Source organism: Gymnoscopelus braueri (assembly GCF_963280865.1).
Source record: "Gymnoscopelus braueri genome assembly, chromosome: 6".
Taxonomy (NCBI): domain Eukaryota; kingdom Metazoa; phylum Chordata; class Actinopteri; order Myctophiformes; family Myctophidae; genus Gymnoscopelus; species Gymnoscopelus braueri.
Window position 1 is genome coordinate 25,810,574 of NC_137607.1, and position 72,089 is coordinate 25,882,662.

The window sequence follows — 72,089 nt, forward strand, 5'->3', positions numbered from 1 at the left end:
TGAAAGAGTTTACAGAATCTTGAACGGTGGTGGACAAAGTACTCCACCCCAGTACTTGAGTCAACGTATACATACTCAAGGTCAAATTTGTACACTGGAAAGTACTGGAGTACTTGCTTTAAAAACAAAACATAAACATACTTTTTCAAAAGTAAACACTTTTAAACATAGTAAAATTAGAAAGTACATTTTCTTTTTAATATCAATGCATTGCTGTATTGAAATGTAGAAATCTTCCAAAAAAAGTAAAATATAGCAGATCTACACATCGCGTTGTGAGCTCGTAGATCGGATATTTTCACAATTTTTGAACTAGGGTGCCAGGGGTCCTTTCCTAGATATGTAGTGTAGTCAAAAGTACAACATTTGTCGTTGAAATATAGTGGAGTTAAAGTCATAAGCTTCCCAAAATAACAAATACTCAAGTAAAATGCAAATACTCCAAAAAATATACTTAAGTACAGTTGTCAAGTAAACGTAGTTACTCTCCGCCACTGGTCTTGAATTAGCACTATCATTGTTACAGTTGATTGCAAGGAACAAAGATTTACTGTATGACAAGTCTAGAATGAAGAATGAGTGGCCAAATAAGAACACCACCCTCCTGCAGTTGTAAATTCACTGCTCAAACTTTATGCTATGCTGGCCTTATTCTAAGTACAATAAAAAAATATTTTCTCATTCCTGGTTTTATGTGTCTTTTACAGTACCCTGACAGCAGAAAATGATTCCAGCAGTGTTGTGTAATGTGCTCACTGCTCATGGCTGCCTGTCATTGTCCTTGTTCACCACTAAGTTATCCAAACATAAACATGAGGGTAGCTGCACCCAGTGGTGGAAAAAGCACTTGCATTTTCTAAAAGTATCAATATTGCAATGTAGAAATACTCTGTTTCCAAGTAAAAGTCCGGTATTCAAAATGTACTTGAGTAAAAGTACAAAAGTATTGGCATCAAAATGTACTTAAAGAACCAAAAGTAAAAGAACTCATTATGCAGAATGTGCCATTTCACAAGTTTTCAAATGTATAAAATGTATCCAAATCTTTTGAAAATAGCAGATCTACAAGCTCACAACGTGTCGGGATGCGACGCATTGTGCGCTTGTAGATTGTTGTAGAAAGTCTAAGTAGGGCTGAAGTGGTTAATGTATGTTTTGTAATAATCAAAATCTACAAAGTAACTAACTAATAACAATAATTTCATATAATTATAGTGGACAAAAATTACAATATTTGCTTCTGAGATGTAGTGGAGTAGAAGTAAAAGTATTGAAAACTGGAAGCCAAGGAATAAAAACATGCCGGAAAACTAAGCCGGAATCATGGATCATTTTATTAATACACAACAGTTGTTGATAGCATAACTCACTGTATATTTGACAATTAATCATGGCCTTTAAAGCTTTCCTCTTCTACCCCGGATTTGAACCCGGTTTCCTGCGCAAGTGTTGAATTTGTTTTTACCATTGCGCTTTTAGCCTGCCTGCTTGCTCAGGGGATAAATTGAAATAAAAAGTTTGTGTCAGATCCCGTGTCTAGGTGAGACATGACCTTTGGCATGATCTAAATGTCTCAATAGAAGAGCAGGGAGACAAAATACAACCACCCCAATTGTATAAGTTATATTGTAGGCCCTATTAACATACTCTACCACACATATTGGACAACATTAAAATGTATTAATTAAAAAAAGTTCCATAGTGCTTTAACTGTATTTTGTAAGATGTGAACATTGATTACAAACATTGTAAAAATCACACTTTTATCATGAATCAATCAACAATCAATCTATATTAATTAAATAATGGTTTGATACAAAACCTCACTCCTGATCTGCAAGTTGGAGAATCTGTATGCTCATAAAATCAGGAAGAAGCAATAGATCTGTGAAAGACATACACAAAGCAATGAATGAACTAATCAGGGCACACACACACACACACACACACACACACACACACACACACACACACACACACACACACACACACACACACACACACACACACACACACACACACACACACACACACACACACACACACACACACACACACATAAAAGCCTATAATTTGATAGAGCCAGGGATGACATTAAGTTTTCACAGGGATTACACAGCAATGACTGTGTAATGTCTGTCTCATCATAGCCTAAACTGTATTTATTTCTGACATACAGTACAGATTTTTATTCATGAGACATGATTGCTAATGCATTTTCATTATATTTAATTAGCCTACATTTTTAAATGTCTGTCAATTTATTATTAATAATACTTTGTATTGAAAATCCATACATGTACTAAGCAGTGATGTAAAGTAACCAAGTAGAGCTCTATATATATTTTGGCTATTTGAAAATAGCCAATCTACAAGCTCACAACGTGTGGCATGGCCTGCAGGCATTGTGAGCTTGTAGATCTGCTATTTTCAAAAGATTTGTATACATTTTGAAAACTTGAAATGGGACATTCTGCATGATGAGTAGCCTTTTACTTTATATACTTTAAGTACATGTTGATGCAAATACTTTTGTACTTTTACTAAAGTAAATTCTGAATACCAGACTTTTACTTGTAACAGAGTATTTCTACATGGTGGTATTGAAACTTTTATTGAGGTAAAACATGTGAGTACTTATTCCTCCACCACTGGGTACTGCGGATGATTAATCCGGTCCAGAACTCCACCCCAGGTTTTACCACCACAGAGGTTATTGGTGGTGCAGCTTAAACCAGGATCTGTTGGATCCTCTCACCAGCGCAAAGCGGCGCAGTTTCTCCGTTTACACAGATTCGGTACAACAGATCCACAGTATCCACCTCCAACACTACATGCCCGGACACACTGACACAGAGCATCTAGAGATCTACGAAGTGCGGCAGCGGGAGCCTGTACCTTGTTTAGACTCATTATCACTCATATGCCATGATGTGATGAAGTGGTAGTCCTGCCAGCCTTTCAAACAGATTAGTGGATAATTACCTCGAAGCAGCAGTGTTTATATGCGTTAACACAGGACACATAAATACCACGCTGACCTTTGACTGGTGGCGAATGACAAATCAAAGGTCGGTGCTTCTCCTCCTGAGCGCGACTGGGATCCAGGTCGCATCTCTCCTGCCAGAGCACTGGTCTGCACGGCTGCAGGAATGGTAGAAAGCCTTCTGAAAGGTATGATCTGATGAATGTTTATTATAGGCTCTGTGTGACACGTTCTGCTTATCGAGACTCACTGGTGTTCTCAGAGCATCTTAGATGGAGAATGTTACATAATAATCCCTCATCATCTCAGAAACGGTCTTTCATGATGAATCTGCAGCTGTCTTCTAATATGGGGTTGTGTGATTGAGCCATAATATGATTAACTGAAATGATAGCTGTTATTATTATTTTTAATTGGGGGGGGCGGCAACTGTAATGATGTTATCGTTAATTATTCCTATCCGTGTGAGTTCTCACACTGATAGGCAACTGTTCTCGTGGGCGCTATTTAGGGCAAGGTGCTGGTGGAGGAGGGAAAGCGCAGGCATATCACGATTCACGACATCATCTTATTATAGGAGGTTTTCTCTTTTCTGTTTATATGATATGGCTAATGAGTCAGTCAGTGCTGTCTGATTATTATGATCTTATCTTACCCGAGGCCACATGCCTGTTAAGGTGACAAGCAGCTGAAACCTATTGCCTATAGATTGAAATAACCAACGAACACTGATGTGTTGGATTTCGACAGGTGTCTTTTATTTAGCCCAAGCTACTACGAGATTAGTCTAAAGGTCGAGAGGAAGACAGCAGTAGCCTACTGTAGCAGATGGCTATTCTTTTAATGCTGAGTGCGCGTTTTCGTGTCACCGGCGAAAGGCATGCTAAACGGGTCATGGTTGATGATTTCTCATTATTTTACTGTCCTGAAAACGGTTTAAGATGCTCGTTTCAATGGCTCATATGCAGCAGCAGTAGCCTACCGGCTATGCTGGTAAAAATAATAAATAATATTGACCTATGCCTATATGGCTATGTATTTGATCGGGATGGGAACTCCCTTCCATCATCATCGTTGGAGCAGCTCTGTGGCATCAGCTGACGGCGGTGTCTTCTCCCTGCCGTCCAATACCCCACTGCCACTGGCGCATCACCGCCGACGTCACGTCACATGAGCAGCTTGCTGCTGCTGCCCGACATGGTTCCATATTGCGAACATTGTCACCCTGTTAAAGCAGCTTTTTCTGCCCGTTTTTTTTACAATACGGTGGGGTTCACTTTGGATGTAAAAGTAATGATAGCAGCCTAGTAGCCTAGTCAGTCTACACAACGATTTTTAAGATATTGTAGCATACTAGAGGTTCGGGCCGCTACGCGGCCCTCACATCTAGTAGCCTAAAATATAGGCTATATATAGTATTATTATAATTATTGTGGGCATGCACATGGCTACATATTTAATGGCAAACGTGATGCAACAACAGAGGCTGCACAACAGATGAGCGCAGAGTGCGCACACTCCAAATACTTGCAGACTTTTAGTTATCTGTGGGCAAGGCGTGTGTTCCTATGAGTCAATGTCTACCTGGTCTGGTGACAGTTACAACACACACACACACACACACACACACACACACACACACACACACACACACACACACACACACACACACACACACACACACACACACACACACACACACACACACACACACACACACACTCACAACCCGACGCATGCGCAGTTTGATATCAACTGCGTATACTCCCGACCTGTGTTTTGGTCGTTGGACGGGACACCACGGTGTGTGGCCAGTATTTTTTCACTCGCACGCACATCTACGGCACGGTACGGTGCACGCACGTGCACGCCACCGCCGTGCCGCCGTACCGTACATTACACCACTCCCTGTGGGAGGCAGCAAAGTGCCCAAGGCATCAAGTGTGGCAGAAAGTACATGAAGAAGAAGGATGAAATAGTTTGCTACTGAGGCAAAATATGGGCGAAATAACGAATACAAATGTTTACTGAACAATTAAAAGTACACTGTCCAAAGGCGACGGGCATGATTAATTTTTAGGCGAAATGTGTGTAGGAAATTGGACAGGTGGTCTGCTAGAACATAGCAGAAACAAAGAGTCCTACCAGACCAACCACTACACAACTGTATAGATAGGCCTATACAAGATATAAGCATTAGCATGCTGCTTTGAAATAATAATGGTAATACAGAGCATGCCAGGCTAAGGAACAGTAAACCAAAAGAGCACACAAAAAAGTCAGTATTCATTAACCAAAATGACAAAGATCCATTGATTGCTCTACTGTATACTGCTTTTCAGGCAATCAACAGCTGCTTGTGCATTGTGTTGTCAATTGGTTTGCATAGAAAAGATTCCAGGCTCTTTTAGCTAGTGTGGGGATAGCTAATCATTAATCCAACCACCCTTTAAGATGATGGTGAATTAAATGAGTAAAACAATAAAAGCTTGTTTGATCTTTTACCAGAGAAACAATAGTTATACTCTGCTAGGAACAGAGATTTCTCTATATAGGTCAAAGTCATCTAATGAAATACGTCATTGTAAGGTTTTCAGTTTGAGTCAAAAGGTTTTTGTGAGCAGTTCGAGAATGAATTAGCCTACACATTGTAGTGGTAGCTTTAACGAAAGACTCGGAAATTAGGGTTTTATAAGGCTTGGCAGGAATTCCTATAAAACCATCACAAAGTTAAAATGTAGACCATATAAACCAGACTATTTTCAACATGCAAGACTTTCATTTCTGTTTTTGAATGTTTGTTTTTGCTCTTTTATATGGCTTGACTGAACTCATCAGGGCATCCAGCACTTGAATGAATACTATGAATACTATAGGCTAGTCTAACCATTCCCTTACATCCAGACCCCACAAAAGAGTAAGGGTAAATATATTGGATGCACCTAACAGCACAGCACAGGAAGCTGAACCCTGGAACGGCAGCACTTTGCATCCGGTTATTGCAGGGGTACCACACATCCCTTTTGGGAATCCTGTCCCACTGTGCTTTTGAGCTTTTGACTCTGCTCTGCTGAAAGGGTTTCCCAGACTCATGTCCTCAGTTAACAAACCATGCAGCGTTTCAGTTGCCAGGGGCCAAGGCCAAGGAAGGAAGCACGCCTTCACTTTTCTACTGAGGCCACACATCACGAAAAAAAAAAAAAAAAAAAAACATTAACTTAATAGGAGACTCCATATTCATTTATGTTGACATTTTAAATTGTTTTATCAAAGGTTTGGCTTGGTCTCTATGGGGGACAATGTGTGCTGTCAATTAGCCTACAGCGAGAAGGGAGAAATCATATAAAGCAAGCAGTGAAGGCTTTCTCTGATTGAGAAAGCCTAACAGCCTACTATTATGCAATGCCATTTCCAACTAAAGGCCAGTCCACAGACTCCACACCAATGCAACTCCTTGCAACATGCAACTATACTTGCAACCCTTATCCCCAATGACAGTTGCAAGGAGTTGCATTGGTGTGGAATGGCCTTAAAACAGTTCTGTTGCAAGGAGTTGCGACAGTTGCATTGGTGCGGTCTGGCCTTTAGACTCTAGTTATGTCTTTTTTGTCATAATAAAGCAAGACTGTTGGCCTAGTCTGTTAGCCTATAGTTATAATGTGAATGTTGTTAGGAAGCCACCTTACATTATTATAAAATACTACTACTTGTTATAATATATAATAACATTTTGATGTAGGTGGCCTAAATTGTTAGGTTTTTAATAAATAAATACACTTCTCAACATGTCACCTGAATGATGAGGGCGATTCTAGTCATGTAGGCTACAATCCCACCAACCATATAGGATTACCATGAAGCCAAGAGAGCTTGGGAGGGCTCAGGAAAATCCCCCCTGCCCTGTCCCACTGCTCACAAATAAAGCTGACAAATGTCATCCTCCTGATGACAACACAGCTCTGCATAGCATTAGAAAATAGTATATTTGAAAATAGCCAATCTACAAGCTCACTATGCGTCCCGAGCTTGTAGATCTGCTATTTTCAAGAACTCTTGCAATAAAATGTGGAACATTTGGAATATTTTTGAAACATTCTAAAAATAAATAGTATAGACAGTGATGGCACAAGCTGCGTCGTAGTAAAATGCGGTGCTGATGATGACAATAGCGCCTCCTCCTCCTCATCGTCCCTTCCAGACCAGGGAGGGAGAGAGAGAGAGAGAGAGAGAGAGAGAGAGAGAGAGAGAGAGAGAGAGAGAGACGGCAGAACAACCACGCTAGGCCACCCGGTGGCACACAGACATTTCCCACATTGAAAACGGGACATATTCGACGTCGTTTATTATTATAGGACATGTGGATTATTACCCATCAGTAGCTGCTGTATATTTTATTCCTTTGTCTTTAATAATTTGTCTCCTTTTGGTAATGAGCTTATTGGGAGGCTATAAGAAAAAGACGAGTTACGATGGCTATGAATCTTTGCAGTTGGTCGATAGCAGCAGCGGAGACAGCAGCTTCGGTATCGGAGGAGGAGGAGGAGGGAGAGGAGGAGGAGGAGGGAGCGGTTCTTCTCTCGGAGGAGGCTCTATAGCAGCGACTCTCGGACCGAAGGCGAGCCCGGCGCTGCGAGAGGAGCACTGCAGCACCATGGACAGCTCAGGTAAACGTGCTGCGAGAGGAGCACAGTAGGCTATATAGCTCACTAGAAGCGTGCCGAGCCGAGCCGCGCCGTGCTGTGCCATGGCGTGGTCTAGTAAAAAAGGCTGTGTGGGCTACGGGCTATTAGCCTAAATGCGGAATAAAAATGTGTGCACCAATTCATGTTCCCTGTTTGTGCTTTGTGGGTGTTTGTTTCTTGTGTGTTTCATCTAGCTCTGGACGTCCCTAGCGTTAGAAGGAGTTATCCTTCAGCCTTTGCCCGCACACCGCGGGTAGCGCAGCCTCTCGTCTGTAGTAAAAAAATAAAGAATAAATTTTTGCTACTCACCAAAACAAAGACGTTTTTAAGATGTTGAAAGCCTACTTTCTTTAGTGGGGACACTCGGAGCCCTCCACCGTACGTCTAAAATACACTTTTTGGCCAGAAAAGAAAATATTCCACCGGATGGGAAAATGTTTTAGTTACTCCACTGCGCTCCCTACAGATCTTGTCAATTGAAAAATGTCATTGACCAAATCTGTAGGGGGCGCAGTGGAGTAACCATCTTTTCCACCCTTCTGGTGGAATATTTTTATTTTCTGTCCAAAAAGTGTATTTTAGACGTGAGGTGGGGGTCTCAAAGTGTTCCCACTAAAGCAAGTAGGCTTTCAACATCTTAAAACCGTATTTGTTTTGGAGAGTAGCAAAAGTGTATTTTTTATTTTTTACTACAGACGAGAGGCTGCGCTACCGGGGAGTATGTGGGCAATGGCTGAAAGTCACATAGCGTTAAGGAGAACTCTTTCTACGCTATGGACCAGAGCTATGTTTCATCATATATTGGGGCCTGTAGTCCAGCTATGAAACGTGAATACCGTCCTATCTGTTAAACCGTGACATTTTAGCATCATTAGGGATAAGACAAGGCTACCATATGGCGAACAGATAGGCTAGGCTATGCCGTAATTTGATACAGTTACCCTATCTAACCATGCTTTGTCTCTCAATCAAGGCGTTTGCATAAATTCTAGTAAAAGCTTTCTCTCCATGTTTCTCTTTCAACACCTGAAATGATGAATGAACAGTTGTAGGCAGCTGTTTTAAATTCTATCTAACAAGCAGTCAAAAATCTTGTTTTTTTTTTACTGCTTGTTAGATAGCTTTACTGAGCCCAGTTCCAACAAATTCAAATGAAAATAGATCAGGAAAAATAATATTAGGGCTAACAGCAATAGTGCTGACATTACAGTATAGTAAACATCATTTACCAGTGCATTTATGTGGTCATGACGACTAATTGGTATATTGAGAATAGAGCAGTTATGTAGGCTATTGTACAGCCTGAGAAAACAGGGAGGGTGTAGGCTATAGCTACTATGACTGGTCCCCAGGTTTTTCTCACTTATCTGTAGAGTATGGATCCTCCCCTTGTTCACTGCAGTGATCTGAAAAGTCAGCTTGCCTCTGGGGATGGACGCAAGGCAAGAAGCAATGTCAGCTCTGGATGTCATGAGAGAGAGAGAAAGAGGGAGGGAGAGAGAGAGAGAGAGAGAGAGAGAGAGAGAGAGAGAGAGAGAGAGAGAGAGAGAGGACATACACAGTGTCAGATTGTCTGTCTGGTTAGTGGACCCCTCTGGCTAGTCTTTGCAGTAGCTTATGAGTATCTGTTTCTGTCCATGTGTGTCCCTGTGTGTCCATAGATCACAACAGGCCGGATATTGAAGTTCAAAGGTTGGGGCTTTAGAAAGAGAGTGACATTTAGACACACGGCGGTCGGCGGATGATCTCTCTGTCTGCTCGTCTATTTCTATGAGTGCCTGACTGCCTGGTTTATGTTGCTGCTGTATGCTTTCTTATCTGACAGAAGCTGTGTCAGTGCCGCCCTAGCCTGTTGTTGTTAACAGGCTTGCTACCAGAGCATGCTTACTCCCACATCCATCTGGGCACAGATATGCACTCGGCAGCCAGGCAGGCACAGAGGCATGGCTAACAGGCTGACAAGCAGACATGAGCAGGGAGTCAACAGAAAGGCAAATAGATTAGTAAAGCCATGCATGGAGATAGACAGAGAGACAAATAGATAAATCATGCAGGATGTCTCGTGGACACTGGCTTATGGCAACATCACCGCCCTCAAGCTTTTTGAACTTTTGATTGCACAACTATAGTTTATAGCACGACTTGAGTTTGTGGCACCGTAATTAGATTCACATGTAGTTTGTCACAACACAATGAACACATTATTATCATTATAATAATTATTTGCAAAGGGCAAGGTGAAAAAGATCTGTTTTGGCTGAAATATATAAAATATCTTCACCACAGCACTCTCATAGTCCAAAGTGAATTTGATGGGTATCAATCACATCGTTATTATACATATTGTCACTGTCGGGAAGAAATCTTGTATATACAAAACCATTACTTTTCAGGAAATGGAATAAAGAAAACGTATGTTCCAATGGATCCCATGTAGTTATTATTTCGTCAAGATCTTGTTAATACTTTTCATTGGATAAATATTGATACAACTCACAGACAGACTTAACCACTTTCAACCTGGTGTCCCTATTTTGATCATGTCATTATAGGAAACAAATATAGTACATACATAGTAGGTCTACTAGCTCACAATACGTCACAATGTGAGCTTATAGATTGGCTATTTTCACTGCATGATACGACATGACATAAAATAATAAAACCAAAAGATAAAATATGGACAAGGTTTCTACCCGACAGCGACAATATACAGTTCATACTTAAGTTTCGATGTAATTGGATAGAAATACTTTTATTAGCAATCACGATATCAGTCTTATTATGAATCCGGGTATTTATTCGTAATTTCAGGGTGAGTACATGGTATTTGTAATTATTCAGTATTTGTTACATGGCATTTGAACACCTGGTCTCACCGAGGCCCAGTGAGCAACATTAGAGCTCCTACCAACTATGGCCCCTCATAAGCTGATTTGTATTTAAAAACGAATTAAATTCAAGTGAATAAAACTATCTAATCATTATACTGCAGCATTTCCGTATCGACCTGGGAAACGCTTAGCTCATTGCTCCCATGGCCCACGAGTTGCGAACTTTACTATCCGTAACTTCCTACTCAAGACCAAGGGAGCTCCTCTGACTGTCCCATTAGCAATATCTGTAATAAAGCAGCTTAGAGTCTGGATTGGCGGCACAGTATAGTGTTCCTGCGCAGGACACAACAAAGCATGTATAGGAGATGGTCGTGGAGTTTTGTTTGTGTGCCTCTGTTTTCATGTCTATTTGCCGATCAGTCTGTCTGTCCATCTATGTACAGTTATGTGTAATTTTCTTTCTTCATGCCATGCATCATTTTGTATCTGTGTGTGCATCTGTACCATTCACGCACAAATCCGGATATGGAAGGTGCAAGATTGGGGCTCCATAGACACAGTCAGACCACAGTCAGACACACCATTTGATCTCTCTTAGAAAAGCCAGGACTCTCTCTTTCTCTTTCGCTTTCTCTCTCTCTCACTCTCTCTCTGGTACTCACACATCAATGCTTGAGCGATGAAAAGGGTGGGAGGTAGACGTGGGAGCCGGATGGGGGGGGGGGGGGGGGGGGGGGGAGTAGGAAGAAGGGAAGCAGAGAGGAGAGCTCTTAAGGACACATTTGTTTGTCGGGCAGCTTTCTCTGTGGATGGGACTCTTTGAAGCCGTGAGTTCCTTCATCAGACTGATCCTCTTCAACTTCCTCTACACCTGCACAAGCACAGGGGAATTGTAAGAAATGACTGACCATGTCAGTTTTTCGTCAATTTCATTTTAAACGAGCGATTCTAATTGTTCTTACGTCATGCCAGCTGATACGGTATAGATAAAGGGCTTCCCAAAGTGCAATGCTGGTGTCATGGGATTGCTATAACAAAATGACATTTATGTTTTGTATCACACAATTGAAGCATGTTATTCTTCATGTGAAGTAGTTTGGGCTACAAATAGGATAGAATATTTCTGGCTATTTGACTATGTCAGGAAGTGCTATTGTGCTCTATTTTTGTGATGTCACCATGAAATCAATCAATCAATCAATTTGTAGGCCACACTTTCCCTACATTTCAAAGAAGTTACAGGAAACTTACTTACTTACACCTATAGCCCAACTTTGGGCATAGGCCACGAACAAGTGCTCTCCAGGCATCTCGGTCCTGGGCCAGTTTCTCCAGCTGCCCCATGTGTGGCCACTGGCCAGATCTCTTCACATCTGCCATCCAGGTCACACCTGCCAGGTGTTTGTTGGTCTGCCCCTCTTCCTTCTCCCTTGTGGGTTCCAGAAGAGTGTGGCCAATCCCTCCCCATAGTCCGTGAGCCAGTAGGGTTGGTTGGTACCATCTATGGGGAGTAATGCTCATAAAGATTTTTGGCCAGTTATACTATATCTAGAGTTAGAAAACATGTGATAGCATTGCACCAGTGGTAGCTACACGTATATGTGTGTCTGCTAAATGACTGTATTGTAAAAAAATATGTAATGTGTGCTGTCTTGTATTATAACACTACCAGAAAATGAGACGGGTCAATAGCCTATATGAAAATATTATTTACTGGTTTGGGATAGTGGGGATTGTGAATGCATTTGGCACAAGGGGCAAAGTGAATGTTATTATTTTCATTGATTGAATACTTTATTAACAGTTTGCAAATAGTACAGTGGTACGGGTTAGCGATTTTGCCATGTAAACAATTGCTGGTGAAAAGCTGCTGCAAATATGTAATGGTGAAATAAATGCTATTATTACTTACACACCTACATTATATTTGATTTATTGAATTTCATAATACATTTCCTTATGCAATGCTTTCACATATTTTCTAGCACTAGGGGTGCGTGTATACCTGTATACAAAAATCACAATGAGAATGATTCGCCCGGTGTTGGCCCAAATTTGGGGTCCTGGCTTACATGAACGGGGGCTGGAACCTGCTGGATAATTTATTCTTACAATTTACTCTGTCAAGAATGAATGAATGAGTTAGCGATTTTGCCAGCCGCATAGAGGTGCTTTGCATGCAAAAAAACTGCTGGTGAAACATGCACCTGCTGCAAAGGTGATATTCATGTATCTTGTGTAATGTATAGTCACTATGTTGTCACTGCCAGTAATAGAGAACACATAGTCTGAGCTATGCCCACCATTTTTCAAAAAGAGAGGGTCAATAATAAGAGAGAATCATCAGTTTGAAGTAGAATGCTTCGGTTATAGGCTAAATTTGAAATGTGTGTTTTGGCATGGGGTTATGGATGGATTGATAACACACAAGCTACCACCGCTGCAATATTATCACATATTTTATAGCACTAGGGGTGTATGTATACCTAGATGGTAAATTTGGGGTCCTAGCTTACGGACTCCATGAACTGGGGGTGGAACCTGCATGATATTCAATTTGACCCACTTACTGTAGGTCAAAAATGTATTATTTAATGAATTAACGATTCTGCAAGCCATAGAGGTGCTTTGCATGTAAACAACTGTTGTGAAAAAAGCACCTGCTGCAAAGGTGATATTCATGTATGTAATGGTAAAGTAAAAGTTATCCTATGCCACACTACATTTTGTTTATTTAATTTCATAATACGTTTCCTTAGAATCTGGTATTAAATCTTTAGATTATTTACAGTGGAAACCTTTGTGTAAAGGCCAGTCCACTCCAATGATTTGCAACGCAACTAGTTGCAAGTGCAATACTTGCAAGTACTTGCAACCATTTCCCCAAAGGCACCGGTCTGTAACTGTCAGTCTAGACCGCTGCAATGTCTTGCAACTGGTTGCAAGTTGCGACTAGTTGCATTGGTGTGGATTGGCCTCAACAGCTTTCACGAAAACAGAAGTACACCTTGTGTAATGTATAGTCAATATATGTTGCCACTGCCAGTAATAGGTGACATTTATAGAGTTGCTAATTTTAACAACTTTTCTGAAAAACATATTGTTTGAGCTATGCCCACCATTTTCCAAAGAGAGAGGGTCAATAATAATCAGTTTGAAGTGGAATGCCTCATTCGGTTCTATCTATAATTTTGAAAAGTGTGTTTTGGTATGGGGTTATGAATGGAGTGATAATAACACACAGAAAGCTACCACCGCTGCAATGCTATCACATATTTTCTACCACTAGGGGTGTATACCTTCCCAAAAATTACTATGAGAATTATTCCCCGCAGATGGTACCCATGGCCCAATTGTGGGGCTGGCTCACAGACTACCAGCGTCTTTGGAGGATTTCTTTCTCTACAGGGTGTTGTCTTGTTCGCTGCCACAGTTCCAGGTTACTGATTGTGTTTGGCCAGCGAATTCGGAGGATTCTTCTAAGGCAGGTGTTGTTGAATGCCTGGATTCTTTTCATAGTGTTAACAGTTGTTCTCCAGGTTTCTGCTCCATACAATAGAACAGGCGTCACCATGGAATTAAAGATCCTGATCTTGGTGTTTATGGGACGATCTAAGGATCCCCAGAAAATGTTCAGCTGATGGAAAGCTGCTCTTGCCTTGCCAATCCGAACTTTCACGTCGGCATCGGTCCCACCCAGTTTATCGACAATACTGCCCAGATAGGTGAAGCTTTCCACCTCCTCTAGTGCTTCACCTTCTAGTGTGATGGGGGTAACACTGTCTGTGTTTATTTTGAGGACCTTTCTCTTTCGTCTGTGAACGGCGACAGTGGCGTAACGCAGAATCGCGGGGCCTCGCGCGCGTGCATGTACGAAAAATTTCGGGTCTAATTCGGGTCTAATTTGGTCTAATTCGGGTCTAATTCGGTTCTATTTGACCAATATAATTCAACTTTTTTAATGTTTTTGCTGAAAAAATATTTGTATCAGCGCAGGCGGGGCCCCCCCTGCTGGTGGCCCCCCCCGCACCGCATCACTTGCTACCCCTCCGTTACGCCACTGAATGGCGAGGCCAAGGCGTGTTGAGTTAGCTGAGACTATGTTGGTTTCCTCTTGCATTTGTCGTTGGGTGTGGGATAGAAGGGCCAAGGTGTCCACTGAATGCCATTCCTTTTCTGTGCTGTAGATGTCTTCAGTTACAGGAAAAGTAGGGAATTAAGTGACTTAGCAAAACGTGTTCTGTCTGTTTCTTCTAACATGCTACAGCTACATTGTATTTACAATACCGTTTCAAGTGTAGCAGAAGTCCGTAAACACATGAACAAATGCCCCCAAACAGACCAGATGAACACAAAGCATCTGCATTTATGAGATGTTGTGAAAACCTCAGAGGGTTTTTTATCAACTCACTTGTGCATATACAGTAGCTTCTACTGATAGGCCTACTGCTACATGTTGAAAGCTGTACTTTGAAATGGAAAATAGAGACATTCTTTGTAAGCTCGGTTTAATTGGCGAACTGTGATCGCCATGGGCAAACACTTATTTGATTTTTGTACATTCTTTTGGATCATTTGTAGAACGATTTCACATGGTCATAACTGAAAGCAAGCTTTGATATCTGGAAAAATGCCTATCTATCACAGATACTGGACCTGTGCATCTGGAAATGAAAGTACTAAGGAGTTAGGAGTCTAGGAAATGAAATTCATAAAATGATGGTCATCTTAAATTCTCTGTTCTGTGGGAAAGACAGAAGTGGGGAAGGAAGAGTGAGCCAGTCTTGCTGATATCAGCAGCCCTGGTGTGTTTTCTCTTTGTATGATTGCTAAAGATAGTAAGACACACTGTCAATGATTTCAGTAGCTAGAAGCCACCATGTAAAAATCTTCAAGAGATGCTTAGTTTTGCTTGCTGACATAGATTCCACCAGAGAGAGAGGGAGAGAGAAATATAAATACAGTGGAACGGACACATATATCAGTCCATCACTCCATTTCTGGATTACTGGTTACCGGTAAAACACAAAAAAGGAGTCACTTCAGTTGGATGCATACATTATTTTCAGACTATGACTGTGATGGGATGCAGATGCACTTATAAACTGTATGTCTACTTTGTTTTGGACCAGGTTTATGTAGGCCCCTTGTTAGCAAATATTTATTCTCTCAGTCTACAATGAATACAAATATGAACAACCCCTCATGGATATATGATTGTTGGGTGCAACTTGCAGTAAGACATAGCTTAATTGATTAGCTGTTATTTCGAGATTATCCTTTATATCAGTGGCTCTTAAGGCAGGTACACATTGCAGGACCTTAAAGTGCTCGGGGGGTCATCTGATCGTTAAGCATAACACACTGCAGGAGTTTATTTCTTGAAATCGGCTGTCATAATATCGTTGTGGTCTTCACAACAGGATTGATCCCCGACAAGGGCTGACACACTGTAGGATAGTTCACTAGGATGCTATCTCCAGAGTCAGACCCAATACATACATTTGAGTTTATTCCAATTCATTTTAATCGACGTATCCCGTGATATGCCTCTCTCCCTCTCCCCCCTCTCTCGCTCTTTCTCTCTCTCTCTCTCTCTCCCTCTCTCTCTCTCTCTCCCTCTCTCGCAGTCAAGTGCGCAGAAGCCGTCAGTAACAGCGTTGCCATGTCCGCTTATTATAAGCGACTTTGGGCTTGTTTTTCTGTAGAGTTGCTTGTAAATATTGGTTGTTGCGGGGTGCATTTTTTGGGCTTATTTGTGTAGTTGCTTATTTGGCCTTGTTTCCTAATGTTGTTTAAACCAGTGGTTTAAACAACACATAATATGTATTTGTCCGCAGACCCCCCTTCTGTAAATATGTTGTGCCATCACTGACCCCCATACAAGATTTGTGTGGATTTGGAAAATATTCCACAATCTTCTCAAGATTTTTATTTGAAAATAGCTGCGACGCGTTGTGAGCTTGTAGATCGGCTATTTTCAAATATCCAATGTATTTGTAAATAGGTTTAAAGTGCTCAAGTGGCCTTTTCTTGGGCTTGTTTTCATAGACCTGGTTGCTTATTTCTCTCGCAACATCTGGCAACGCTGTTCATAACAGCGTGCACATGCTGCACACTCTCTCACACACACACACACACACACACACACACACACACAGAGCTCGCTCTTGCTCTCACTCTCTGTCTGTCTGTCTCTCTCTCTCTCTCTCTCTCTGTACAATTCCTCTAAAATAAACAGCCCACCACCAGGCTCGCTCACTCTCTCATTTTGTTTTATAATGTTAACTTAATACAGGACTGGACGGTAATATTGCGGTAGGGACTGTTTGTTGTGGTCAGATCCAGCGACGCTCCCCTGGCCACGGTGGCTGTAATGTGCTCTCATTGGCTGTAGCGTGGATCTCCTCGCAGACCCTTTCATAATGTATGATACTGTCCGATCTCCTGTCTGGGACAGAGCTGAATATCTAACATGGTAGTTATCTGAAAACGGTCGGAAAGCCGTCGCAGAGCGGATAATCGCGGCCACATCGTCTCGCGGAACCTTTCACACAGAGCGAGCATTATCTCGCAGATCAAAGGCCGATCTGCGTCAGATCGGGAGGTTTTGTCGGCGAGCGCCAAAAAATGTCGCCGACAGCAATCTCGGACCCAATCTCCTGCAGTGTGTACGGGCCCTTAATCACATGAACCCTAGAGTTCCTGTTCTTGGCATGTCATAACAAAAATATAATAAGTAGCAGATCTACAATCTCACAGCACGTTCCAACCAGATGTATTGTGAGCATGTAGATTGTCTAGTTTTGGCAAAGACACTTTGTGTAGAGGGGAAAAAGAAGGGGACCAAGTATAGACCCCTGGGAGACTCCGATCAATGAAGTACATATAGGGTTTAAGTGGTTATGTCTGGCCCCAGACACCCAGGATACTGCTGGTTTTCATTCTAGCCATGTTAGAATAGAAAACCTAGCAGTATTCTTGGTTCCCAAGACCTAAACTGAAAGTCAGCACTTTAGAGACCATGTTGGGTTTCTTAAAATAGGGGTGAAGACTGAAAATGCATGGTGGGTGGGATTGATCTCTTCTTCACAGTACGACTAGTGTGTTTAATGAGCCTACTGTAGGTTTGTACCTGAAAAACACAATTTCTCAGCAGAACCACTGCCATAGTCCAAAAGTGGTTGCAACATGCCAGGTTTGTCATTTGTGCAGGATAGTTAGCAGGCACTGTAGTGTTTTGCCACATATAGGTGGAGGGTGGAGAGAGAGAGAGAGAGAGAGAGAGAGAGAGAGAGAGAGAGAGAGAGAGAGAGAGAGAGAGAGACAGATTTCTTAGATCACCAGAAGGTTGCTGACTCAGATATGACACTTGGACCTGCTCTAATACTCGAGAGCTAGCCTAAACAGACTAGCCCACAGCTCAGTGCAGAGGGTGTTTATTATTGCATGCTTGTGTTGTCTCAGTATCCTTGTCCATCAGTGCATCACAACTGCCATGTTACCTCGGTGAACCCACACGCCCATTCCATGGGACCTGTTGTCACAGGAAAATCTAATAACACAGAATTCACCTTTTTGTACTTGAATCACCCCACGATGACATGGATTGAACAGCCGCTGTCTCACCTCCAAAATACACATCGACACCATACAATAGTGTGGATTTGTCTAGTAAAAAAGAGCCCCCCCCCCACTGTGCACTTAATGGTTGGTCAGGGAGCCTGTTCTGCAGGGAGGGGATCAGGGGGGGGTCTGTCAGGTGACAGTCGTCTGGTTGACCCTGGACCCTGGTTTACACAGACCCTGGTTTGTGTAAACCAGGGTTTAACAAACCTTACCATGCTAAGGACCGCCAAATAGCCATAGCCTCTGGCCACGGGCTACTACATTGAAATGGCAAAAAAAGGAAATGTACTATATACGTATACATATATGCCCCCTCGACACCCCATGGCGGCCACAAACTCCTGTGGTATTTACCCACAGGAGTTTGGGAGCGACAGGGAACAATTCCAAAAAAGGGACTATGTGGACATATGAGGTTTCATGCAGCAGTAACGTCATGTCTGTTTCACGATGCTGCACACTGCCATCTGTCTCTGTGTGTGCATCCTCAATGTGTGTCTCTCTGCATGTTTCTTTTCCCCCTCCGCTGAAACTTGATTGGCTAAAGGTCCTCCGTCTCCAGATATGGACGCCAACTATGGTGGAGGGCTGTTGGACATGGTGAAGGGAGGAGCAGGGAAGTTCTTCAGTAACTTCAAGGACAACCTGAAGGACACACTGAAGGACACGTCCACCAAGGTCATGCATCAGGTCGCCACGTAAGTTGACCTCCTCATACCAGATGTAGAGTCATTGCTATGCACTGTTCTTCCAAGTACTTCTTGGTATACTTTGGTATGTCTATGTTTTATTCTAACTCTGGCGAGTTTTAATGCATTCTTGAATGCAAGCCCACCTGAAAATAGTCAACAGAGCAATTATGTGTACAGTATATGCCCTCTTTGATGTTAGTGTTGATTGTTATGTGCTGTTGGATTGTTTCATTTATTATCATTATTATATTTACATATGGCGCCTAAGGACTCCCCTGAAAAGGAGATGATGCATCTCAAGGAATTTATCCTCTAATTAAAAATGTAAATAAATACATTATAATGCATATTAGGTCATTAACATAATCAGTGTACTCAGAAAGCTGTTAACAATAACTAGTACTTATAATAGTAAATAATATAGGGGTAATTACAGTATATAGGATCACTGGTCCGTCATGGTCATGCAGGTCATAATAACTTCAGCTGCACTTAAGAGATAAACTGAAGCTGGACTTATTGAAGATCCTTTGTGTTTTTCTAAACACTGATGGTTGACCAATTTAACTTCACTACAGACCTAGCAAAAGAAGAGGCCGCTCCTCATCAGGCTGGGTGGCCTACCCAGGGCTGTGTCAGTTGTGGGTTGCAGCTGGCAGGAAGCTGCAGGGGGAAATGGGGTGTTTCTATGACCTATGGTTCAGCTTTTCACATCTGTGAAAGCGCTTTTGGAGGTACACTTTGTATGACCCTCAACATGCAGTCAATGTGGGGTTGACTGGATGTTGCGTTCATGATATATTGTGTTTCTTGTAAGTAATAGGCCTTGTCAAATGCTTCACAAGACAATTCGTTTCCAATTTGGTGAAGAAAATCTAGTTTATGCAAGAAGCAGTGACATTTCTAGCATTTGTGGCAGCCCCTATGAGTTTAAACGAAATCACCGCTTGGCTCTGCGTTGTGTAGATGCCGCTCAATGTGTGTTTCAAATGTGGGGTCGATCGGACGCTGCAGTGTTCATGATCTTTGCCTTTCTTTTTGTAAAATGGGTCCCTCCGCAATCTTTGGAGGGCAATCATAGCCAATTGGAATGGAAAATGGAAATCTGAATCATACATGTTCATCACATGACTCCAGAAATTATGTGTACCGATTTGTGTGAATTTTTGACAAAATTGCAGGAGTAGTGGCAAAAAGGGTGTTTTGAATAAAATAACAATTGGCTGAAAATGTAGTTAGGCTGTAGCCTATATGGGAATAATCCAAGGAATCCAGCGATTTTTTGTTTATTCTATGACCTAAAGTGCAAGAGTTATAGACCAACATGTAAAGTGACCTGGTACAGCGCCACCATGCAGCTGATTTGAAAAATGTGGAGTGTCTTCCTTGGCCTACTGGGAGTGTACATGTATAGTTTCACACCAACACAGACACACACACGGACGGGGGCAAAAACATAGTATTTACCTGTCGGCGAAGACAATTAATAAACCCACACTTAAATAAAAATATACATTTTCTCTTTGTGTTTTGGCCAAGAACAGATTTAACCTTATCGTGCAGTTAGAGCTTTGTGCCTCAGTGTATTTGTTCTGCTGGCTGTCTAAACGAATCGTTACTAGGAAATTGTATTTCATGCATCGAGACTTTAGTATCACAAAATATTATAGATAATAAAACACACACGCACGCACGCACGCACGCACGCACGCACGCACGCACGCACGCACTTGAATGAATGAATGAATGAATGATTTTTATTTCGAACATCATTAATAAAAGACAAATAGAATGCAAAACTGTAGAAAAAAAAACAACAACGATGTCCGAAAAGGAGTAGGATGAAGTCTAAAACTTATAAACTCCTACCCCCTTTTTCACTAGCAGTTTTCACATTTTTTGAAAAAAATAAATGTATTCACACCTAAACATCTCCACTGCATGTTAAAAAGAAAATATAAAAATAGAACAATAAAAAATAACCGCAGTAATACTACTAGTAGTACTTCAAAACACACTTCTTGCTACTCCTACAGGTTTTGTCCAAAACTCAAACAAATTGCTATACATGATCTCTGGAGTCATGTGATAAATGTACAGTATGGTGTGATGTACAATATGATAATGTATCATGCACATTTTTCAGATTCCATAACAATATCATCCTTAAAGCCACACTGCTAGTGATATCTTTATTCACTTCTTTATATATTCATTGAGATCGAACACTAACATTGATTAATGAGGACATCATTAATCATTGTACAGTTGTACAGCAAGCACAGTATTTCTAGTTTAGAAAAACTAGAAATACTGCATTAGAATCATAGTATATTGTAGTAAATGAAGACTTTGAAGGAATTTTGTGAGGTTACAGTGACCTTGACCCTTGACCTTAAACCACCTACTTCTAGTCAGTGTGGCAAATACCAGGCATTCCTGAAATACCACACTCCCAGATGTACTGACGTACGTACGAACGCACGGTCGTACAGATGTACGGACGGATCGACGGACGGACAACCTGAAAACTCGCTGGCAGATGCAAAAAAAAAGTGCTGTGATCCAGAAGAGGAAAAAGGAGTAGGAGTGAAAGCAGAGAGTTAGGAAGGAAGGGGGAGGGTGGGGTGGCGTGGGGGGGGTAGGGGGGGGCGTGGTACGGCTGGGTCCTGACAGGACGTCTGGACACAAAACACCGGCATTACAAAGAGGCTTCTGTACTGTGTCAGAGAGATTGTGAAACGCCGAATGGCTTGAAATGCTTCGTTGCGTGCAGTGTCGTGCACTGAAAATAGTCGATCTGTAAGCTCACGACACGTTGCGCCGCTGTGGTGCGTTTTGGGTTTGTAGATCGGCTGTTTTCGCTGAGCGACACCGGCACACAATGAAGTATAAATCCAGCTTGACATACTGTACATAGGCATGCACAGAAGCATTTACTGTCAGTCCGACACACACACACACACACACACACACACACACACACACACACACACACACACACACACACACACACACACACACACACACACACACACACACACACACACCCGCAAAGTCACACACAGTTCACACACAGTTCACACACACATGCAAAGTCACAAACACACACATGCATGCCTATGCTGCCTCGCTACATTGACTCAGCATGTTTGATCATGCTATTTGTCTGCCAGGTCAAAAACCCTCCTCTCCTCCTCTGCCTCATTCAACCTCTTCCTCTTCTCCTCTCCTCTCCTCTCCTCTCCTCTCCTCTCCTCTCCTCTCCTCTCCTCTCCTCTCCTCTCCTCTCCTCTCCTCTCCTCTCCTCTCCTCTCCCTCACCCTCTTGTTGTTTTCTGTCCTTCTCTCCTCCCCTGGCTGAATTATTCATGGCAGACCATTGTGCCAAATAGCCAGTGTACTGCTGATACTGAAGGATTCATTTCACTAGGGCCTGTGTGTATGTGTGTGTGTGTGTGTGTGTGTGTGTGTGTGTGTGTGTGTGTGTGTGTGTGTGTGTGTGTGTGTGTGTGTGTGTGTGTGTGTGTGTGTGTGCACGAACGTGATATGAATGTGTTATGTGTGCAAGTGTGGGTGATGTTGTGATGTGTATGTGTGTTTACGTGATGCGCGGGTGTGTGTGTGTGTGTGTGTGTGTGTGTGTGTGTGTGTGTGTGTGTGTGTGTGTGTGTGTGTGTGTGTGTGTGTGTGTGTGTGTGTGTGTGTGTGTGTGTGTGTGTGTGTGTGTGTGTGTGTTTATGTCTGTGCGTGTTACTCACTACAGCTACAGTGATACTGTAGCTAGCTGAGCTGCTCAGCAAACTAGGGTGCCACGTTACGCTGTATGCCTAGCATATAGAGTAACAAGAAACATGGCACACTTGAATGAATTGCAGAAGTCAGGACAGTATGTGTGCATCTTCACTGAGAACGATCAAAGAAAGAAATCTTACTGTGAAATGTTGTTATTTTAGTTATTTTAACTCTCAAAGTGTAGGCCTATTATTATACAAGGCAAACATAAATTCTATTTGGAAAGTTGGTCTAAAAGTAGTGACAGTTAATGAGGTTTGAGAGGCTGCAGTGTGTACAATTTGGCTGATAGGTGACTCCTCCTGTGAAGTTAATTATTGTATCAATAAAGTGGATTTCGTTCTAAAAGGAGCTAGCTAAACAGGTTGCAATGTGCATAATTATTTTGGAAGGGGTGGGGGGTAGAGAAAGTAATAACCAGTAACTAAACTAATTACTATTGATACCAAGTCATATGTAAACTAATATTATTACTTTTCAATGGAGCAAGTACAGAGTAACTTCCTGAGTAACCTGCCCAACATGTTTGGAACATTTTTAACTTAGATTTTCCTTTTTAACACAAAGCTTCGCTTCTGGGGGTCCCTGGCACAAACCTTTTCAAATGGGGCTCCGCGGCCAAATACATATCCTTTTTGGGGTCCTTGACATGAAAAAGTTTGAGAACCACTGAAACATCTAGACAATGAATACATTTTGATGGAAGTTGAACTGAATAAAGCATTAAATGGACTGTCTCTTCAACTGGCGACATCTGGACTGCTAAATAAAAGCTTTCTGGGATCAATGAGTGGAGTTTCCAGCGTGCCTATTTAGTTGCATGCCGCCATTGCGCACTGAAAATAGCTGATATACAAGCTAACAGCTCTTCGCAAGCACTATGTGTTGTGAGCTTGTAGATCAGCTCTTTCCGGTGTTTGACATGGTGTGCAACCAAGTATATACCGGACATAAGAAAGTTATAAAAGAAACTATATAGCTCCTTATTCCTTGGGGGGGGGGGGTATACTTGAGTCCTGAACAACAATGGGTTGCGACCGAAAGTGGGATCGCGAGAACGTCCCGTTGGGGAATCAAGAAACAAACAAAAAAAGAAAATCCAAAGAAATACAGAATCCAAAAATGTTCCCTCATAATATGGGGTCGTGGTATAAAAAAGTTTGAGAATCCCTGTCATAGTCAGGGGCGTAGCACCAAATTCTGGGCCCTGGGGACAAAGATTCACTGTGGGCCCCCCTATGATTTTTTTTCTTTAAAAAAGAGCAAAAAAATACTTTTTTTTTGGGGGGGGCCATACATGGCCATAAAAGGGACACCGACAGACAGACAGACAGACTGACAGCACTTTGCAGAACCACCCTGTGTACTTTATCCCTCTCCATACAGTATGTAGATGATATCTTCTATCAGTCTAGAATAGGGTCTGTGTGTATGTGTGTGTGTGTGCATGCGTGTGTATGTAAATAAAAATGACTCGCTCCCAAACACAACTCCTGTTCATTTCCCTCTGATGCTTTGGTCAGTATTGGAGGCAGAACTGGCACTGAACGATTTAAAACAGTGTGTGCTCGTTTGTTTACCTGACTGAAGAGAAATTTGCAGTTGGGCCAATGTGGTCACAGTGTGCAACAATGTGTGCCTCTGTGTTCAACAAACACAAGCCTGTGTGACAGGACCTGGAACGCTGTGTCCTTCACACAGTGCTTCCCAAACAATGGGACTCAGGACCCATTTTTATGGGTCGTGACTCAGTAAATATCCCTATTTTCACTATATTTGAAGTAGGGCTTAAATGGTTAATTCATCAATGTATTATTTTAAGTTTAGGTCCCGGGGAGACACCAAATGTATGTTTTGGGTCTTGAGCTGAAAGGATTGGGAACCCCTGCCTTAAACTAAAAATCCTCTGTGTTCATTTAACTGAGAAATGACCTGTAACAGACCCTTGAACCGTGAACTGGTCCATTTGGTTACATTCACACATACACTCTCAGAGTTACAAATGGATCATTTAAAACTGAGGTGTAGCCTTCCTCGCTTTCTCACATTTCTCTTTGTTTCACCTCTCTCAGTCGCTCTATTCTCTCTTTCCTCCTTTCAAATTCAGAAATTTGACAACCTAGTAATTGTTAGTGGGTTGGATATTTCAGCAAATATGCAATCCAGCGAGCCGTTTTCATTTGCCTCCCTTGCATAGGCCCACGTCAGGTTCATATAGGGACTTCATTTTACTGTAATAACCCTTACCTACCAGGTAGAGGAAGTTGCATTGTATCGTCGATAATCTGTGTATTGAGAAATATTCCACTTAGGGTAGAACGCTATGTTCATCACTGCCGCTTTTTACCCAGCTCTCCAATCACAGTGGAGGAGGGGCGGGACAAACACCACAAAAGACAAACTGTCTATGGCCGCGTTTCCCAAAGAGATGCTGCGTAGAGATGCTGCGTAGGTCCTACAAAGGGTCTACGTGCGTCCACACAGGCTGCGCAGTACCTTAGCAGGCACGTAAGAGCCGGGTTTTCCTAAAGCGATTTCAGGTCATGCGTAGCCTACGCAGCTTGCGTAAGAGCCTACTGCACAGCTGGGACCCGGCCAAACCTACGCTCTACCCTTATTAGTAGCAGCTGGTTGTGCGCTACGTGCTATCTAAAACTGGCTTCAGGAAACACCATCGTCGTAGGTTCTCAAGAGCACGGCGTTACGTGTCTACGCACGTAGCCTACTCCTGGGAGAGGCTGTAGCCCTAGTGCTGTCCTACGGGCGCTCGTAACACCCTTCGTAGCGAAATAGATCTATGAAAAGACCGACCCCACACACACACACACACACACACACACACACACACACACACATATATAATGTATATATATATATATATATATATATATATATATATATTTCGGCCGGGCCGGCGTGTAACGTGCGACGCCTACCCCAAAAAACAGACATACAAGCTATCAACGCACTACGACATGGCGTGTTGACAGCTTGCAGATCTGTTCTTTTGGGTAGGGCGAGCGGCTGCGCTGCTTTGTCCTCTATGCATGAACCCGAAGATACAAATTGTACTCTCACAGATGATCTCTGATCTGATCATCTGATAAAAATATTAAGCAAGTCTGTTAAAAATATTAAGCAAGCCAAGTTAACTAAAGGTAGATAAATGATGCTGAGCTAAACATGAAATGGATGAAAGTCCCCAGTTCCTCTCACAAAGTTACAGCTGTTGCCATGTTTATGAATGTTTAAAAAATCTTTTGAAAATAGCTCACAACGCGTCACAAGCTTGTAGATCTGCTATTTTCAAAAGATTAGAATACATATTAAACTTGGGAAATGGGACATTCTGCATACTTTTACTTTTGGTATTTTAAGTATATTTAATTTACTTGCATAATGGGGACACTTTAGTGTTTTATTTACCTTGCAGATGTCACCTTACCGCTGTGATTTAATTCATAAATATATTATTCAAACGTTGTATTTGGAGTGGACTGCTTCAGGACATCTGACAGTGGGCTTTGTCACCTACAGCAGGGGTTTTCAACTGATTTTGACCCAGGGACCACCATCCTGACTAAGAGCAACCTGGGGACCACCACTATTGTGCGTGGTGGTCCATTATAGACCCACCCCATATATATATATATATATATATATATATATATATATATATATATATATATATATATGTCACCGGGTGAATGGAGATCCAGGGTGATTGAAGACAGAGCGCTCGTTTTTAGGCACGGGGCTCCTTCGGGGCGAGGCGGGGCTTTTCGAGACAGGGTTTATTAGCGAGGCTCGTGAGGAGGAGGAGGAGGACGGCGCTGCGATGCGGGGGGTTATTACGCGAGGCTCGCGAGGAAGAGGAGCCTCCTCCTCCTCCTCCTCCTCGCGTTTTAAACCGTCCCGTCCTCTCCTTCTCTCCTTCTCCTCCTCCGAGGAGGAGGAGAAGGAGAGCGCGGAGAGGCGGGGCTTTGATGCGCCGACGGAGAGTGGAGACCTGTCTTTTGTTGTTCCCCCCCACATAGCAACCATAATATCTATGAGGGGAACGCTGAACACGCGTTCACACGCACACGCTTGTCCATGACGGAGGCGCGCCGATTTAGTGGAGCTTGAGGCCGAGGAAGTGCGCCCTCGCGCCTCCGGGCGCGAGTGCCCGCACTGACCGGCCGACGCTCCACTAGTCGACTCAGCGCCGTTTGATTTGTAAACCGATAGGGACAGAATAGTTCTTTTCATGGATCACTGTGTGCGTGTGTGTGTGTGTGTGTGTGTGTGTGTGTGTGTGTGTGTGTGTGTGTGTGTGTGTGTGTGTGTGTGTGTGTGTGTGTGTGTGTGTGTGTGTGTGTGTGTGTGTGTGTGTGTGTGTGTCAGGGAGAAACTAAAACAAAAGCCAGCAGAACACAATAAAAGTATCTTAACAGTCCATTGAAAGCATGAGCGCGTGTGCGTGCGCGCGCATGTGTGTGTGTGTGTGTGACTGTGTGTGTGTGTGGGTGGTCGCGGCCATATGTGCTTGTGCACAAGCCTGGCTTGTGGCTCCCTCTAGTGTTTCTTCTACAGAATTGCTGGGTGGGTAAAAACGAGCGAGCCTTCTTCAATCACCCTGGTTCTCCATTCACCCTGTAACATATATATATATACATATATATATATATATATACACATATACATATACATATATATATATACATATACATATACATATACATATATATATATATATATATATATATATATATATATATATATATATATATACATATACACATATACATATACACATATACATATATATACATATACATACATATACATATATATACATATACATATATATATATATATATATATATATATATATATATATATATATATATATATAAACCTAGAACACACCACTGTGTGTGTGTGTGTGTGTGTGTGTGTGTGTGTGTGTGTGGGGGGGGGGGTATTTTTATGATCCATTTCACTGTATATATTAGCAAAGGGTGTTTAAACTGCTGTGTAGCGTAGGACAGCACTACGTAGTTTACGTAGGCTTCGTCCAGGAGGCCTTACGTGCGTGCTGTTTCGCGAATTTAGTTTAGCAGACACGTAACGCCATGCACTTGAGAACCTACGACGATGGTGTTTCCTGAAGCCAGTTTAGATAGCACGTAAGGCACAACCAGCTGCTACTAATGAAGATAGTGCGTAGCGGGGTTGCTACTGCGCAGCTGCGTGGAGGTGCTTACACAACTTCTAGGCTACGCACGACCTGAAATCGCTTTGGGAAACCCGGCCAATGAAATTTTCATCTGTCTCTGACAGTTTGTAAACAACGTGTAGCCTACGGTATGACTGCGTATTGCAATAGTCATTATAAGGTACCACAATACAGATCCATTTGGTTACATCTGTAGCCTATACTCGCAAATGAACATTGAGGATTTCTGGTCGCTAATTACACCAAAAGTAGTGACCTACTTAGAGTAAGTCTGTGAATCCACAGCACTCGCTGTTTGGCAATTATCAGCACCATCAGGAGCAGAAATCCCAACCAGATGGTTTGTCTGGTGAACAGGCTAGTTTCCTTTTTTTTTTACTGGCACTTGATCAGATTATTCTTGATGCAAATTAAAACAGCAACCCTACCTTCTGCAAAACGGAAGGTAGGGTCTGGTGGTCCCATAGACAATCACGCTGGGGCCCTTTGATTTATATTTATGTGATACTCTGACTGATCAACTGGTTGATGTGCTTTGCCTTTATCATCTAATTATAAATTATCTCTGCATGTGAGTGTGCAAATCTGTCCCCCGTATACAGTATATCGAGATCCGAGTGACCGATCGACTTAAAACTCGCCGTGCATATCGCCCTGTACCCGAGGGAGTGTGGTACCCGGTGTAAAGACAGTCAGATTGGCAGTTGTCCAGAACCACTGATTCGACCAATATGCCCATATATGCCCATATATGGACATTTATGGCGATCCGGTTGTCCAGAACCAAAACCTCTGCGTGCGTGTATGTATCTCAAGAACCATCCGACCGATTGACTCCAGTATTAGAATATTACACTCAAGAAATATGACTGTAGAGGCACCTTCAGCTAATAACTTTTAAAACATAATTATCTTTCTTGAATATCTTAAAAAATCTTAAAAATCAGATACAATTTTAAAAGCAGTAAAAATGGGACCTTTAAAGGAAATGATTCCACATGAATCAGCATGATTGCGATGAAATGAGCAATGAGCATTGGGGTTAAATTAATCAGAATTATTCTGATGCATCACTTTACCGTGGCCCTGGTAACCCAGAGGACTAAAATGAATGCACTTATGCACACACACACACGCACGCACGCACGCACGCACGCACGCACGCACGCACGCACGCACGCACGCACGCACGCACGCACGCACGCACGCACGCACGCACGCACGCACGCACGCACGCACGCACACACACACACACACACACACACACACACACACACACACACACACACACACACACACACACACACACACACACACACACACAAGCGCGTGCACACGTGCATCCATCCATCCATGCACAAACACAGCAGCCCAGGTGCATTTTTCCTGTGGAGAAATAAATATTAGGGTCATGAAAGCCATTTAAGGCTAGATTACATGAGCAACATTGAATATATTCTCTAAATGAGATTCATGTGACATGCATGTGTGCGCACGTACATACAGTACACACACACACATTTTTGCGGACAATTACACACAGGCACACACCGAACACAAACAGCATAGTAACAGTGGAACTGGGTTAGATCCCTATGGCCACATTACATTTCGGCTCGCGCCATCTTTCCTCCCAGAACAGTTTGTAGCCTTTTTTTTTTTTTAAAGACACATTTTTCATTATAATGCAGTTTGTGCTTGTTTCCCAATCAAGCACTTCAACCGTTTTCATTTAGGAGTCTTGTAAGCCACTGGTTCTCAACGTCGAGTCTGGGGACCACCAGTGGTCCAAATGGACCCTTTTCGGTCTGTAACTCAGAGATTACAAATGGAAACTCCCATTTACTACAAAACATGTTTGTAGTAAATGGTAGTCCGTGGCCTAATGCATATCAAACTGGGTATATTTATCCCCCTAGGTCGCGGCATATTTTTTTTGTGTTGAAATTCAATAGGGGAATCTTAGATCACGTTATATAAGAACTGTGTTCCAAAAATAAACAAATCATCCGGGCGTTTATTTCAGGGGTCCCAGGCACTTTTTTGGGGTGATTGTTAGAGGGTCAAGCATGTCCCTCCTCTGGCACTGTTCAAACTAATCTCTGTTCTGTTGTTTTGTATGACGCAAATGCAACTGAGATTTTTATAGTACCCAATAATCTTGATAATGATAATGTCATCACTGACTGCCTTTCTTTTGTGATGAAAAGAAACATAAGCAGTTTAGTACAAGGGAGAGGGGCTGAGACTGTGGGGGGTTTGAACTGCAGAAAACGGTCAAATGAATTGACACAATAGACAGTTGGAGTTCATTTGCACTAATCCTCTATAGGACTAGGTGGTAAAATATGCATACATGCTCTTAATGAGCCTGACCTACCTCCATGGCAGATACTGTCTCTGCATCGTTTATGATATTTCAGATCGGAGTTAAAAATGTCTTCTTTAAAACATATATATTCAAAGATTTGCACAATTTCTCCACGATTCAATAAAAAAAATTGCAGATCTACAAGCTCAAAATCCAGAGACTAAGCTAACCCCCCCTTGCTGCTATAGAAATTATATATTTATAAATCTTAATCTTTGCGTTGATGTTGTAATGCGGACCTTACTACACTTGCATTTCGCTGCTTGTACTTGACAAACAAGATTCTTGATTCTATTCTGGGCATGTTATATTCTGCAAACATTTGCAGAATATAACTGATCTACAAGCTCACAACGTGTTGAAATGTGATGTGTTGTGAGCTTGTAGATCAGCTATTTTTCGGCAAAGACATTTGGTGTAGAGGGAAAAACAGGGGATGAAGTGTATATGTTACAGGGTGAATGGAGAACCAGGGTGATTGAAGAAGGCTCGCTCGTTTTTACCCACCCAGCAATTCTGTAGAAGAAACACTAGAGGGAGCCACAAGCCAGGCTTGTGCACAAGCACATATGGCCGCGACCACCCACACACACACAGTCACACACACACACATGCGCGCGCACGCACACGCGCTCATGCTTTCAATGGACTGTTAAGATACTTTTATTGTGTTCTGCTGGCTTTTGTTTTAGTTTCTCCCTGACACACACACACACACACACACACACACACACACACACACACACACACACACACACACACACACACACACACACACACACACACACACACACACACACACACACACACACACGCACGCACACAGTGATCCATGAAAAGAACTATTCTGTCCCTATCGGTTTACAACTCGAACGGCGCTGTGTCGACTAGTAGAGCATCGGCCGGTCAGCGCGGGCACTCGCGCCTGGAGGCGCGAGGGCGCGCCTCCTCGGCCTCAAGCTCTACTAAGGCGGCGCGCCTCCGTCATGGACAAGCGTGTGCGTGTGAACGTGTGTTCAGCGCTCCCCTAGCGTAGCTTCCTGGTTGCTATGTGGGGGGGAACAACAAAAGACAGGTCCGCGTCGCATCAAAGCCCCGCCTCTTGGCGCCGCGTTCTCCTTCTCGAGAAGGAGAAGGAGGAGGAGGAGCTCCTCCTCCTCGCGAGCCTCGCATAATAAACCCCCACCTCGCAGCGCCGCGTCCTCCTTCTTTTGAAAATAGCAGATCTACAAGCTCACACTCCTTCTCCTCCTCGCGAGCCTCGCTAATAAACCCTGTCTCGAAAAGCCCCGCCTCGCTCCGAAGCCCCGTGCCTAAAAACGAGCGCTCTGTCTTCAATCTACCTGGTTCTCCATTCACCCTGTGACATATATACTCCTGGGGGACCCCGGTCAATTAACTATACCTAGGGTTTAAGTGGCGAAGACAAATTGTATTTTAAAGGGCTTTTCACATGAGGAGCGACACAATTCCTGCATGCGGATCTGCGGGGTCGCACTGTGCTCCTTGTTTGGGACACAAATAGAGCTGTAAACTGTGGTCCAATTACTTCATTAAGGGGGACTTACTGTATGTGAGAAAAAAACTCCTCCCACCTTTCCCCATCCATTCCTCTCTGAGGGCTTTAACCACATTAACCCTATAGCGTCCCTGTTCTGGGCATGTCATAATAGGTGAAGCGCATTGCGTTGTGAGCTTGTAGATCAGCCATTTTCGGCAAAGAGATTTGGTGTATTGGGAAAAAGGAGAGGACACAAGTATAGACCCCTGGAGGACCCCTGTCAATTAAGTATATAGGGTTTAAGCGGTGAAGAGGATGCTTTGTCTGTTACATTAGGTGACCCTCTCAAAGCCATGGCACATTTCAGCACGTCACTCATGTACACCTGGTGTTAACATGCAATCTGTAATTGGAAAAGGTTATCTATATCAGTGGTTCCCTAAGTTTTTAGCTTGAAGACCCAAATGAGAAATTAGGCGTTTGCCCGGGACCCAAACTAGAGAAAATAGCAGATCTAATAGCTCACAACGCGCTGCTTCACGCCACGTTGTAGACCTGCTATTTTCACTACTTCTTCTTTTTAAACGCTTTAAAAAATATATATTTATGGAAATTATTTGATTTATTTAATTGTATTCATGAAATACCTTTGAAATATTTTGGAATGAATTTAAAGGTAGGGTAAGTGATATTTTTTGGTTAAAACAAAAAGGTTTATGTTAAAAGCACTATATTCTGATAGTACTCATTGCTATAGAGTGTTTGTTCAGTAACAGGGGTCTCTCTGTCTCTCCAGGTCTTTGATAGACAGAAAATACATTTTCAGGTACTGTAGGTGACACCATTTCAGCCAATCAGGAGAGAGTACCCATTTATCAGCTTCATTTCTGTTCCAGTTCCAATTTTGCATGCTCATTTCTTTGTGTCATCACTTCCAATTTCACTTGTTTAATCTGTATCCTGTCTGAGTTCTCTGTCCTGATTCGATAGAATTGGTCTGAAAATGCATTATCTGTTTAATAAAGAGCTGGTGAGACACGGAGACTCCTGTTTACTGAACAAACACTCTATAACAATGAGTACTATCAGAATATAAAGCTATTTAACACTTATTTTAACAAAAGAAAATCACTTACCTACCTAGAATTGATGAAAAGTGATTATAAAACTTTTTTTAATCTTTTGAAATAATATATATTTTTTGAAAATGGAAGACACAAAAAAGGGGATATTTACTCGTCACCCATAAAAATAATACCATTAAACATATAGTATTCCTATTCTGGACATCATTTTAAGCAAATGTTTGGCAATGTGTCCCATTGTGTTGTGTTGTGAGCTGGTATATCGGCTATTTATGTTATTTGATGTACAACATAGTATATAGTTTGTTCCTGTTGGTGTATTATGCACCTGCATGCGGTAGTGTTCTTGTTGATATAGGGGAGGCCATTTGCTACTGACAGCATGTGAAAATAATAATTCAGCTTTTCTTTTTTTAAAGATTTATTTTTAGCATTTTTATGGTCTTAAAAAGTGATTATAAAACTTTTTTTAATCTTTTGAAATAATATATATTTTTTGAAAATGGAAGACACAAAAAAGGGGATATTTACTCGCCACCCATAAAAATGTGTCTGCGACCCAAACAGTGGGTTTAGATAATCCAGCAACACTGTTGTGTTTACACTGATATTTTTACGTGTTCATTGTCTGCATTCTGATCGGATCTCATTTTGCACCCACACTGTGTCAATAGAGGAAGGCTTACTGTACTGTTTAGACTTAATCATCGTCACATGTATTCACAGTTGTGTAAAGAGCCGTGACTGCTACAGTCAATGGTTCAGTGGTTAGATCCAATCAAAATGGGTCCTCTGTGCATTGGATTAATGTGTTTTCCCGCATCCAGATAACATATCTGAATGCAGACTGCATGTTAATACCAGGTGTAAAATGTCACTGTAACATCTACACAGACTATACTCTGAAGAACAGAGACAGTTGAAGGCTACATTATACTTTGTATGTAATATAAATGAGTATAAATCAAGCGATTTATTTTGAATATATAGTCTTTATGGCATTCCCATTTCATTCTGATGGTATATACCGCAAAGGAAAGAATGACGAGCTGAATGATTTAACCCATTCAATCCGGGCGGGAATGCAATCCGAACAGTTTTCTGAAAACCGTATGTTGTTATATTGGTGCTCGACCTTGTTCATGTCAAGGACCACCTAGTCTCGCGTGGCCAGACTGTTGCCTCCCACAATTTTCTAATGTTTCCGGTCATACAGTCTGGGACTCGGAAGCTCTGATCATGATTAGAATATAAACCGGATATGAAGCTTCCTCCCCACTTCCGTTTCGTCTTTACAGTCGCGCAAATGTATCCTAATATAAATACAAATCATCTAAGTTTATTTAGCTTGCTGCTTAGCAGAAATGGAAATAAAAGAATAAAATGTAAAGATATTTTAAAATATATTTTCGTGAACGGAAGTGCCAGCTTCCTCTCTCGGATGTCGGGAGTTGTAGTTCCAGACTCTATATAGCATTCAGAGATTGTGGAATAGTTGTCTGGCTACGCGAGACTAAGGACCACCCAAAATGATATGTATTTGGCCGCGGAGCCCCATCTGAAAATATTTAGTTCCAGGGACCCCCAGATTTGAGTAAAATAAAAACCCTTTAAAAATATACTGTATTACATATATTCATAGATTTGCTAAAATGTTCACGATTTTTCAAAAATAGCAGATCTACAAGCTCGTAGCGTGGCACTCGGTGCCGCGCTATGAGCTTGTAGATCTGCTATTTTTGAATAGCCAAAGTATAAAATAATGGTTAAAATGGCTAAAATCTAAAATGACACTGATGCGTTCCGGGATTGAATGGCTTATACATACAATGTGACCTTTTCTCAATAGATGCTAGTTTTGTCGATGTAGATATATGTTGGTTACTTTGTCCACGTTTTTGTTATTTAGATGTGTTTTTTTCTCGACCACAAATGTTAAGGACATTTTTAGATAGTATGTTGTATGCAATCAGGTTTGACGCTTACCTGGTATCCTAGTTCCACTAAGGCACTACAGTAGATCGTTCCCTTTGCACGCTACTTATGTGACCATTTACCCTGTTGCTTGTTGACTAGAGTTCACGCTTACTCATCTTACTCTGATCTGGCACCATTATTATCATTAAGTCGCTCTGGTCTGGATGAGTGTGTCTGCTAAATGCCTAAATTGCAAATTACCTAAAACAGTTCCTCCTTTGTCCAAGTTCCTCTGACTCTACACAGTATTATGCCATAACACCACCCGCCTTCGCCAAAGCCAAGTGTGGCAGCCATGTATGTATCTGTGGGGTGGGCGTCACAAAGACTTTCCACATCCAGTGTGAACACAACAGAGCGAGGCGGTTCCTGCAATTTCAAACAGCGTGAATATTGTGTGTCCGTGTGAATGCACCCTTAATGACCTACTGAACAAAGTGTCCTAATTGTGCACAGGTGTGTCTCAATCCTACGATCTTACTGTCCTGATATTATCTCAGGATAGATTATTATTATAAAAAAATTGACTTTATGTATATGTGAAAGAAAATCCCAGGTTACACTTTTCTTAATCCAAGGCCCCCTGTTTTAGATTGACTTCATTACATAACCAGGGCCAGGATTGCCTCAGGGCGGTGTGGCACCTTTCCAGGTCCACACAGCCCAGAAGAGAGATGGCTGGCCCAGATTGGTCTGGATACAGCAATTTACACAGGGGCCAGCATGTCAACTCCACTTGATACACATCAGCTCAATAATGTATTTAGTCTGAATGTGGCTAATACAATCATATTGACTATAAATGCTTTTACACTGATTCCGTCCGTCAGTCCGTTAACATCTTCTTGTCCATCGGTTCAATGCCGCCTTCAGTTGGAGTCTGATTTGAATGCACCTGCATACAGGGGTTCAGCACCAACCTCTCATTGTTTGAGACCTGTGTAATAATGGTATTGTTTTGGGTATTACAGCAAGTATCTTTCAGGATCACAATAGCTTGAATGTGTTTCTGCATTCTGTGCCCCAGGTTAACGTCATAGATCAAGGTCATTGTTACTATAAATAGAAAAAGATTGTCATCGCTGTCACAAGTTCCACCTTTCGGCGTTCTGCACGTTCAAGTTATATAATACCATTAAACATATAGTATTCCTATTCTGGACATAATTTTGAGCAAATGTTTGGCAATGCGTCCCATTGTGTTGTGTTGTGAGCTGGTATATCGGCTATTTATGTTATTTGATGTACAACATAGTATATACTTTGTTCCTGTTGGTGTATTATGCACCTGCATGCGGTTGTGTTCTTGTTGATATAGTGGAGGCCATTTGCTACTGACAGCATGTGAAAATAATAATTCAGCTTTTCTTTTTTTAAAGATGTATTTTTAGCATTTTTATGGTCAGTGATATATTAGGAGGATAGACGAGCAAACACCTCACTTTCACAAGGAGCATTATGGTTTGTGCACTAACTGGCTATGGCACCAGGCACCCAGATTTTCTGAAATAGAAAAATCTACTTGATTTTATGCTAGACAGTGGTGGTGAAATTCATAATTTGTCATGTTCCTCTCCATTTATCATAAACTTCCTCAAAAATGAAAATACAATGTTTTAAGTTAAGTTCCATCTCTTTGTTGCAGGTACACAAAAGGGGAGCTGGATATTGCTTACATCACGTCACGAATCATAGGTAAATACAAATGCCATTAGATCTTCCCTGAGATTTAAGTCTGTGAGTGTGTGTGCGTGCGTGCGTGCGTGTTTGTGTGTGTGTGTGTGTGTGTATGTGTGTGTGTCTGTGCGTGCTCCCAGAGAAAAAAAATGGAACACAGCTGAAGCCTCTTCAACACAATGTATAATTTAGTAATGCATTGTCTGACATTTAAATTAACTAGTTTTATCTACCACATCTATCCAGAAAGTGGGAGTGTAGATTGGCACAAAGTCAGCAAAAGAACTCGAACATTTAAAAAATGGACCAGAAGGTAGGCTTGCAGAAAAACAATGATTTTGGAGCCAGGCCAGGACAACAACATTTGCAAAAATACAACAACACAAATGAATGGAAAGACAAAGTGTCACCTCTGCCCATGACAGCCTACACTTCTACTGAGCTGTTTCTCTTATATTCACTTATATAATAAGTGGCAGGCACAACATAACATTTCAATATGAACGTATACTGCAGACTCCACCCTTTGATTTCTAATCAACCAACCACAGTACAATAGAAATCCACCCAAGATGCAACCCATGTTCTAATCAATCAGCTTACAGGAATGACAGGCACCCCTCAATCAGATCTTCAGGCACCAATCACCAAACTACACAGCTAAGCTTCAACGGGCCACTTCCCCATAACAGCATCTTCCTGTGCAGTTAAACAAAAATATATTAAAGACATTCCAGTCACAACAGAATGTGTGCATCATCTGTGTGACTGGGAATCTATAAGTGACAGGCATTACACTTACATACATTTCAATATGAATATATACTGCTGAACTTAAACATATGGGGAACATGTGTCTCCAAGAGGCAAAAGGGACTCCAGGCCAGGTGATAGAGGTTATGTACTGCATATAATGCATTTTGTGACATTTGGTTTTGTCTCTTCCAGTGATGACCTACCCAGCAGAGTCGGTGCAGATGGGCTACCAGAACCACGTGGAGGACATTCGCTCCTTCCTGGACAGTCGCCATGCTGACCACTACACCGTGTTCAACCTATCACAGCGCAACTACCGCGGCGCCAAATTCTCCAACCGGGTGAGGCTTAGAAGGTCTCCCAATATTTACGTTAACTCATACAGATATGCATAATCTTTGAATAATTGTTAAAAGTCAAACTGTGTAGGTAGGCCTAACTTTCTCAATTAAGCAAACGTAATTTTTTATACAATCTTTCAATGGAATATTTCTCGAAATGTATTCATTTATGTATTTTATCGTGAATGAATAAAAATGTTGACAACTTGTGCCAATATATTCTCGGGTGCTAGGACCCTGCAGCATTCCTTTATGAGCGGACCTTCTGTAGCCTGGCATGGTCAGGGCTATTTGTTATTTTTTTGCACTGGCAGATTTGTCTGGTTTCCAGGCTAGATCTTCTGTATCAAACGCTGCAATGACAACACAGTTACGAGAGGCGTTTCCAAAAAGACTAATAAAATGAATCTTAAAGTATGCAATAAGAATTTCACTCTAAAGTAGCAGCAAAGGATGACACCGTAAGATTTGAGAATGTTTCTCTCTAAAGTAGGTTACTGCAGTGTATGACTCATCATTGAGTCATTGACTCATCAATCACGACTGATGAGTCATCACATCGTGTCATGCTTAGAATTAATGTATAGAACGTGTTTTATTCGATATGAAGATGCGGCTGGCCTCAAATATCGGAATATTCGGATACTCATTCGTAAGGTTGCTATTCAAACATAGTTTATTTAAAAACATTTGTTTTATCACATTGGATGGGTGCCTGAATTTTTTTAATAACAACATACCATGGGTGCCAGCATTCTCCCCATTGACTGCGCTTTGCTGTTTAAAGCTCTAGACTCCACGACGAGCAAATCCATGTAAAAAAAAGCATGCATTCATGGAGCGCGATGACCCTGGCTACATCCTGGAACGATAACATTTCACTCGCGAGTTACAACGGGGAGGGATCGCACATCGTGCATGACAGGTTTTCCCCACCGGAAACAGATTCGGAGATACAGACGTTTCAAAGTAGGAAATAGACAGGAAGCGGATGGGGAGCCATGTTTTTTTTCCGGTGATCCATCTGGCCCTTCCTTCTCAGGATCACAGTGGGTACTCCCAGAGCTGCTCTAGCCCCTCCCGTGTGGAAAAAAACTAAAAAAACAAAAAGACACAAAAACCGTTTATATACTGTTTTGGCACTCCGCGTCACTTTTTGCACCTTTTGCAAAACCGTATATATGCGGTTTTGGCACCCCATGTGTTAATATTATTATATTCATCACTGCACAGCCATCTCACATATTATGTACAGCGGGTGGAGTTATTCTGTCGCTGTCTCCTTGTTGGTGTTTCAGCTAGTGCCATGCAGTGTTCCCATTTGTAAAAAAAAATCTTAATAACTTAAGCCATACTTCTTTGTACAACAAATATTGAAACTAGCAGTTCTACAAGCTCTACGAGTTGCTATTTTTAGCTATTTCTGATTTTGGGAAAAAAAGAAAAAAACATTTTGCCAAAATCGGACAAGTTGTCCCATAATAGGGATGCCAGGGTTAATGTGGTTAACAGACATTTTTAAATAGTTAAATTATGATAGTATCAAACATAAATATCAAACACATCAGACAGTCTACATTTCCCAAAAGGAAATGCATGAATTTAATTTAGTCTGACCAGAAACAGGGATAAAAAACCCCATGTGGGAGTGTCTGGTGTTGTTGTACCCTTTCGTTTCACCTCTATGTACAAAACTGCTTAGATAATGCCCATCTCATCTTTACTCTCCCTCCTTGTCTCCTTCCTTCTCTCTCTCTCTATCTCTCTCTCTCTCTCTCTCTCTCTCTCTCTCTCTCTCTCTCTCTCTCTCTCTCTCTCTCTCTCTCTCTCCCCCCTTCCCAGGTGTCAGAGTGTAACTGGCCATCCCGCCAGGCTCCCGGCCTCCACAATCTGTTTGCTGTGTGCAAGAACATGCACAACTGGCTCAAGCAGAACCCCAAGAATGTGTGTGTAATCACCTGCTCGGTAAGAAGAAATTCAACCCGGATTTATACTTCCACTGTACCACAGATTTTGACGTGGTTGTACAATAAAGTGAAATGAGGCCTTACAGTATAGCGTGATGTTAATGCTCAGCCTTCACTCTCAGCCATACAGCATTCTGTATTCCACCTTGGCTGTGTGTTTCAGACCTTTCTAGTGGAGCAATGGCTTAACTTTAAATTATCCTCAGCTCAAGCGTATCTGTTTGGAGATTGTGTAAAAGCAGTTAGTTGAATGGGCAATGAATTAGAGAAACCTTTCAAGCCTACTTGACGCGTCTCGCGAATGAAGTCACCGAACCATCAATGGCCATAACTGTAAGCATTAAGAGACAATACAGGATTATTTGGCCATCCTCCACTGAAAAATGTTGTAACTGAATGAACAGTACATACAAGGAAGGGGTAAACCATAAGGTTTTGCCCTTTTTTCTCCCGCCTTCCTCTCCAACTCCTCTCTGTGGTCACTCCTTGGATTTGGATTTTTGGCCTGCCTTGATTCCAAGTAAAACACAGCCTGGAGTAGTTAAGGTTTGCCCATTGTTTCTGCTGAGCTTTAGTTTCCATCATGCCTGTTACCCTGCGTTCTGCTGGGACTCAGCTAGTCAGACAGACAGACAGACAGACAGAGAATGAAACCCCCATGACAAACTAAAAGAAAGTAATTCACACAGTGCTGTATGTTAGCTTTGGATGTCCTCTGTTAAACCGTGCCGAAAACTAGCATGTGACTCATGGTGTCACAGCACGGTCAATTTGATGGATTTGATGGATAGATGAATAGATAGAGTTTAGAGTGGATGGTTGAAACTCAGGAAAACAACAAATCCAAGGCCTTTCAGTGAAATTACCCTGTCGTCCGATTTTAATTCTGTGACAATAAAACTGTACACTGTCAAGTGGGCTGGTTCTGTGGTTTCTTTGTGTTTTAGCAAGGCAATCCAATCATGATCTCCACCACACAATTCAGTTCCTAATACAGGATTTGTAAAAAAAAATATCTCTGCACAAAGAGGTATTTGATTTTCCTAAAATAAAAACCTTTTTTTCCCTTCTTCTTCCTGACTTGAACCTCAAACAAACCTTAAACTTGATCTATTTGTAACAATGTGGATATATTCATCAAACAAAGCATTGACTGTATAGTTTCAGTTTTAGCAGTGACAGCTCTTTATTCTCCCCTTTATTCCCCAAGCTTAGTAGGAACACATTCTTTCAGCACTTTACCGCTTTCAACCCTATATACCATCAAACTGTAAAAAATAGCTGATCTACAAGCTAAAAATCAGATTTTTTACAAGCCATCATTTTGTTGTTTTCATTCGTGAGGAATATAAAATGGCCGACACGCGACCATCACAAATTCAAGGTCTGGTGAACTAAGGCTATTCAGGAGTTTCACATTTTCGCACCAAGAGTTATTGATCATAAATAATGCATACTTACCACTGAGCTCATTACGATCCATCCTTTATGCTGTGAAACCAGGATGTATCTGATGCTAACTCAACCAAGCTCGCAATGTTGTGAGCTTCTAGATCTGCTGCCTATTCTCACTGAATTTTCATATTTTTGCAGAATGTTTGCCTGTTATGACATGCCCACAATAGGGACGCTAGGGTTCACGCGGTTAAATGTCTGTTTGCTGTCCAAGGAAAGCTTTACAGTGGAATTGAGTACAAAGGACCCCAATGGAAACAAGCCATAGAGCTTTCGTGGGTTTAAAATCCTCTTAACAGACCTTGTATTGAACTGTAGTTCCCTGTGCTTGTCTTTGCAAACTGTTAATAAAGTATTCAATCAATCAATCAAAACAACTTATTTTAGATGTTTCCCAATAAATCTATCTGTAATATCATGACCACTGTCATGTCATGTAGCACTGTGCCCACTGGACACTCTGTGCTGTTTCAACAGGACGGTCGTGCTCCCTCGGGTGTGTTGGTGTGTGCCATGTTCTGCTTCTGCCACCTCTTCACCAACCCAGTGCCCGCAATGCAGCTTCTCAGCGCCAAGAGACCAGGCTCCGGTCTCTGGCCCTCACACCGCAGGTTAGAATCCCTCAAAGTGCTACTGTGTGTGTGTGCGTGCGTGCGTGCGTGCGTGCGTGCGTGTGTGCGTGCGCGTGTGCGTGCGCGTGTGCGTGTGTGTGTGTGTGCGTGCGCGTGTGCGTGTGTGTTGTATGGTCTATGTAGGGTTCGATTTGCTGGGGGGATATAGGTCATTTATTTTGCCATTGAAGATATGTTTGATCCCTGCTTAGTTCTGGTCAGAGTGAATTTAATACATCCATTTCCTTTTGGAAAATGGAAATTTAAGTTTGATAATACCACACTTTAATTTCTCAAAAAAGACCTGCTATTTTAGCTATTTGTCATATGAAAACTTATATAGGGTTAAATAGTTAAGAAAATTCCCCACCCTCTGTCTGGTTCACAAATCAAACCCTGTCTATACTGTATGTGAAGGTTGGGTGAGCTGCCCTAGGGGAGCTGCCACTCAGTCTCATTAGTATTGACGTCATTAGAGAGTTTCGCTGTTTCTCCGTGCCAAGACACATTTTGTGGGTGAAACACTGAGATCGGTAAATCAGATAAGGACCATCTTTCAACCACCTCTGCGGTCGATTACCAGCCTCCTTCCCCCTTCTTTAGCAGCCTTATATGAGCCTGTGTTTCTGTGATCAAACCTGTTGTGTGCAGCGTGCATCGAGATTTATTGCAGCAGTCCTAATTTTGCTTGACTCCAATTAATAGTAATGAATATTTACCATTTTAGTACTATACCTACTCCATCCTTATGTACTCAAATGTTTTATATTTAAAATGTAACAGTGAAACAGTCAACCTTGAGTCCATGTTTATAACATAATGCAATGTGTTTGATCAGTGACCTATGGAGTGGTGCATATCAGACAAGATAAGATACTGTATAAATGTATAGGCTTATTTAAAAGTTGATACGGCATTGACGTGGATTGTTTTATGCAGGTAATCTTTTTATTGTAAGGCCAGAGTACACCAGAGTGATTCAGTACAGTATAGCCGTAAAACAAAATGTTTTAACTGTTTTTTTTTTGGGGGGTCTGGGGACCCCCAGGGGTCCTTGGGGGGGTACCAGGGGGTCCCCAGCACCATATTTTATACTTTGGCTATTAAAAAATTGCAGACATACAAGCTCTGTGAGCTTGTAGATCTGCCATTTTTTAACAATCCTGAAAATGTGTGCAAACAAAATATATATTCTTTTAAAGCAAACATTTGTAACTCAAATCTTTGCTTCTGGGGGTCCCTGGAACAAAATATTTTTAGATGGGGGTCCGCGTCCAAATACATATTTTGGGGGTCCTTGACATGAAAAAGTTTGAGAACCACTGCAGTATACAGTACAATGCAAACGAGTGAAGGCCCCCCTGTAGCATCAAGAATTCCTTTCTCTGTGTTCCCCTGCAGGTACATAGGATATGTGTGTAGCATGGTGTCAGAGAAGCCCAGTCTGCCCCACTCCAAGCCCCTGGTGATAAAGACCCTGACCATAACCCCCGTCCCCTGCTTCAACAAGCAGCGCAGCGGCTGTCGTCCCTTCTGCGACGTCCTCATCGGTGAGACCAAGATCTTCAGCACCGCGCAGGATTACGAGAGGATGAGGTAGGACGCCTAATACCAATGCTCGTCCTCACATGCACAAACACACAGAACACCCCCCCCCCATACATTGTCCCAAGATAAACATTTTAACCCATTAAAACCAGGAAAGCATCGGTGTCATTTTAGATTTTAGCTCTATATAGCAACATAGGTTTCTCGGAAAACTCTTTAATAGGATGTAGAACAGTGGTTCTAAAACATAGCAGATCATATACAAGCTCACAGTGTGTCACGTTGTGCCGTGCTGCGAGTTTGTACATCTGCTATTTTTGAAAATTGAAAAATCTTGAAAGTGAAAAATCTTGAATATTTTTTTTAACCCAAATCTTCTCTTCTGGGGGTCCCTGGCACAAAACATTTTCAAATGGGGAGGGGGTCAGCGGCCAAATACAAATCATTTTAGGGGTCCTTCGCACAAAAAACGTTTGAGAACTACTGATTTCATTTGTGAACATTGGGTGAAAATAGCAGATCTACAAGCTCACAACGCGTGCGACACATTGTGAATCAGCCCCAGGTCTTAATGGGTTAAATCCCTCCATCCTCTCCTTTCTCTCTCACCCATAATACGGTTATGTACCACTTACTGTTCTTCTCCTCTCTTGTGCCATGTTCTCATTGTGTGGTTCTAACGCCCTCCCCAGGGAGCACAGGGTCCAGGAAGGGAAGGTGGTGTTCCCCCTGGGCGTGAGTGTCCACGGGGACGTGGTGCTGTCCGTCTCTCATATGAGGTCCACCATCGGGGGACGTCTGCAGGCCAAGGTACTAGAAAAAACACATATAGCCAGAGGTGTACTGCCTGTGTGTGTGTGTGTGTGTGTGTGTGTGTGCTACACTGTTTCATTTCATTTTTAAAGAGCAGCTGGGTCCATATTGTGACGTATTTCCTAGTGAAACTGGGGAGCTGGGTGCTTCCTCAGCCAAACAGCGATGGGGCGGATCACTGACTGAAAAACTTTTAAATGGACGTAACAAGGCACTGCTGGATCAAGTTTATGTCAAATAAACGTTTGTTTATGTTTGTAAACAAACATTTTAAAAACTTGTGTTTTAGTTGCATCTATTTGTAAAGCTGCGCCCACCATCTTTGGTCGACATTCTAGAATGTAACACCGCCATCTAGTGTTAAGCAGACTGATTGACAGTGGCCTGTCATCTCATGTATTATGTTTTTATTTGACAGAAAGTAATTAAGATTGGACTTTTATCGACTTTTGGTATAAACATACAGAGAAATGTAATCTTTTCTCCAAAAATTTCATCTACCGGTATGTCTACATTATGACCACAGATATACTCATTCATTTCAGCTGCTCTTTGTAATCCTACGTTGTCAAAGTATAAGTACTTTGTTGTATTTCAAATAGCAAAACGGACCTATCTACAGGCTCACAATGTGTCGCACACGTTGTGAGCTTGTAGATCTGCTATTTTCACCCAATTATGTTCACAATATTTGTCGAATGTTTGCCCATTATGTACAGTATATGACATGCCCAGAATAGGAATGCCAGGGTTCATGTGTTAATGATCTGTGTGTGTAAAAAATCGATAGATTAAATTAAGTCAAAGCAATAATGGCAAAATGATGTTATGTACAGAGCCTGTTTCTATTAGCTTAATCACATTAACCCTGGTGTCCCAATATGTTGGGCATGCCATTACAGGCAAAACTGTTCACGACAATTTCAAAAACAGCAAAAATACCAAGCTCACAATTTATTGAGATGTGACGTGTTGTGAGCTTGTAGATTTGCTATTTCTTGTTGCTATTTTTGAAATAGGACTTACGTGGTTAAAGACATTGAATGGCACATTCAATGTTACATTAGCATTGCAGTGGTGACACATCAGTCCACTGGGTCATTTACATTCACAACAACGTGACCGTGTCTTGTTTTTTTCCGACCTCCAACCTGGTGTTGTCCTCGTCATTCCAGGTGTCCAACACCCAGATGTTCCAGATCCAGTTCCACACAGGCTTCATTGCTCCAGGGACCACCGTCTTAAAGTTTAATAAGTAAGCACCTCTCTTTTATATGAGTCATGTCACCTCGTGATTTCAGCTGATAAAATAGTCCTCCTGAAACTCGTTATGTAACAATACACTGTTTCACTCGTGGCTTAAGATGTCGATACATTCGTCAGACGTTCCAAATTTGTCTTTTTAACATATCGTCACTCTCGGGTGGAAACAATACATGGAAATGGAAAAAATAACCTGTATTCTAATGGATCCAATGTAGTTGTCATTATAGTCACAAGCTCTTGTTAATACTTTTTGGTTCGATAGTTATAAAAACCACAAACACACTTAACTTTAATTTTCACTTTCAAAGTGCGGCCCGAAGCCCCGAACTCTAGATGTGAGGCTGCTTAGTGGCCCGAACCTCTAGTGTTTCTAAAAGAGTGAACATCACCTGTCTTCGCTACTTCTGTACCACATTATTGTATGATGAAGTAGGGCATTAATTTGCATAAATATGGAGATACAAGGTTTCTGCCCGACAGCAACAATATTATCCATCCTCCCCTCACTCACTCACTCACTCATGAACTCTCCAGGCCAGAGCTGGATGCGTGTGACTCTCCAGAGAAGTATCCCCAGCTGTTCCACGTGCTGCTGGACATGGAGGTGGAGGCGGTGGACAAGCAGAAGGACCTGACCCCGCCGTGGGAGCAGTTCCCCTGTAAAGACCTCAACCCCACTGTCCTCTTCTCCTGCCACCAGGAGCACCAGGACGCACTGGCCATTGCTGGTACTGAAGACACACGCGCGCATGCACGTGCGCAAACACACACACACACACACACACACACACACACACACACACACACACACACACACACACACACACACACACACACACACACACACACACACACACACACACACACACAAAAACACACACACACACACACACACACACACACACACACACACACACACACTGGACAAGATATCCGGAAACCACGCTGATGCACATTGCACACTCATGGCTATAGTGCACATGCACATGCACACATATGCACATACATTTCAACGTATGTACAGTATAGTGTTTTACTGTGCATGCACAGTGTACACACAAGATGACAGTCGAACTCACTCACTGAAATGTACACAAAACAACACCTAATGGACTTTCATTTCTTTCTCTGCAAGATGAGATGGAGGGGTTGGACCTGGAGGGTAAGACAGTAGAGGAGACGATAGTGAACTGTTCCCTAATGTTAGTCAGCAGCATCAGGGCTGGGTTTGGATCAGTTTCAATTCAATCACTCATATTAAACACAGAAATACTGAAAAGACTTTCGGTGTGCAAGTGTAATGCTAACCAACCATGCCTTCAGGAAATTAAAGATGAAATGGTCTCTCAACAGCAAATGTAATGCTGTTAGCCCTTGCATTATAAACAAATTGAATTGTAACTGAGTCAGCCTTGGCCCTGTTAGTGATAGTGATATTTCAATTTGGGAGGAAAATGTGACCATTGAATTCTATTAGCTTACGATACTGGCCACTGGGAACTTGTAGTGAGAAACTTAATTAAATTATTTAAATCCTCATTGTCAAACCCAATAATACTGCCAAGTAAACACACAATTTTATTTTTTCTTACTGTGTTCAAATGAATGCTTTTCATTCACATCAGGGACAACAGCCTAAATGTCAGTCGAAACCAAAGTGAAATATAGCTGCAGGTTAATATTTGCCCATCACCTGATTTACTGAGTAGCTCCCTTTTCTTGTGCAGTATTTACTAGGCTGTCTATATTTTTTTTAACAGGTTGAATTGTTGCAATCTGTTTAATCAGATTCCTCATTTTTGCCCTTTAGCTATTAGCACAGATGCTAAACCCTAAGCCACCTGGCATGTACTGTACCTGTAGTCTAGTGGTTAGCGCTCCTGTAGAATGCAGTGTTGGTAACATATGGTAATGTAGATCAGAGCATCAGGAGACAAATGTTAACGTTGTTTGTAGCTAAATATAGCCGATAGTTCCCATACTGCTTTTCTGCATCCCTCCTATTTCTCCCTCTATATCCTATATTTCACTCTGCCTTATCAACTCATTTCCTGTCTCTTTATCTCTTAATCTTTACTTTTCACACTTTCCCCCCCCTCTCTCTCTCTCTCTCTCTGACCTGCACTCATCTTTTATGAGGCTCTGTCCTCTCTCTCCCTCCTGTTCTCTTCTGCCTCTCTGCTTCCATCTGTCATCCCTCCTTCGCTCTCATTCTATAATGTGTCTGTGGCCCCACAGAGCCCAGTAAGGGTGGCGGTCTGGAAGGGCGAGGCCACGGCGACGAGAGCGAGCCCTCGGACGACGAAATGCTCTCTCTCTCCAGTCAGCAGAGCAACACCAGCACGGCCCCCCCGAGACCAGAGCAGCCCCCTCACCATGTGCCCGCTGCGCCCCCGCCTGCGGAGGAAGTGGACCTCCTGGGCCTGGGCGGGGATGGGATCAACCCCCCCGGCCCCTCGTCTCAGCCCCCCTCCACTGCGCCCATGACCCAAACGGACCTCCTGGGTGACCTGTTTGGAGCCCCCCCTCAGCAGAACAGTGGAGCCTCCTCTGCCCAGTCCACACCACACAAAGTAGCCCCTAACACTGCCTCGCCCTGCCCCTCCCCTGCCCCGCCAGGTGAGATCCCTGTGTTAAAGTTCCAGTCTTGGGGGCACGGTTGCGCAGTCGGTAGTGCTGTCGCCTCACAGCTAGAAGGTCCTGGGTTCGATTCCCACCGGGGACGCTGTGGGCGCTTGGGGCGTGTCTTCTCCTCCGCGTCATCAGCGCCCATACCCTGGGTGGGGTTGGCGAAAGGGCCTACTCTGTGTGGAGTTTGCATGTTCTCCCCGTGTCTCTCAGGGTAGTTAATACCCTCACAAAAACAGGTAGTAATCCTGGTCGCTATACCGCCTCCCCCATGACAGCCGGGGTGCCTGATGGAGGAGAAGGGAACTGGTTGGAATAACGTGTTCCTTCCACGCGCTACGTCCAACCAGGGAAACTCCCCCCTGTCAGGTGACAAGAAGGTCAGTTTGCTCTCATGCATTGAAGGAGGCATGAGCTCGGCTCTGACCTCCTTAGGCTGGTGAGGGGAGTGTAGCGCCCAGGATCACTTAGAAATTGGCACCGGGTGAAAAAATAAGGGTTACAAAATCGCGGGATAAAAAGAAGTTCCAGTCTTTAAACTAGATACACTGCCCGAATGCAGTATTCTATTAACTTCAACTGATCTGTCCAAGCACTCCTTTTTGGAGTGCATTTTCTATCAATAAGGGAAATAATTGGAATTGCAATGTCCTTGGTTGTCTCTGGTTATGTACAGGTCATCACCCTACTATGATAGTAGAGTAGATAGTAGTACTATCTAATCTTTAAAAAAAAAGGGCTTTACAAAAAACACTCACACATTTGAAACAACTTTCTAATGGTAATTTATCAATCAACAAAGAGCGTTTTGTTTCCCCTCAGCATTGGACCCCTTCGGGGCAGGTCCCATGCCTAAACCTCAGGATCTGAGGTCTTCGTTCCTTGGAGCAGGTAATGTGGGGCAGCCAGACCCCTTCCTGCATGCTCGCTCTCCGTCTCCCACTCTGCAGCCTACAGGCATGGGTAAGGCATGCTGCCGCCAAGCTGCTGGGCGCCTCCTGTACCCGCTCTCACTGCACTCACTGCACTGACTGGCTCCTCTCTGGGTTTAGTTTTTTCAGTATTTGGGCACTAGCTGTCACATAGGTTTGTACGTGCGTTAGCCCATTCAATCCGGGAATGCATCCGAGTCATTTTAGATTTCTTTGGCTATTAAAGAATAGCAGATATACAAGCTCATAGCTTGTAGATCTATGCTAGCTGTGAGCATGTAGATCTGCTGCAAGCTCTGCTAACGTATGTTGCTATATCAGTGGTTCTCGAATGTTTTCATGTCAAGGACCACCCACACTTTTTGCTGTTGTTGTTGTTGATTAATTAAAAACACTCCTTTGCGACACTCTTATGCTACGCAATGACTGTTGTTCTTGCAATGTTGTATGGTGGGCAATGCATGGTGTATTATGATACATGGTGCGTGATGATGCATGGGAGCTTACGCCACCCATCTGCTTGGTATTGCTTGAATTATCAGTAGCATATGTAAATTACAATGTATAATACATCGTAGCTATATATATTTATATTACCTTCTTGAACACAGATTTGGGTGGAGACACTTATGTTGTATTGAGCTTTTTTGACTAAGCCCAGGACTAAGCTATACAAGTTTCAGGAAATAGCTACTAGGTTAGTTGTACTGTAGGCTGACACATTAACACGTCATAGCTCCATGTTATTGTCAAAGTATAGGGCTCCTATCGAGAGTGGCGTGACCTGACTGACTCCCATCCCAGCTGTGACTAACCTTTCTGTGCTCTGACAGGCCGGAGCTCCCCGGGTCCCCCTACAGTCAACCTCCAGCAGCAGAATGCCATGGGGGGTTGGGACTGGAACAGACCTGTTACCACATGCGCTGGTATAACACATACACACACACGCACGCACACGCACGCACGCAGCATGCACTTGTGCATTGTTTATATGTCAAACAGTGCCTTCTAGTGGTTTGCGTAGAGCTCATGTTTATCTCATTCTACTGGTTGTCAAACACCGTAATTAAAACAGTGTATTTTGTAACACAGCATGAGGCTTTCATTTGGGCAGTGAGTTACTCCACTTGACATTTCTCTGTTTATTACAGCACCTGCTTCAGGAGGAGGCTTTGGTATCAGTCGGTCAGCCACCACCAGTCCCACCAGTTCGGTCCACAGCACCCCCACCCACCAGACCAAGCCCAACAATCTGGATCCTTTCGCTGACTTGGGCAACCTGGGAGGCAGCCTTTCCGGTCAGTCATCAGCAGTCGTCATTATGTGTACTCTGCAGCTTAGAACCAGACCAATATGTCAGTCTGGCCAATGTAGCAGCCATTAGTTTTTGTGTTTTGATCGGTATCGGCCAATATGCAGCCAATGTGTCCCAGATTTGAACCACTTTCAAGTTTCAACCTGCCGTCCTATTTTGGGCATGTCATTTATGTGTGGACATTTTCAAACGTTTTCCCAAAAATTATAAAACGTTTTTCACATTGATTATAATTGTACTTTTGAGTAATATATAAAATATTGGTCAATTTATCGGTAATTGGTAGTCTAGGACTCAAACTAAAAACTAAAAATCTCTTACTCTTACTGTCTTTGTCAAAACCCCTCCTCCGTTTTCATCCTGTAGGAGGTTCTGGATTCTCCAGCAAGCCCACCACCCCTACTGGTAGTACCCCTGCCTTTCCTCCTATGGGCTCACCGTTGCGGCCCCCTCCCTCTCCGCAGCACGCAGGTGGTTGGCAGCCCCACACAGGAACTGGCTTCCCCTCTTGGCAACCTGGGGGCGGTGCTGGTGGTGGTGGTGCTGGCGGTGCTGGTGCCAGCGCTGGCGGTGGTGCTGGTGGATGGCAGGCCCAGTCACAGAGCCCTACCCCCCCACAGCCCAAGCCCAGCCCCAGCCACTCCATGCCCCACAACTCGCCCCATAACAGACCTAACTACAATGTCAGCTTCTCTGCAATGGGAGGCGGCGGTTCCCCCGGTGGGGTGAAAGCACAGGCCACCACAGGTGAGTAATGTCAGGGGGGAGAGAGAGATTAATTTGGAGGGAGAGTGCAGGGTGAAAGATGGCAGAGAAGGATAGAGGGAAAGGGAGAGACGGGGAGGTGATATGTAGTTGGAGAGAATCAAATTCAATACTGGTTTGAGACTGCCACTGAGAAGAGAATAGCTTCTCTAGCAACTGAAAATAATAATAAAGAAAAATAATAATAAGTAATTATTCACAATGTGTCCACAGTAAGTCTTCATTCACGCTGGGCAAGACCTAGCCGGTTGAGTGTCTCAATGGAAGTACTGGAATTTGGCCGAAATACGGCCCAAGGAAATGACGTTGGCGCTTTACAAATCTGTTAAAATTCTCCGTGAATGAAACGAGTGTTGTGATTGGTCGAAAAATATCGTTTCCGGGGGAAATACGTACGACGGAAGTCTCGCCCCCTATAGACACTCTCTGCTTTATTAGGTCGTGATCAGGCTTTTCTCTTCGCAGATGAGTAAGGCTGGGAACGAGGCTAGTCTTCATTAGGTTAAATTGTACATTGGGGAAGAAAACAAAACAGCAAATACACTTTTGGGAGCATTAGAGTGTGACGAATATGTGCTGAAATCCCTCTATATCTCTCTCTCTCTCTCTCTCTCTCTCACTCTCTCTCTCTCTCTCTCTCTCTCTCTCTCCCCCCTCCCTCCCTCCAGCTCCCAAGCCTAGGGCATCAGATGCCAACTTTGATGACCTGCTGTCATCTCAGGGCTTTGCTGGATCCAAGGAGAAAAAAGGACCCAGGACTATTGCAGCGATGAGGAAAGAGGAGATGGCCAAAGAGATGGATCCCGAGAGACTCAAAGTAGGCGTTTGAAACAATTCAAAACATTAACCCATTCAATCCGGGAATGCATCTGTGTCACTTTTAGATGTACAGATCTACAAGCTCATAGCGTGGCACCAAGTGCCGCGCTACGAGCTTGTAGATCTTCTAATCTTTTTTTTGCAAATAGTCATTTCTTTTGCAAATCTTTGAATATATATATTTTTTAAAGCGAAAATGTTCTACAAATGTCTTTTAAATCTTAAAGAGGTGGTGCCATGTTTTTGCACTTTTTCTGTTTTCCATGTGTCTATGAGGTTGATAGAACTTCATTAAGCCCCCCGGTGGTGTTTTTATGGTGTTTTATGTCTTCTCTGACTATTTGGAGTTTCTTCCTGGAGGCTGAAACCTTGAGGGTCAAACATGCCAATAGAGAAACAGCGCTTTAGTGACATCACAAAGCCCAAAGACACAAAGCCCTCCCCCTCATTATCATAACACAACAGGTGTGGGCATGAGGAGGAGGAGGCACTAGGACAGGTGGGTGGTGCTAAGGTGGTGGAGGAGGTGCTAAGGTGAGAACCAGGTATACTTAATGAACTGGAGGCGTGTCCACATAAAAACAACATTTTAACACTTACTGTACACTTTTATTTTTTTGAAAAAAATCCTTACATAATAATAATACCTTATGATCAGGTTTTAGGGTTGAAAAATATCATGGCACCCCATCTTTAACAGTTGTTTTTTTTAATTTTTTTACTTATGTTGCTATAATATAGTGGTTCTCAAACTTTTTTCATGTCAACGACCACCCAAAATGATGTATTTGTCTGCGGACCCTCCCCCCCATCTCACAATATTTTGTTCCAGGGACCCCCAGAAGCTTGGTTAAGATGGGTTAAGTTACAGAATAAGACGCAAAATGGGTCACAGTGTCTGCCATCCGTTTCTGAACCATCCCACACAACCAGAGCAATGCACTGCAAAGGTGTTCATTTAACTCTGAGACATACATACAAATTAATTAGATAATAAAAACATTCATACAATGTCAACATACTAGACAAGTAAAATAGCAAAGAACAACATGGATATACTGTAAATGGAACCTGTTTACAACTCAATTAATCGATGGTTAGGTCCAGCTGCTACTCAGCCAGATGTTTATGGAGGACTTGAGGTTAACAATGGAGCTAATCGACTTAAGGAACTGGAGGGAAGTTAATACTCAACATAACTTCAATCAATCAATGATCCTCAACCTTTTTAATTTCAAGGACCCCCAGTTCGTAATCTGCACAAATTCCTCAGTGTTAATTTCACTCTTTCATTTATACACGCTCGGTGTTACAGACTTGTCATAGAGCTGGGGAACTCTTGGAACCCCCTCAAAGACCCCCTTTCAACCTATTCGACCCCCTGTGACCCCCCACTGTTCGGTTTGTGTATCCCAGATACTTGAATGGATCGATGGGAAGGAGCGTAACATCCGTGCCCTGCTGTCCACCATGCATACGGTACTGTGGGAGGGAGAGACGCGTTGGAAGCCCGCGGGCATGGCCGACCTGGTCACTCCAGAACAGGTCAAGAAGGTCTATCGCAAAGCTGTTCTGGTGGTCCACCCAGATAAGGTGAGAAAAGTCGCGCACACTGGGACACGCATTCATATACTTTTAGTTACAATGTATGCACAATGTGGGTACACTGCATCATGCACACGCATAGACACGCACACAAGTGCACAAAAAGATATAGATGCCCGTACCTACTGTAACTGTACTCTGACACACACACACACACACACACACACACACACACACACACACACACACACACACACACACACACACACACACACACACACACACACACACACACACACACACACATACATACGCCGATTGAAAGAGAGTTGAATAATCTAACTTGAAATCATAATAGTATGTAGGTGGCCTACATATTTATTTATGTCTTAGCTTAGATGTTACAATAAGCGGTGGGTAACTTCTCCACATGATTAACCATGATGACAAAGACTTTCAACACCTGTCTCGTCTCTTTACTTATGGTTTAAAGGTAGGGCCAGGGCCATTCCTACATTAATTTGCACTGTGCTACTCGGCAGCTTTTTTTCGGACGGTGTGAATGGTTGTTTTTTACCGACTCAATAGCCTATCAAGATCTTCTGGTTCGATCGAATCTCGGACTGAGGAGGGCTGTTCTGCAGACACATAATGGTTGTGAATAATATTATATTCCGCGTCGTGGACCACTAGCGAACCCCCGGTTGGGGGGCCCTGATCTAGAGTATACTAACTGATGTATATTTTCGTATTCCTTCCAGGCAACAGGGAAACCCTACGAACAATATGCCAAGATGATTTTCATGGAACTGAATGATGCCTGGTCAGAATTTGACAGCCAAGGACAAAAGGCACTCTACTAGGCAAAAAAACAAAAGTGACAGAGGAGCAAACATTCCCAAGGATTCCGCCATCTCCTCCTAACTCAGACTCCCAGCCACTTCTGTCTGAACGCATCTCCATCTTCCCGCCTTTCCACCCTCCTCCCCAGTCCCATCAGCTGCCTTCACAGCTTTAACCTTGTGTCTCTTCTCTCCACTCGCACTGAAGACTCAAGGATTACAGTATCCTGACCTACAGTGACATTGTGATAACTGATTACCAGTATCTCTACTTTACCTTTCTACTGTCTGTACCTTGTACAACTCTGTCCTTCCATGTTGAGTGTCCTTAGCCCTAAACCAACACACAAAAAAAAAAAGTCACTGGTACTGTAAAAGCAAGCAGAGAGATCCTGACATCGTCGTTTAGATGTAAAACACAGAACAGAGAAACATTTGATTCTGTCATAGATCACTAGAGAGCCTAACACATGGAAGAGGATTAAGCAAAAATACAAATAAGATGTCAAAACCTAGTATGGATGGAAATTCTTTAGAGCTTTTCATTTGAAACTACAGATACTTGGCCAGTGTAACTTCATCAGTCAGTGATGTTCAGGTGTTCGTGTTATCCTCGTAGGGTTTGGTCGTGCCAGTTTAATAAATCACCCAGGCTGGGGTCAGAGATATGTACTCAACAGCATGTAGCCCCAGTGTCAAATGTAATTAGGTTAGACTACATCCCATTGTCTGGAGGGACTACATCCCATAACATGGAGGGACGACATCCCATAGCCTGGAGGGACAATTACTCTGCGATTGGCTAGTTCGTATTTAGGCCAACAGGCCTACCAATGGTGTAACCTCATCAGTCACCCAGTGACTCAGTCAGTCAGTGAATGAGACGTTTGCGTTTATAGGGCTGGCCCTGCTTTTGTGTCAATGTCAAAAATACATTAAATCAGGGGTGTCAAACTGCTGGTCCGATGGGGTCCACTCCAGCCCGCAGGATAATTTGGGGGGAAATAATACAAATATTCACATCCATTTTATTATCCACCTGTGTGTGGCAGCCATTCTAACCTTCCTTGCCACTGCCACGCCAGCAAAAATGCTGTTGTGTGAACATCAGAAACAATGGAGGCAGCAGGTAACCAACCGTTGTGTGTAAACACCTACTGCGAGAGCCCCACTTATGTCATCTCACCTCTGTGCACCACTGCACTGAAGAAGAGATTCGGGGATCTTGCAGGAAATGTTTACAGTTAACTAATAGACAATGTGAAGTCATCTATTGCTTTCACAATAAGCGCCAACATGACTCATGAAGCTCAATTGGGAATATTTATTTGTTATCGCCACTGAGGAGTTTATGGGGTCGGTACCACAGCATTATGTAGCAAAAGCCTGAAAATGGACAATGCCAGTGTATTTATATTTTATTTGGCATGGCCTAGTACCCTGCCACACTGAAGTCTGCATATTAACAGCACAATGCGGACACTCGCTCCACCATAGAACTCGATATGCGTGCTGTAAGGCTGTTAGATGCTTAGGCACTGCAGGCAGAGAGCTCCTGTACACATCTGACAAAGAATGTTCCTGTTCAGTCCTATGCCTGATATCAGTAGGCTAAGAATATTACCCATCATGTATTGTGTGTTGTGACCGAATTCTATGACAGCATTCGAGCACGCAAAAGGTAATCTAAATCTCAAAATCGCATTTTGATCAATCCGGCCCATGGACCTACAATGGGTCTGAGACCCATGCATTAACCAGAGAACATGCCAGAGCAGACTGTGGTGACTGCAGTGTATTAGAGCTACAGTACATCAGAAATCACCTGGGTACAGAATTCATTCACTGGATTTTCTAAATGAGTTCTTAAACAGTCTTTTTTTAGGCCTGATGTTTGAGGTTGAGGCATACCTCAGGGTGGACTATGGTGGGACAGTAGTTCAGTGTGGCATTTTGCATAATGGCGACAGTGATTCTCTATGGGATGGGGTTACTCTAGAATTCTGCAATGTATAGTACAGTATCCATAAAACGTGACTTCGGTATCTAATCTATAATGACATGAGACTGGATGCTATTGTAGACTAGTAATTAAAGGCAGGATGATTTTGCATTTGGGATTGATTGAAATGAAAATGAACTGACCCCAAACCTATTTTCTATAACAGATCACCAAGAAGTAGAAATTAGTGAATAATGATGTATCTGATGTGTAATCTTGAAGATGCCACCAAAGTGTCAAGTGCTACTATGTTACGATAAGTGTGGTGGCACTACAGAATATTTGAGCAATAGGCAAGCAAGAGTACTTGGCATAGATCTCCATTTGTCCCAGAATTCTGGCTTGTGAATAATTTTGATGAAGGCTCAGACAGTTATAGTACGATATAAGGAGTGTCAGTATTCATAAATTGACATGACGAAGGCTCGCTAAGGTAATTTTGTGTTCTTCCATGTTACATTTTGAACTGGGGATTGTACTGTATCCTTATTATTTTAATAGCACATGTACAGTACAGTATGCAATACATGACACACCCGGAAGCCTCACGAATACTCACCCGTACAATAACCTGTACCATGGACAAAGATTATTTTGATTATGTTTTAATTAAGGCATTCTGCGAAAGCACAAATTGACTACTATGACCTATGCTTGAAGTAAAGCTCTTAACCACTTAAGCCCTATATAAAAAAAATACATAACACAAAATTCAAACATTTTTGAAAATGCTCCACTGTCTAATAGGATGCTATTTTGGGGTTTATGTATCAGCTGTTATTAAAACACTAATTCAGATCTGTAAATGACGTGTTGCTCACATCAACTGATCATATTACCCAAACAGACCTCTCTGAGGCGTTCTATACTTGACAGTGTTGTTTTGCTAGCAGCAAGAACGCCAACCAGAGGTTCACACTAGTAACTGCAGCTGTCACAGATCAGAGTTTTGTTAAATGAAACCCCTTGAAAAGATCCGGAAATCCTTTAGAAATGTAAGTTTGTACTGCCCATCTGTTCCAGTATGCACTATCTATCATGTATGAACTGATTTTACTGTCGAAAACAGAACTTGGTCTACTTAAACTGTGTCTGGAAACAGGCCTGTGAGTGTATGTGTATTACTGCTTAATTTTTTTAATGGCTAAATAACGCCCAGACCTGATGCGTTGCGACAGCTGTTTTATCAGTCAACAAAGGCCTAGCAGCAGCAGGATCTGGTGGCATGCAATGTTTGGTTGACTTTTGAGTACTTGACTGGCAGCATCTACTTGTTTACATATTTACTTGTGTTTAATTGAGCAGTTCATGCGTCATTGGTTTCTCATTAATATTGTTGATGTTATATTGTATTAAATTAACTATAACACACTTTGGAGCTATTTGGCTATGTTTCAGTCCTTTCAAAAAATGATAATAATTAAGAAACCAGTGGAAGTTGCTGCTTGGTTGCATGGCTTAAATTAATCTAAAAGGCCCATGTATGCATATCATTTCATTATGATAGTGATCATTGCACACTGTATACCATTATCTTTATCCTGCAAAATTCCTTGTTCCAATTTGTATTATTAAGTCATTTATTATTATTATCATTTGCCCTTACGTCTCATGTGTAGATCATGTTCACAACCATAGGACCAGGCCAAAGTACTTTTGTGAAATTGCAAAAACTCATGTAGGCATGAAATGTTTTAGCAGCTTTAAATTGTTGACAATTAGACCTTTGGGGATCGGTGATCATTTGTAGGACGCTGGAGTCCTGTGTTGCATGACCTTTCTACTTTATTGTGCTGCCTAGAATTTCATATCAGTTCATCAGAATGTGTTTTGGAACATTTTTAAGCCTTCTTGGGGTTGATGGATATTCTTTCATTGAGCCCAAATCAGTTGTCTGTCCTATTATCATCACAATCGTCATGATATTCATCCTCCGTTTTCTCTACTTTGGGATTTTACATCCCAGACATCCTCTCTGCAATGTGTTAAACTGAGCTGAGGACATTGACTGAACACTGAATAAATTCGGGATGCTCTCTAGGGCACTGGTTCTTAAACTACAATTCGGGGCCCATCGTGCTTCAGGGGCCTACAGGACAAGAATAAGTATAGGGCTCGGATCCCAAAGTAAGAGACTGGGTCCCGGCTTAATATACTTAAGAAGCTCTCCTCTAGAGACTATTGCTTGTCTTGGTGACTTACCAGACACTGGGATTGTGTAGTACTGTATGTGCTCCTGTACTGGACCTATGTGAAATGACACTAATAAGCTCCCTCACTGAAATATCTGTCTTATCTGCAAACAACTGTTAAAAAGCTAACCTCTATATAGTCTAGTGACTCTAGTCAATGGATGTGTGTTGTTTGAAACTGTGGTATGTGAGGAAGTAATAAGATTTTGGATACAAGCTCCTGTGTGTGTTTGCTTGTCTGCTGTAAATGTATTAGCTACTCAAAACATGTACATTTCCGTTTGCGTGATTCTTGTTGGTTCTGTTGACCCTTACCAGGTGTACATAATGATCAAGTGCAATGCACACAATAAATAATGAACAGAATACAAGGAGGGGAGCAACAACCAAAGCAAACTATGTCTGTGTGTTTTCCTTCATTCCTAATTGGTCATCTCTTTTTCCAGTATGCTACAATACGTGCAGAATATTTTAAGCGTATTCACGCATATTTATTATGTAAATTTAATAAATAAATACTGTATTGAACTGCAGGTGTGCTACTGCCCCCACATCTCAGTTAGGATGATATTGTGTCAACAAAAATATTTGCCCTTATCTATCACATGTAGAACATGTGACAGTAGCATTGTGAAATTACACTGTAATCCAATGCACTGCACCTGAACGGCAATTCTAAAGGTTTAAAGGATAGTCAATTTATATCTGTCTAGTTGTCTTGAGATGCAGGTAGGACTGACTTTGGTCATGCTATTGATAAACAACAATACCATTTTGCTTTTTAATCACGTTTACAAATGTTGCTCATTTTGACCACTAGAGGGTAGTAGCATGCAACAGCTCCAACTATACCGTGTGAATCTGTGAAGTGACTGACAATGCAGACAAACAGACAGCTAGAGAGAAAACATCTTAGCGCAGGGGTCTACAACAGGGGGTCTATCTATGAAAAGGTTTAATCTGCAACAACATGTTATACAACATGTAGTGGGGGGTCCCTTCTTCATCTCTCTCTCAGCTAAGGGGTCCTTGGCCTGGATTGAAAACCCCTGTCTAGTGTGAAAATGTGGATGTGGGCCTTGAGAAGGTGCCTCCAGTACAATTTGCCAGCATGTGGCAAGTAGGCTACACAGGGCATTGAAGAGTGATTACACAATACACACCCACATCTATTCATGACGAAAGAGCTCTGTCTCTCTTTCTCAACTAGCATAGCTTATTTTGATTTATTCAACACCTTTATTGGAGTTTCTTGTAAGTCTATGTGCTTATAAGACACTATACACATTGATCAAACCTATTGTAAGTAAGCATCATAAATATGTAGGATATATACATAATAATAACATAGTATACCCATTACTGGCAATACTGTGCACATTAACATTAAATCATAAACATTGATTAATTAAGTCAATCCAAACGGCTCTAGTAAATATTGAGTCAATCAAATCAATGGATGTATTAAACTGATGAATTGTCTGGTCAGTATAGAATTATAAGCAACTGGCTTTTATTTTGATTAACATTATATATTTTATTTCTAAATATATAACCAAAATCTAGCCTCAGCCTCTTTTTCTTTTCTTTTTGGGCGGTGAAACCGCCCCTATATGTGAGGTTTGGACATCGACACCCATTGCACCCCCCCAACCCTGCGCTGTGATTGGCCACCATTGTACCCCCCTAACCCTGCACCGTGATTGGCCAATCACAGTCTATTCAGGACTGTGATTGGCTAGTGAAACATGACACATGTGCATAGCCCTATAAATAGGACTATGCACTTAAAAAAAACACATTTATGTTTTTTTTAAAGTTAGGGGTGTACAATGGTTGGTCCACAATATTACTTTTCTTCCATCACTTCTTCCATCACTGTGATGACCACTGTGACCACACCGCCCACTTCACACTGGGTGTGATTTTTTTCTTTTTACCCATTTTTTCTCCCCAATTTAGTCGTTATGCCAATTCATTCCTCCCCACACACATTTGTGTGTTGTCACTGCTCCTTCTGACTCACCTGCCAATGAGGAGCCCCCACCGGGAGCCCAAAGGAGTACTTGCAGGGACAAATATCCCCCCCCCCCTTCCACCCAAATTTTAAAAGACTATTTATTTTATTGCATTATTAAGTCTGCAGAGCTAGTTCAGGCATAAAACCCAAGTTAGCGGCAACTAGATGATCAGTCAAATGCACGCTACACCTGATTTGGGCACGCTATTCACTTAAGCCCTGTACATGGTGCATCGGAGTCCCCCAGGGCTCTATACTAGTGAATTTTCTGTTTTCGCTCTACTTTAAATATCTTCACTGAAAAATATATAGTCGATCTACAAGCTCACAACTAGAATACGGATGCCGGGGTTTAAGTTTAAGTAGTTAAGCCTTCCTGCTACCTGCTCATTCCTTGCACTGCTATCTTGCTGTTGTGCTGCTGCTGCTTGCTGTGCTTGCCTCATGAAGTTTGGCACTCCCACTGCGTCCCCCAGCATCTACCTGTGGACTCTGTTTCTATGATCCCTCCCTAAGGGGGTCTTGCTGGTGCATTCCCTGTAATATCTATTTGACAGATTATTTATTATAATATTCATGCTCACAGGGAATGATTCGAAACAGAGCCTTGACGGCAAAATCTGTATATTTAAGCTCATAGATATTTATGCTCAATAACTATTTTTATTTCAATCCAAGAGTTGTTGTCTGTCTGAACTGTTCTCCCCTGCGTCACCCAAAACTGCGCTCCATGAAGGGCTGGCTGGTAACGCTGCTGGACATGGGAACAAATTGCTCCAATAATAGCTTGCCTTCGGAGCATGTAGAGAGTAGTAGCATCATAAAATACTGTTTATCTGCACAACAGCTGCTGGCATAGACAGCAAGTTGAGCAACATTGTAATTCATTATCTATGGTGAATTAGTCCTTTCGTTGGACAGCTAACACTCTGTCCCATCATGGTAGGAATCATTTTAAGTATAAAATCTGCACGTTTTCTCAAATCCTAAAGAGCCTTCGTTCTGTATAGCCTACCTCCTTCTATTCTGAATCACAATGCTGCTTTTGTTTTCTTAGTGTACTTCACATGAACCCCCATGTGATTAATCATACAAAAGGAAATCTGGTGTCATTTGAAAAAATTACCCCCCAAAAGCAGTGATTCACTGAAAAATAAGGCAAGAGTTGCTCTGTTTCTCCCTCCCAGAACCCTGCTCTGCTGACTCTGCTGACGCACTTCCTGAGAATCTGTGCTGATGGATGTATGCCGGCATCCATGCTGATATGTGATTTGTCCCATAAGCTACCCTATTAAAGGAGGAGTTCACCCAAAAAATGATTTATTTTCTATCAATTGCACACAACATGAAGCCTTGAATACATGGATTTATTTTGGTTTTTGTCGCATTCCTAAGCCAATAATTTGATGCCCGGGTGTATTTCTGGTAGGAGACACAAAGAATCTACTTTGTGTCTCTTACCGGATACATTAGCCGGTAGGAGACAGGAATCCAATTATTAGCTTAGGAATGCGACAAAAACACAAATAAATCCATGGATTCAAGGCTTCATGGGGTGTGCAATTGATAGAAAATAAGTCATTTTTTGGGTGAACTACTCCTTTAAGCACACTTCTTACTAGCCCACAACCCACCACTGGGGATGTGTGTGTGCGCTGTGTGAATGCATACACGTGAGCTGCTGAATTGACACTGATGGATACAATGTTTGTAACTGGTGGATTTAGGTCAAGTCCATCCTTTTATGCTTCATACACACTATAGCTGCAGTGAGGGTTGACCATGAACATTTGTTAACCATGTGTAATTGTCATGTGTGTCTGTGCCACCAGTCGCTTTTCTTTTTCCTTTATTTATTCAGGAAAACCCATTGAGAGCAAGCTCTCTTTTTCAAGGACGCCCTGATAACAAACATTTGAATCATATTACAATGTCACAACTTTGACAAGCAAAAAAGAAAAGCAGAAGCATAACACATTAAAATAATCGCAAAAGGCTTAAAATAAATCGCAGAAGGCGGTGAATCAGACAATACAGTGAGGACATGGATAACAGTCCACATAAATGTAATGGGCCATACCAGTGTGGAGCCACACCTCTTTCAGTATAATTTATATCCATCATTCACCAACGTTTAGTTTGGCAGTTTGGTAACTGTGAGCTAATTAAATTGACCATAATATGTAAAAAAAATATATTTACTGTCAGGAACAAACACAAATGCAGGAACTCAAAGTAACGCTGGAAACCAAGGTGGACAATTAACGACGACTTTACAGGACATCACAAACTCACCGGAGTTCACAAGCACATTAGCACAACCACACCGCTAAATGTAGCAGGGCGGTATGGATTAATATATAATATAGCCAACTACGCCACCTGGGGAGTTGCACCCCAGGAAATATTTATAATGTACACCAACCACCTGAACATATATTGCTCCTCACACAGGTTCGTTGTACAATTGATTAAAAAGGCAGAAAGAGTGTTTAGGACAAAGTACAAAAAGCTTTATTGTAATAATAACAAGGTAATCTCATCAATAATAAAATAACACAACATTAATAGCTAAAAACAACAGGCAATGCACTTAATGATAAAAACCTATTTGCCTATAGGGCCAGTGCTGGGGGTTTAAGGGGGAGTATGAGCAGGCCGGCTGACCAAGAGGAGGGGCACCCCAATATGGCACAACAAGCAACACTAAAATGAGTTCACACCAAAGCACAGCAACAGGGGGGGGGGGGGGGGGGACCCAACTGGGCAGCCGTCACCTGCTCTCTCTCACACCGAGGAGTCCCCAGCCACAGGCCTGTAAGACAGGAAATAAGGCTTTAGGCAGTGCAGGGAAAAATAGCTTTAACTGATATATTAACTTGTATTAGGTGATAATATATACATATATATTATATATTATCTACTATAATAGAATGCCGTCTGTAGGCCTAGTCTCACCAAAATAAACCAAACAAAATAAGCAATAACACTAAATAAGCAAGAATCACAAAATAACAACACTAAATAGACAAAATAAGCAATAACACTAAATAAACAATAACAAAAGCAATAACGCTAAATAATAAACAAAATAAACAATGAGGCTGGCTGAGAGCCTGAGTGTGGACGGATGTGTGAACAGGGCCGATATGTATCACATTTGACTTGCCAATATCTTGTAGATATAGCACACTTATACTTTTTCCTTTCAATAAATAATTCGTATCAAATTCACAACAATAAAATATCAATACACAATAAAGTGCGGGGTGCGTAATTATTGTGAATCCAATCTGAATAATCCTGTTTAACGACTACGCCACCTTTGGTAAAGAGGAAGGTCCCCTAACACTTTTTCCCTTTTAGGCTGTCACAGGTTCGGGTTATACTGGTAAGTTTCTAATACTTTTTAGTTTGAGAACACAACACTTAGAAAAATCCCATGAGGAACTGACACAGAAACGGTTTGTATCAAAAAGGTAAGTACATTTTATTAGGTCCCTAATACATTGGCATCTGCGCCTTAAAACCATTCAAAAATAAACACTAACTAAAACACACACAAAGCAATTTACACAACAACTATAAAATGTATTATAAAGTTGTGCAAACTACGCAAGGGCTATTCAAGGGGTTTTCCTCAACAGGGGGTTCTATGCAACAAATACTTCATAAGTAAAGTGCGGCGGCGGGTCCAATAAAAGTGCTTTGGATACTCAACACGGTTTGTTCAAGGGGTTTTTCGGATGTCCATATATGGGGGTGAATAGGAAGAGGATTTTAGGCCAGCCTTCTTTGTCTTCTTTCTCGCCGTCTGAAATTATAAAGATCTGGACCAGTTCACTGTGCATTTACAATATACAATTGCGTCGTCTCAGGCAGTGGTTATACAAGGATTCAACGTTGCGTTGTTCGAATACTCACTCGCCAGCCAGGCTTTTTACACCTGGCGCTGGGTTAGTTGCGTATGCAACGTTATCGCCACCTTTCCGTCTCAGCACTCCTTATATGGTCTGGTCTCCTCTCTCATGTGGTCTCCTCATATGGTCTGGTCTCACTCGTCTCTTCCTCCCCTTCGGTTCAACCGCTTCTTTTCCTCGGAGTAGGCACACCTCGGCTTCCTTCTCCTAGGTGGCTAGTGTCTCTACACTCACTTCTCCAATGCAGCCAGACGTTCTGTCACCAAGGACAAATGAAAGAGGCGAGAGGTGTGGTCTAACAGGTATAAAGGTGGAGGCGGGACCGTTTGAACAGCAGCAGAGCACCAAGAGAGAGCAAGCCTGTCAGTAGGAGAAGGACAGCAGAGGGGAAGGGTGTGCAGTGAACCACGGAGCAAGGGTGGAGAACAAGTGAGTAGAGACACTAGCCGAGAAGCGTCTGGCTGCAGACCTGTTTCACGAGACGAGCTCTATTGGGCGTTTCCGAAAAAGAAAAGAAACACCCCTTTAATACATTTCCGTTCTCTGGACGAGGTCCACGAAAGGAGGTTTCCATCAGTGGAGGTCCCGCCCCCCGGTCACGTGCTCATTTTGCGCTTCAGTCTGCAGCCAGACCCTATAGAGCATCGCAGTTCCCGCCCCTTCCGGGTTCCACCGCAAAATACTCAATGCATTTTTCCCATTGACATTTCCAAAAATATTTATATCAATTAATTTAAGCCTAGAATCAAGCCATCCAGGGTCCTGGTGAATCATGACCATAAAACGTTTGATTCTGTGATTTTTTTGTTGTTGAAAACGGCAAAACAAGGGTATTTATTAAATATAGTATATCATATAATTAAATATTTTAAAAAAACAAAATCACAGAAAAAAACGTTTTATGGTCATGATTCACCAGGACCCTGGATGGCTTGATTCTAGGCTTAAATTAATTGATATAAATATTTTTGGAAATGTCAATGGGAAAAATGCATTGAGTTTTTCCTTCGGGCACCAGGAAAAACCAGGAAGTGGGCGGGAACTGCGATGCTCTATTGCTGCATTGGCCATGACCGTGTCCCTTGGGCGTGACCTCGTGGTCACCTAGAGCCAGTCATTGTTCTAGGGCAGAGTGACTAAGGGACCGGGGGAAAACATTTGTAAATATAATACAGTGCAATTAATGTTATACAGAAAATAATAAGATGATGGTTTAAGTGCATAATTATACATTGAATGCCAGAGTTATTTCAGATTTTTTAGCTGTTTTATGCCAGAGATTTTTCATTGAGAAAAAAAAAGTACTCAGGAGCCGAGATACAGAATTTTTAAGTTTTAAGTTAACAAGGAAGTGGATGGGAATGTCATATCTCCTTGGTCTTTGGGTCAAATTTAAAAAAAAAAGAAAAAAAGTGATGGATTCAAAAGAACGCAAAGAACGCATAATATGCGTTCTTGGCACTCAATGTGTTGCACCAATAAAATAGAAATTACAAAAAATAAGAACCCCCGTTTCAACCTTGTCACAGATGCGTCAGAAAAGAGTACTTTTAACCCATATAAGGGCGTGAGCTCGGCTGAGCAAGTTGTTCCACGGCCGTTTAGGAACGGGGGGGAAGGGAACCTCAGCGTGGAGCGTCAGTGTTAAAGGGTTCGTAAGGCGTGGGTGATTCAAACCCCGCAAAGCAGCAGCAGGTATCACGGTGCCTGCAACGACACACGGCCGTGTCATTCTAGGCCTACCAATTTATAATACTAATATTCATTAAGACAGGAGCAGAGAGAGACAAACAGCCACGTACCGTGGTGCAACAAAGGCGGAAGCCACAATGGCCCGCTTGCAGCGGCGGACACCGGTAGGAATAAACTGTAGTAATAATAAAGGCCATGATTATTATAGTGCCTGCCTGACATAAAATTAACTTGTTATACTAAGATAAAGATTATCTTGTAGTGTGTGATGATACCCGATTTAACAATCGTTAATATTAAAGGATCTACACCATGAATTTAACAAAAAATATTTGATATTTAATATCATATGGTGTATGTCCCTCAAACCTTTTTCAAAAGGTTTGAGCCTAAATCATCACTCAGATATACTCATCCCAAGTCAATTGTCTCTGGCTTATACAGCACTTTCAGCTGCAATACCAAAACGTCCTCTTGGGCAGGGGGGGGGCTACTGAGCAATTCTGTCTGTTAATAAAAAAAAATATTAAAGAAAATTATTTAAAAAAAAAAAAAAGGAAAAATTCTGCATAAAAAGAAGCATCTAAGAAAAATACAAAATCGAAAAAAAAACACTTTGAACATTTTTGAACAATTCCACCAAGTGTTTGAGGTGCCTGTTTCACCCACTTCCGGGGGGCGGAGCCAAAATCCGAGCCCGAAGTATTTGTTCGTAGACCCCCACTTAGGGGGGGTAGAAAAAGTTTCGGAGCGATTCGGGCACTTTTCATTTAACATTGGGTTTGCCATTATTGTGACATCAGAAACATTTCCATTCTGAGATCGCCTGTTCAGACACGCCCATTCTGGAAATCCATGAAATGAGAAGGAATGACTGAATTTAAAAAAAAAACATTTTTTTGGGTACAAGAGACAAAAGTGATTTTCATGGTGTAGACCCTTTAAGATGATCTCGTAGTGTATGTCCACCTTAGTGTTAGTCAGAACGCCTGTTCAGTAAGAAGCCAAACTGGAAAGAATAGTATATTCCTCTACATGCCTTACGTTCTCCTGGTAAAACATTTCACTGTCAGGGGAAAAGAAGCAGACTGGCGGCATCACATGTATTAAAGGGATAGTTCACCCAGTGAACTATCACCCAGTTTTTGTCGCATTCCTAAGCCAATAATTTCATGACCAGCGGACCAGTAGGCAGCGGTTCTGGTAAGAAACACAAAGGAGCCGCTGCCGGTCATCAAATTATTGGCTTAGGAATGCGACAACAACAAAAAAATATCCATGAATTCAAGTCTCCATGGGGTGATTAATCAATAGGAAAAAAATGTCATTTTGGGGGTGAACTATCCCTTTAAAGGAGACACGTGCTTGCCTATACCCTCGCCAAGATAGGGGTCAGCAGCGACAAGGGTCTACAGTACAAGGCTGCTCGGGAATTGACAAAACTCCCGAGCAGCCTTGTACTGGTAGAAAAAGTTGTAGCCTAAAGGCAAAAAATAATGGGGGTTGGACAAGTTTGCTTTGTGTGGACACAATTTAATTGACTGAGAGATAAAGCGTCAACTAATTAAAAGTCTGCACAGCAAAATAATGTATTGTATTTCATGTCCAACTCTGAGAGTGTATAAAATGGTCCACTTTTACAACACAGAATTTTACTGTGTAGTTAATGGGTGGGCCGCAAACACTTTCATGATTTTCAAGTGGGCCCCGATCCAGGAAAGGTTGAGAACGACTGCTTTAGACATTGTGGCTGCTGAATATAATTTCTCATTCTGTGTATGAGTGTAGGTTTTTTGTATTCTCATAAGCTCTCTTCAGCTGCAGTATACTCAACACAGCTACCCTTCATTCATATTAATATATATATTATAATTGCAGTTTTCTTGGTGAATAGTACTCCGCTATGCTTAACAATGACTCAAAGTCACCACCATAAATATCAGCATAAAGCTGTATTGGAGGGATGGTGCTCAGGTCATTACACACTTCAAAATGCCAATGCAGAAATTCTCATTACATTCACGAGGCTCTTTTTCAGTGGCCTTATAATGACTTCAGCCTAAGTAGCTGGCTTCTTGTGCACCTTTCAAAGCCAAGCTAGCTTTCCAATCACAGGACACAATAACTGAAAACGAATGAAATAAATGCTACAATAAAACCAAAATGTGGGGTTAAGGAATGGTCCAGTACATAGTGTGCCCTACTTGATAACAAGTAGAGTTTACTTGACGTTGTTATTATTATAATCTAAAGCATATTTAGATTATTTATTTTATGATAACAATGATGGTTTTCTGAGAGCAATTTGCTCTACTTTTTGAATTCCTAATTGTCGTTTGTTTGGTGTCTGCTGTGAAGGAATAGCACACCCAGAGGTCCCTGAGGTGGTTCCAGGGGGTCCCCAGCAAAATTAGTTAACTAACTTTGGTGGGGACCCCTTGGAACCCCCTCAGGGAGTTTAACCACTTTAAGCCTATATATATATATCAGCTATTTTCAAAACATAACTTCAAGCTCACAACATGTCGCTACGCAATGTATTGTGAGCTTGCAGATTGGCTGTTTTCCCTGTTTGACATACATTTGACTGTACCATCTGTAGATACTGTCATTCACTATACCGTCAGCCCTGGATGTCGCATCCTATCCTCACTATACCTTTCTGGTTTATCATAGAGGACCAAGTCCTGCCCATGGAGGGTTTAACATAACATGTTCCATTCCATCCATTCAAGTGTACTATTCTACTGCAGGCCAGGATGTTGATCCTGTGGTCTCCAGGGAGTTCCCTCACATGACAGACAGCCGTGACCTACATTGGGAGCCTCAATATAGATGCATGCCAGGAATGGGCCCAAAAATCAGTGGCATCAACTAAGATGTGTGAAAAGGGAGTCTTATTTTTGCATTAAAAGGGGGCTTTAACAATATTTTGTCATAAAGGGGGAGGGATCAAAGATATTACTTTTAGAAAAGATAATGTACCGGTACTTTACACCAGAAGGCACTGGCTAAACATGATTGTCTGGCTCTCTGGACATTAAACCCTGAAAACATGAACCTTTTTACAGCCAGGCAACCATGGGGCATCCACTTGTAGACCAGTCCCAGGCAAGAGGAACATTTGAACTGAAGGGCTGATCTGTGAATCAGTATGGTCTCCAAATGCTGCATGGTGACATTTGTGCATTTCTGAGATCTACACAAACTCACCAAGAACTGTATCAAAAACTTACCAATACTGCAGGCAAAAAAGAGAACCACTAAAATACCTGGATCCTGTGTATTCAAATTCATTCCTACATCTAAAAAAGGTGTAGGAACCAAAGCCTTTCCATTGTCTCATCAAATAACTAAACATGTTGGAACAAACAAAAACAATGATAGGTTCATGCTGTTCAACTTCCCAGCAGTTTTGTAGACCTTCCTAGAAGAGTATAAATAGTAGGGTCTTAGGCTCTGCCTGTTCAACAGCAGCAGCTGTGGTGGAAAATAACAGCCATTAAAATAATAATAACTTTCATTGATATTCTGAACATTTGTTTTAAGGTCTTTCTAAAATTGAACACCTGTTGTTGGGGGATGTTGCTACAGGTTTTTACAGCCAATTATGTAGCCTTGTCATGCCAAGGTGAAAGATTTAGCTTGCTTGTTTGTTTTGTTTTATTTTTAACCCCGCTACTTTAAGAAAGGTCTATGCAGCACTTTGATCTCAAACATCTTGAAAACTACCAGCTGGATTTCCATGACATTTTCAGGATCCCAAAAGGAGCGCCCATACTGATTTTGGTAACCCCCTGGCTCCATAATAAAAAAAAATTACATTATTAAAATAATAAAGTTAACTTTAAAGCCTTTGTTAACTAAATGTATTGATTCCTCAGTGAATACAGCCTATAATATACCTTACCCACACACACATTTTGGCACAATTAAAAATATATATATATTTAGTCCCACTAGCAGGTGTGAGGCTCCAAGGATGGCAGTATCGGTCAGCCCAGCTGGGAGTACAGTAAATTGTTCTTTTTAAATTACAGTGTTTATCTTAACTGTAACTGTGATGGCAGTGATTGCATGACTCATCTTTGGTCATTGCAGTCTCTCCTGAAAACTATACCCCTGAAGCTAAAAATACAAGATCCAAGACAATCTTCACAAAGTAATCAAGAAACAGATAAATCCTTGTGTCACTTCATTGACCATGACTCCAGAACTCCAACAGTGGCACTATCTTGGGTCCGTATGGGGATATGGGCACACTTCCTGGTTTACTTGTTTTAATTGCATTAAATACAGGATTTAGAGGCTCATACACATACTATGTGCCTGCATATAGTCTCCAATATTCTCTTCAAAACATCACACATTGGATCCCAGACTCTGATTTGCAGGTTTGAGAGAGAAACAAATGTTAACTAATATTGGGTCAACTCTCACAATCTAACAATATCATGGGATTAAGATTAGATTTTCACTTTTCATTGTGGAAACGAGGCAAAAAAACTATGAAACACAGCTCAGAGGATTTCATTTGACGTCACAGACAAGACCAGTGTTGAAAAGGGCTCCATACAAGATAATCAGTAATCTATAAATCACATAATCCATTGGATTACTTGAACTCTGTAGCATAATTGAATTGCTGTGTTACTTGTACGGTGAGGGGCGAGATGAGCAATGGGCTCACTTCCAGCAGACCACTGCTGTAGATTAGAAGTGGTGTGGAATAGAATCCCTGCTCTGTGTGCATGCAGTGACACATACACACAGTCTTTGACACAATTAGAGGTAGAGGTTAGTGCCTATATGCTCCTGCACACCTCCCCCCCTCTCTCTCTCTCTCTCTCTCTCTCTCTCTCTCTCTCTCTCTCTCTCTCTCTCTCTCTCTCTCTCTCTCTCTCTCTCCATTCTAAAAAGGACAAAGGGATTTCAAAGCCATGGTGACAATTTACCAGGCTGGCAAGTGGCAACAATACTGTGACGCAACAGGGTTCAGAATGCCAGCTGGCTTTTGCCCCCAAAACAAATCACTGCAGTGCACGCGCGTGTGCGCACACACACACAGGCACATCCCTGGCATTTGAGTGAGTGATGCTGTTATTGGTTCGTTCAGTATTTTGATACTCTACCCAGAAATAGCCAGTCATGCCCAGAGACCCACGAGGAAGCGGTGCGGTGGTTTCTGTAACCCTATGCAGTATACACACTGGTGACTCCAGATAAAGCTCCTTAAGCTCACTCTCTAAGCCATATGGGACTTTTCTGTTTCAACTTCTGATCAAGAAGTCCACTACTGATAGGACTCAGGCAGTGAAACACAGACTGTAGCATCTAGATGACTATTCAGTTCTCATCTTCATTTTCCCCCCCAACACTTTTCTTGCATCAGCAGCAGTTGAGGAGTGGAAGACAGTGCCTTGGTGATGTGGAGCTGTTGGTGAGTAGCTAATTAAAATGTTGTATTATTTTGAATATAGTCTTTATGGCATTCCCATTTAATTTGGATTGTATACAATCCTGAGAAATCATGACGAGCTGCATTTAAACATGCAATGCTGCAAGTACTACTACAGCCTGCAAAAGTTGACCATTCCGGTGGCACCCTTCAGTCAAGGCTGTTTTGCAGTTTGCTTGGGGTCAGTAATTATTGGCTCTGTAGGTTCAACTTTGCATTACTTATTTTTCTCTAGGAACTCTTTGTCCTGTCAACTGAAACAACAATTCTGTCTGTAGTTCCTCCTTTCTCACTTTTTTAAAGCTGGCCAATTATCCTGCCTTTGTGTTTTGTTATAATTGGTTGTACTGGGCCATTGATTCCTGTCAAGTCAAAATTTGCTTCCAGTTTTAATGAGGCATCCTGTTTGTAAACACAGGGGTCAGATAACTCTTTCTGCATTCCAAAACTGTTGAACTGGGGCCTGTGAACTGAAATAGTTTATGTTTTACTTTTAGATGGTTATGAAAATCAGATAAATGTGCACTGTGTGTTCTTTTGCCTCATTTTATGTGAAATCTTTAGGGAAAATTAAAAAATCAACGGTAAAAGATATATATTTCTTTTTACACTGCAGTGAACACAGCCTGTGTTGTCTGAGGCTAAGTTGATGTTGTTGGTACCATGGCCAGTTAGACATTTAAGATTTGCCCAAGGCAAGGACACACCAGTCTGGGATAGATCAATTGTCCAAGGCTTGATTTAAACCGA

The 72,089-nt window shown here is 42.1% G+C and overlaps 1 protein-coding gene across 1 annotated transcript; it reads left to right on the forward strand.

The window, feature by feature from the left end:
• Nucleotides 1-7,415: 7,415 nt before the first annotated feature.
• On the forward strand, nt 7,416-55,112 carry dnajc6 (DnaJ (Hsp40) homolog, subfamily C, member 6; the record flags this gene model as incomplete). The annotated part of the gene is made up of 18 exons (XM_080430677.1): nt 7,416-7,650; nt 18,682-18,832; nt 36,421-36,470; nt 37,401-37,549; nt 39,392-39,514; nt 41,449-41,582; nt 42,984-43,178; nt 43,823-43,940; nt 45,119-45,198; nt 45,744-45,937; nt 47,448-47,828; nt 48,660-48,800; nt 49,603-49,695; nt 49,921-50,067; nt 50,451-50,831; nt 51,518-51,666; nt 53,085-53,261; nt 53,975-55,112. The coding sequence occupies 18 exons, from the start codon at nt 7,416-7,418 to the stop codon at nt 54,074-54,076; spliced, it is 3,000 nt and encodes a 999-aa protein (XP_080286803.1). The 3' UTR covers nt 54,077-55,112.
• Nucleotides 55,113-72,089: the final 16,977 nt, after the last annotated feature.